Genomic DNA, 72,089 nt, shown 5'->3' on the forward strand with positions numbered 1-72,089 from the left:
TTTGTGAGCTGAAATCCCACTCACCTGACGAAGGAGCAGCGCTTTGGAAACCAGTGGTTTGTGCTACCAAAACAGACCTTTTCGACTTTAACCTGGTGTTTTAAGACTTCTTACTGTGTTTACCCCAGTCTAACGCCGGCATCTCCACATCATGGCTCTTGGAAACCAGTGATTTTTGGAATATAATGAAGAATGCATCCATTATCAGTGTAGTTACTCCTTGCAGGTCCGCAGGATCTAACCATAAGGACCAGTTTTTCTTTTTTGCCTTCAGCCCCCTCAATTTGTCTATCAGCGCTTTCCTCTTGTTGGTGATGTTGCTCAATCCCCCATACTCCCCACATATTAATACTAATGGGATATACAAAGTATCTCCCACCGACAGGACTGTTTAGCCACTTTGTCATTTCCTTCTGCCGTCTGCAATCACCCACAGGTCACTTTTCTGCTTGCCTTTGTAGATTGATTCACTTACTTTCGAATTTTGCAGCCATTGTGTGGGGGTTTAATCTCGACTGTTACCAATAGTAGATTTCGCTTGACATTTAGAAATTCCAGCAAATTGATACTGCAAATCAGACTCTATACCATGTTTCAGAACAAACCTCATTTCATCTCATAGTAGAAATGCTGTCCTACAAGCTTTTTTTTCGTTTATCCTTGTGTCTCCGGAAGCTCAAATGTGTCTGGGTATTAAACTTCCATTATTTTTTGTTTATTTCGCTTTAATCATTTCCACGAAATGGCTATGAGATTGTATCATTTACCACAAATTGCACCGTCAATTTGTCTACCTTATTCCAACTGTTTCATGAAGTAAGAAGCAATGTCTATATTCTTGTGCTTTTGCAATGTTTATTCACTCGAAATGTCCGTTGCACTGTGGCCCGATTTGCCTTTTGCCTTTGATTGCACCGTCTATCTTGTTTGCACTTAATCGTGCTCACCTTCATCACATCATTGTTTCTCTGTTCTTTGTCAGCTTGTTCCGTTTGCCATTCCCTTGCCATTCTAGGTTAAACTTTCCACAACCACTCTCGTAAATGCTCGCAAAAGGACATCGGTCCCGATCCTGAGACACATGCAGTATTGCGGGGAAAAGCACTGGAATGGCATTGAATCGCCATGATAGTTTGGAGAGCTGGTGCAAACATAAATGTGCCTAAAGGTCTCTGTGCTTTTGCAGTTGTGTGTTTCTAATTACCTTCCAAGTGGCGATTAGTAACATCTTCTGCTATTTTGATTTTGGTGGCTATTGACGTCAATAATGGAGGAACACGTTGTTGATATAAACAACCATAGTCACTCAATTTTGATTTATTGCAAAAGATATTTAAACGCACCTCCACCTACATATGTACAGATCCCAAATTTTTTCTGTGGTTATAACATTCCTCCTCCCCGTCCCGCCCCATATATGTTCAACTGCAAATTAAACAATTACATACCATGCACTGTCAGTTTTTGGAGAACTACATTTGAGTTGTCATATTGACGCCGTTTCTGGCTTCACCGCTCGTTATAAACTTCCTCAATCCTGATCATAGAATGTTATGTTCCAACGTCCACACAATGATTACATGATAACACAATTCTGAGCGTAGCTCAGTTGCGATAAAACAAATCCAGCATGTCACCTTCGACCAATAAACAAAACGTTGATTTTCAATTAGATTATTTTTTAACCGAAATACGACAATGGCTAAATGGATTAATTTGAATGAACTGTTCTTAAGAATTACTTTCAACACCATTTTTCAAATAACTTTGCATGCATTTTAGAGCTAAGCTGAAGAATTGCGTATGATATTTGCAAACATGCCTCCCTCCAGGACAGAAGAACAGTAACAATTGATTGCGCTTTTCACGCACAGAACTGCAAGAACACACCTATGCCTAAGGGCTTCATAGATATTACGTTCCAAATCCAGGACAACTACCATCTCGAAAGACAGGGCAGAAAGTATATGAAGGCAGCACCACTTGTAATTTCCCCTCCCATTGACTCACCATCCTGATTCGGAAATGCATCCTCCATCACCTCTGGGTGAAACACTGGGGAGCCCACCTCTCTTCATTGTGTCGTGGCTGTACTTTGCATTCGTGAATTTCAGCGGTTCAAAAAGACAGTTCACCTTCATATTCTCAAAGGCAGCTAGTAATGGAACAATGAATGTTGACATCGTCACATAAGGCTAATAGTAATTAAAAGAAAATCAATGTCAAATGTGTTGTAGCCGTAGTGATTCATGTGGTGGCATTTCTGCAATATCTCCGTTTGTCTCAGAACCGCACGCAAACCCATGAATGCAGCCATTAACCGCAAATCCAAGAATCTTTGGAAAACAGCAAGGTGCAGTGGGCTCAACAATGCAATGATGATTTATCAGGAGCCGAAGCGAAGTAAATGTCCACATAACTACGCGTGGAAAATTTGGAGTTCTGTAAAAAAAAATCTCAATAAGTTAAATAAAAGGTGCTGCTATGAGTCCGTCTTTTTGGACGTGGGTGGTATCCTCTCGGCACCTGTTCACGTTTCATTAAATGAAAACAAGGGCGCAAGACTGAATGAGAGAGAGAGAGAGAGAGAGAGTGTGTGTGTGTGTGTGTGTGTGTGTGTGTGTGTGTGTGTGTGTGTGTGTGTGTGTGTGTGTGTGTGTGTGTGTGTGTGTGACAGAGAGAGAGAGTGAGAGAGATAGAGAGGGAGAAGCAAAGACTGAGATTGAGCGAGAAATAAAAATATTCTGATGTGTTCGACTTTCTGCATCTTTAGTCTAATCACATAAATGCCATGTTTGATCCTCAGAATATCAGTAGCTTGGCTGGACGTAATAAAAGAAAAGAAGCTTGTCAGAGTATTTTCAACATTCTGTTGGAAAAAGGAGCTCGGGAAGAAAGAAAAATCTGGAACATATTTCTTCACCTGCAGAGCTACAAACCAAAACTGAAAGATACATTGGATAAAATATGTTACGACGTGGAAGAGGAAGACGGTAGGTGATATCTAAAAAAAATAGCAGCAGGAATGCATAAAATGTTTCCAAATACATACGACCTAATATTCGATGTAACTTCCTGTAAGAATTTGTGAAATGAATTCAATTTTTACGTAAATTTCAAGAATGGCATTGTTACACATACCTCTCTCATATGAGGCACCCCACGGTTGTGCAGTGGTTAGCACTGCTGCTTCACAGGTCCAGGGACCTGTGTTCGATTCCCAGCTCGGGTCACTGTCTGTGTGGAGTTTGCACATTCTCCTCGTGTCTGCGTGGGTTTCCTCCGGGTGCTCCGGTTTCCTCCCACAGTCCAAAGATGTGCGGATTAGGTTGTTTGACCGTGCGGGTTAGGTTGATTGGCCATTCGCTGGGCTCCGGGGAAGTGCCGGAAGATTGGGGAACGGCTAATGTTACACCGCTGTTTAAAAAAGGTAGCAGACCCAAGGCAGGGAATTATAGGCCGGTTAGTTTAACGTTTGTAGTTGGAAAAGTACTTGAATCCGTCATCAAAGAAGAAATAGCGAGGCATCTAGACAAGAATGGTTTGATCAAGCAGACGCAGCACGGATTCGTGAAGGGGAGGTCGTGTTTGACGAAATTATTGGATTTCTATGAGGATGTGACCAGTGCGGTAGACAGAGGGAAACAAGTGGATGGGGATGGGGTATTTTTAGATTTCCAAAAGGCGTTTGATAAGGTGCCTAACAAAACGTTGCTGCAGAACGTTAAGGTGCACGGAGTAGGGGGTAAGGTGTTAGCTTGGATAGGGGATTGGTTGTCTAATAGGAAGCAGAGAGTTGGTATCAATGGGTGTTATTCGCGTTGGCGGTTGGTGACGAGTGGAGTGTCGCAGGGATCGGTGCTGGGGCCTCAACTGTTTACCATTTATATAGATGATCTGGAGGAGGGGGCTGAGTGTATGGTGACGGAATTCGCTGATGACATGAAGATGAGTGGAAAAGCAAATTGCGTGGAGGGTGTGGAAAGTCTGCAGAGAGATCTGGATAGGCTGAGCGAGTGGGCGAGGACCAAGCAGATGGAGTATAATGTTAGCAAGTGTGAGATTGTCCACTTTGGCAGACATAATAGTAGGAGGGGTTATTATTTAAAAGGTGAAAAGCTGCAACATGCTACGGTGCAGAGGGACCTGGGGATCCTTGTGCACGAGTCGCAAAAACCCAGTCTGCAGGTGCAGCAGGTGATCAAGAAGGCGAATGGGATGTTGGCCTTTATAGCGAGGGGGATAGAATATAAAAGCAGGGAGGTGCATGCTGCAGCTTTTCGCCCTTTAAATCGTAATCCCCCCTACTATTATTTCTGCCAAAGTGGATAACCTCACACTTGCTAACATTGTACTCCATCTGCCAGGTCCTTGCCCACTCTCTCAGCCGATCCAGGTCCCTCTGCAGACTTTCCACACCCTCCGCACACTTTGCTTTTCCACTCATCTTCGTGTCATCAGCAATGGCCTACTCCTGCTCCTATTTCTTATGTTCTTGCACTCTTATAAATCGTTCCTTCGTGTCCTGAGATGCTTAGGTTAGAGGGATTAGCAGGTAAAATATGTAGGGATATCGGGGTAGTGCCTGGGTGGGATTATTGTAGGTGCAGACTCGATGGGCCAAAGGGCCTCTTCCTGCACTGTAGGGTTCTATGATTCTACGATCAGATTGAGATCCACTTCCAATGTTTCAATGAGTGGAAACCATTCTCTGCCACCTTTGAAGTTTTTGTTGTTGAGTCATAGCTATTTACAACACAAGAGTAAATCTTTGATCAATCCTGACTGTGCCTTCCATTAATCGATTATTCATTTCAATCCCAATTTTTGACTTTTGGCAGCAGCTTTGCTGCTATGGCGTTTCAAATATTCATCTAAATTATTCTTAAATGTTGTGAGAATTGCCACCTTTTCCACCATTTCAGTCAGTTAGTTCGACATTCCCACCAATAACGACATTTATATCAAATTCCTTCCAAATATCATGTTGCTCATTTTTAAAGTGAAGCTCTGATCTTATTCACCAATCTGATAAATAGAAATGTTTCGTTCTATCTTACCTTTGTCTGTTCCTCATAATGTTGTACACTTCAGTTAAGTCTTTCTTAACCCTTGTTTTTCTTTTGCTGTAAGAGAAACGAACTGAGCATCCCCTCAGATTATTTTCGGTTCTCATTATGTGTTTGTCACCTTTAAAGCGAAGTTATCACAATTGAAATTGCTAAACATTTTGAGTTCAAACCGAATTCCTCATACACCAAACCATGGCATGCAAATCTGTACATACCACGATTATTTGTAAAATGTTGTACATGCTTGATATGAACACTAAACTGTACGAGCGCCACGGGCATCGTGAATTATCTCAATGCCCCGCCCATGCCACTACACAATTTTTCGATGTAACTCAAAACACTTGTGAACGTGAGCAAATGGAAGGCATTCACATACAGAATTGAGCTAGCTCCAAGAAACCCTCTTGTTAAACTGTGAAAAAAAAACTGCACATAGCCGGAAACATCATGGTTCACAGCAAAATCGAACACCAAAGAAAATGCAGGCTACTTTTGCATTGATCAGCAAATGCGGTCCAAACAAACCTCCAGCATTTTGTTTTGCTGTCCAGCGTTCACCATGCCCCAGCATTGCAGTAATAAGTGGAGAGTTACTCGGAGCACTCCACCAGATTAACATTTTCGTGCTCGCGGATTAAAAATTTTCAGAGGTCGGAAAATCTCTTCACTAACCTTAGGATTTCCACGTTTGACTGTTGCGAGGAAGGTTCACAACGGTGGTGTTCTACTCCTTAGGGTTGCAACAGTCCTTCTCGTTTGCGCCCTTTGTTTTAGCACAAAACTAACTCTAATACGCACCTTTTTTGAAAACCAAAGCAAATCATCCTTGTCGCAAAACAATAGCTCGTGTGTTGCTCCACAACCATATCTATTTGTTGATTCGCTAGACTTTTCAATGAAAACAAAACAAAGACAAAAAAACCTGCTTACCATGACAATCTGGTAGTGAGCAAATGATGTTTACTGTGTCTGCAGTGAGTATTTTTCTTTCCTATAATAAATGTCCCTTGTGACTGCCTCCAATGCAAGGAGGTGTTGTAGCCATCGTCCCATTCCAAAATTCGATTCCCCACAAAATCTTAGGATAAATTTGAAGTCATAACCCAAAATCAGAGGCGGAATTGGAAGTCATAACGATCTCGTGACGTACACTGTTTTTACTATTTTCACTGAAATTAAAGCAAAATAAAACATCCAACAGTATTTCTGTGGCTTGAGGACCTAAGAGTAGACGACATTGAGAACACTTAAACGAACAATCTACACAAAACAGAGCTAGCACTCTTATTGTTCTTCTAATTTCAAGGTTAAACAGGTTGTTCTAGAAACATTGCAAGGCATCCCGAAAGAATTGAATGAATGCATGAATTAATTTGTATATTTTGGCTTGCCTGAATCGTAATCTCTCAACAGTGCTCTAAAATATCCGATCTTTTCTTTTTCTTCAGATGCTTGTTTTGCATATCATATTCGCTGTCTGCCACTTCCTGAATTATGTGCTTAGATATAGTAAAAATTCTCGTTAGATTGTTCCCAATCTATACTATAGGATTGTTATTACGTTGATTATACACGTGCTACACTTTATTATGTAACGTTAACCCTCACCAACAAAGCAATGCAGTTTGCTAACTAACAATCTGGATTCCAAATGACTGAAATTTGGAACGCATGGAAATATAAAATCTCATTGTCCCAGTGAACATAAAATCACAATCACATCTGTGAATGTCAAATCCATCTCGAAAATCGCAGAGCAGAGCCAAACAATTGGAATCTCTTAAAATAAAGTGGTAGAGGCAAGAAAAGATAATAAATTCTCAGTTTAATTAACAATTCATTCTAATCATATGTCTGAAATGGTATATTAGCTGGTAGCACAATGTGAAATTGACAGATGCGATGTTGTGGGCATCACAGAGACGTGTCTGCAGGGGGATCAGCTCTGGTAGCTAACTATCCAAGGAAACCCCTCCTATCAAAAAGACAGGAAGCTGTTAGTAAGAAAGGAAATTAAGTCGATTGCAAGAAAAGATGTAATGTCAGAAGGTACATGATCTATATGGGTAGAGTTGAGGAACTGCAAAGGAAGAAAAAAATACTGCCGTAATGGGAGTTATGTAAAGACCACCGACCTGTACCTAGGACCTGGGGCTTCGGATGAACAAGGTGTTCGAAAATATGTGTAGAAATACAAGGGTACTTAAAAGTACTGGTGCGCTGGAACAATTAGGCTGTTAGTGGATCCGAAGAAGAGGAATTCATGGAATGTCCGTGAGGTTTTTTTTGGAGCAGGGTGTAGTGGGGTATATTACGGAAAACACAATTATGAAGTTGCTGATTTGTAATGAGGCAAATTTGATAAGGGAGCTTAAGATTATGGAACGCTTGGGATTCAGTAATTGTAATATTATGAAAATAAACTTGACTTTGAAAAGGGAAGCTGGAATCAGATACAAGATTACTCTTGTGTAAAGACAGTTGTAAAGACTTGACGGAGTAATTGTCAGAGTTGATTGGGAGAGAAGCCGAACAGGAAGACGACGCAAAGGCAGGATTTCTAGGAGTAACTGATAAGACACGGCAAAATTTCATCCCAAGAATTTAGAAGCTTATTAAGGGGAGGATGACAAAATCTGGCTGACGGGGAATGTCAACGACAACAAAAAGCTAAATAAAACGCAGAAATTAGCGCGCAGTAGTAGGAAGCCAGGGTATTTGTAATCTGTTCATGACCAACAGAGGACAACTAAAAGTAAATGTGTGGGGCGGCGGGGTGGGTGCGGGGGGCTAGGAGGTGTATTGGGGGTGTGGTGGAGGGAGTCCTGAAATATAAAGGGAAGCTGGAAAGGAATATAAGTGAAGAGGGCAAGAGTTTCTTTTTATGTATCTATGGAAGGTATGTGAGAGGTAAAAGTGGACATTGGACCGCTGGAAACTGATGCAGGAGAGGTAATTTTGGGGAACAAAGGAAAAGTGCAGGAACTGAATAAGCAAAGCACGTCAGTCGTAAAGTGAAAATCACCAGGAGCATACCAAAACTTCAAGACAGTCATGGGGGCCGAGGTCAAATTTTTATCCCTTCCCTCTGCAACGGAACCAACTGTGGTGGAGTTTGGTAGCGTTTGGGTGCTGGTGCTCTCCCTGGAGCGGTCATTCCCCCCAACATTATCCAAAGCGTTATATCTGATTTGCAGGGAAATGACCGCCGGAGATTTCTGCACTTCCTGTCTATCTCTCTTCCACTGTCTGGTGGTCACCCAGAGAAACTGCATAACTTCTGTGACTCTCGTCAGATCACCACAAATACCTCCGCTATCTCTTCACCTATGTCCTTCAGAACTCTGGGATGTAGTCCGTCTCATCTCGGTGATTTATTCATCAGGAATAGATAATTATTTTTCAGTTGGGATCCTTTTGGAAGAAGAGATCACAGTATGTTTGAATTTAAAATACAGATGGAACGTGAGAAGGTAAAATCTATCATGCTTGAATCTATCATCAAGAAAGAAATAGCGAGACATCTGGATATAAATTGTCCGATTGGTAAGACGCAGCATGGGTTCATGCAGGGCAGGTCATGTTTGACGAATTTAGTGGAATTCTATGTGAACATTACATGTGCAGTGGACAATGGGAAACCTGCTGATATGGTGTACCTGGATTTCCAGAAATCGTTTGATAAGGTGCTGCACCAAAGGCCTAAGACAAAAGTGCACGGTGTTAGGGGTATCGTATTACCGTGGATAGAGGATTGGTTAACTAACAGAGAGCACGAGTGGGATAAACGGGTCTTTTTCTGTTTGGTAATCAGTGACTAGTGGTGTGCCTTAGGGATCAGCGCTGGGAGTGCAATTATTTACAATTTACATAGATGATTTGGAGCTGGGGACCAAATGTAGTGTGTCAAAATTCTCGGATGGCACTAAGATGTGGAGTGGAGCAAAATGTACAGAGGACGCTGGAAGTCTGCAAAGAGATATAGATCGTCTAAGTGAGTGGGCAAGGGTGTGGCAGATGGAGTACAATGTTGGTAAATGTGAGGCCATCCATTTTGTTAGGAATCATAGCAAAATGGACTACTATTTAAATGACAAAAAAAAAATGCAACATGCTGCTTTGCAGAGGAACCTGGGTGTCCTTGTGCAAGAATCACAAAACGTTGGTTTTCAGATGCAGCAGGTAATTAAGAAGGCAAATTGAATTTTGTTCTTCATTGCTAGAGGGATGGATTCTAAAACAATGAGCTAATGTTGCAGCTGTGTAAGGTGCTGGTGAGGCCACACCTAGGGTACTGTGTACTGTTTTGGTCTGCTTACTTGAGAAAGGATATACTTGAATTGAAGGGAGTGCACAAGAAATTCACTAGGTTGATTCAGCAGTTGAGAGGGTTGGATTATGAGGAGAGACTAAGCAGGCTGCGCTATACTCATTGGAATTCAGAAGAATGAGGGGGGAATCCTATATATATAAAAAAAAACATATAAGATTATGAAGGGAATAGATAAGATAGAAGCAGGGAAGTTGTTTCCACTGGTAAGCAAAGCTAGAACTCGGGGGCATGGCCTCAGAATAAAGATCGCAGATCTAGGACAGAGGAGGAACTTCTTCACACAAAGGGTTCCAAATCTGTGGAATTCCTTGCCTAGTGAAGCAGTTGAGGCTGGACAGTAAAGGCATTAAGAACAATGGTGAGTGGGTGGATAAGTGGAGATGAGTCCACGAAAAGTTCAGCCATGATCGTGTTGAATGGACAAGCAGGCTCAAGGTGCCAAATGGCTTATTCCTGCTCCTAGTTCTTATGTTCTTACATCTCAGAACACTGAAAAAATTAGTAATGGCACACGCCTGTTTAAGAAGGGAGGGAGGAAATAACGGGAACTCACAAGTCGTTTATTATTTTCTTTGTCGATGTTAAGATTCTAAAATCCATTTTTAAGGATGAGATTCAGGATAGGTTGAACTGCATGGTAAAATTGGCCGAATTCAGTAAGTTTTCATCAGAGAACTTCATGACTGGCAAATCTTTTAGAATTATCTGAGGAGGTATAGAGTGGGTGACACAAAGGAGAGCCAATATTATCTGCTTAGATATCCAGAAAATCATTGACAATGTGCCGTACAAAAGACTGCTAAATAAGGTAAGAGTTCGTGGTGTTAGGATCAATGTACCAGCATGTTTGGAAGATTGGCAGAAATGTAAAGGACAACGAGTGTAGATAAAGCAGTACTTTTCTCAATTGTAGCTGGTGACTAGTGGATTTCTACAGGGGTCTGTGTTGAGACCACAACTTTTCACTCTATACAGTAATGAGCTCGATGAAGGTCCTTGCGGCATTTGGGCTAGGTTTACAGATGATGCAAAAACAGATGAAAACAGGTGGCATTGAGAAGATGTGGGCACTGCAGAAAGGCATGCACAGGTTAGGAGAGTCAACAAAACAGTGTTAGATGGAATAAAATGTGGAAACATATGAAATTGTGCACATGGTACAAAGATTGGAAACATAGACCATTTTATCAGTTGGGACAGAATTCAGTATTCAGAAGTGCTAGGAGAGTTGGGACTATTGCTCAGGATTCCCTTAAGGTTAAACTGCAGATAGGCTTGGTATATGGAAGGCGAATGCATTAGTTTCGAGAGCACTGGCATATAAATACAGATGTACTGCTGAGGATTTATAAGTGTCTGGTGAAACACACTTAAAGTATTGTGAGCAATTTTGCATCTCATATCTAGGGAAATACGTGCCGGCCTTGGAAAGTACACACCAAAGGCTCCCCAGAATGATGCTAGGAATGAAAAGCTTGATCTCGGAAGACGACTTCGATGGAGTCTAGTGGTGGTGTTGATGGGGCGGGGGGCGGGGGGCGCGGGGTTGGGATCACATTTAAACGCATAGAATAGCGACAGGCCTGGATTGGGTGGCATGCAGAAGATGTTTCCATTAGGCAAAGAGGTTGGGGATTTCGGTAAGAGCCTCAGACCAAAGGGGCGACAATTAGAACAGAGATGAAAAACAATTTATGCAGCGAGAGGATCGTGAATCTTTGGAATTCATTGCCAGAAAAGGCTTTGGAGGCCAGAACATTGAGTGCATATAAGACAGAGACAGACACGTTCTTGCTTGGTGAAAGAATCAAGGATTGAGGGAAAAAAAAAGAGACTGGACTTGAGAAATCGCCATCCATTATTGAATGGAAAAGACTCGAAGGGCCGAATGGCCTAACTATGATCCTATATCTTATGCATATATGTTCTGATATCAGTATTTAGCTAATTCGCTTGACTCCACAGAATATATAGGAATAGCTGGACAATCTGCATCCTCGAATGCCGATGGAGACTGATAACATTTCAGTAATAGTTCTGACTGCGAACACTCCTTAATTTGGTGCACGACTAACACATCTGCTCCAGTACAGCTACAAAAGTGTGTGTTAGCGCGAGTGGGCGGACACGACCACTACGGACTCAGAGTCAGGTTCAACAGCGGTACAGCTTTATTTTAACATCGACGGAGGTGCAGTCAGGATATACAAACACAATGTCCCGATAGCACTCTGAAGGCCCGCCACAATGGGCTAGAGTTACACTCGAGCTTTGACACATTGTATGGTTCAAATGTTAATGTTTTATTTACAGTATTTGACTCTGACCATTCTGTTTCGATGTTTTCAAGTAACGTAACAATGTTTTTAAGTGTGTGTTAATCGTTTCTGTCTGATGGGTTTATCAATGGTCTAGAATCTCAGGGGTTTGAGCAATGGGTGTTTGGCTGATTTTAGGAAGTCTGTGAGGCCAGGGAGGCTTCCCTGTTATGTTAATCTTTAAGTGTCTCCATAGAGGTTTACTTGATTAGATGTGCTGATTTGATGAGATGGTGGTGTACTTTTGATTTAGTTCCTGTTGGTGCCATCCTGTCTGGTTCCCTTTGTGTGCTAGCCCTAGTTTGCATTTTAAAAACATGCCTTTTGCCTGCTTGTCTGGATCTGTTCCCTTGTGATCTTTAGTGGGGAGGCTCTGAGTGCAGCTTTAATCTGCTTCCATATTGCGTACCCAATTTCAGAAAATTTGATGTCCGATAACAGTTCCCCCCTGTCGGTCGGGACCGGACTTGTTCCGCCTCCCTCAGACCGATTTCTTTAACACATTTTGTGTCCGGTGCTCCCTGTATTTGCACGCTGAAGTCGTGCAGTTTAGGGGACCCCCGAGTTTTGTCAAATTAGGTGTATGCGGGAGAATCCTCCCGATTTGTTAGTTGCCCAACATCGCCAATCATTCTGATTAGTTTCCTCCGTGTTTTAGTTTCCTTGCGCTGGCGGTATGTATAGCACATCACTATTCCCCAAGATATTGCGAGTATGAGTTGGGTGGCAACCAGTATGTGTGAGATTATCCGGATCGAGGGGTGAAAGTCCACATTTAGGCCCCAGTCCCATACCCTCTGTGCCCATGTTTGGCTCTGTAAGTCTGACTCTGTGTCATGCTCTAGGGTCTTGATGTGTGATTGTAACTGGTGGTACAGCCGAACGGTGTGTCCCACTTTGAGACGGAGCTCTCTCAGTACTTCGGCTAGGTGTAGGATGGGAGCCTGTTCTGGCTCTCGGTAATAATTGAGGTCATTTCTCAGTGGGTCCGTGGCATTAAGTGTCAGGGTCTGCCTAGGGCGAATGTTGGTGCTGTGGACCTAGCCAATAGTGACCGGTCTGCCAGCGGTGAAGCAAATGTTTGGGCTGGGGATCGGACATGTCAGCCCGTTACATTGCAAAGAATGTATTTGTTGTGGCTACGCAGTACCTGTCTCGCCCTCCATATCCTGCCCAGGCAAAGTGTGGGTCTGTCGGTATGATTTCTAGAGTACAGCCCTGTGTTTGAATGAACCCACATTCAGCTGCCTCTCCTTGTATCAGTGGGTGAGGGCAAATGGTTATCTCTCCCCTTTGACTGCATCCCGAGAGGGAGGTACTGAACATCACGCCATGCCTTGAGAGGCCGTGACTTCGGTTATATGGTAGCGGAGGGAGGTATTGCCTTTAATCACACCAATGTTCTCAATCGGGAATATAGGGAATGGTCCCGAGTCTGGTGTAACTATCGGAATCAATAGGACCATCCCTACTCCCGTACTCTCGCTAACCTCGTAGTCCGGGATCACTGGATATACCCATGTCATTCCTTTCAAGGTCCGTTATCCAGCACCCACTTCTGATCTGCGAGTTGTGCGAGCTGGGTGCTGTCAATCCAATCGGGCACCTCCCCACTGTGTACCTCGTCCAAATTATGCCTCAATGGGCCTATCATCCACTGACCATATGCATGGCACAGCTGTCCCTGTTGTACCCGGGCTGTGTTTTCCCTCTCTCTATCTATGAGGCGGTTAATGGTACGGGTGTGCGTCTCCAATATCGTGATCCCATCTAGTTGGACATGGGCGCTCTTCTCCCCTAAAACAGCCTTCTCCGCCTGTTGGTCTAGTGACCGTTGCAGGATATCTTTCATCATTCCCTTTAATTGTTCGATCTTATTATTGAGGCCCTGGATGAAAATTGAGTTGACTACGGTGGATCCGGTGTTTATTCCTGTGAGGATGTCATTGACGATACCCCCTTTGCTTCCGTGTGTGTGTGTGTGTGTGTTGCCTCGAAAGTATGTTGCTGCCATCGCATCTATAGCCCGCTTTATGGTTTCCCTGCCCAGCATTTGGTACATGTCTCGTGTCTGTTCTGAACAGTATCCCGGCACCTGGATCCCTGAGATATCGATCAGAACAGGCACGATCACCAGTCCTCCCTCCGGCCCCCCCGCTCAGTAAGGGGCAGCGTAAGATTTCGGGTGTCGTGGTCGTGGAGGTCCGCGTTATAGGAAGTCCAAAACACACATATAGTGAGACTACTGGAGCCTCAACTAGTCCGTAATATCCACAAGAATCAATGTCCGGTTTGAGAATGTCCCTTTGCAGTGGGATCTGCGGATTTTCAGGGAGGGCGCAGATGGTGCAGAAACTGCAGCCAGGGTCGCTCAGCGAGTCTGGCCTTTGGATGCATGTTCGGTGCATATCTAGTGTGCAAGTGAAGCAGATCACATCGATGCCTGGATGGACCTGTGACCATGCATTTGAGTGCATTCTGTTGTTCTCGGGGTATGGTGCCGCCGGCGCGCACAAGGCCTCGGATGTTTTGAACATTATTCCGTGGGATTGTTGATAGATGGTGTGCCCCCGGAAGGCGACACTCGTCAAGAAGATCGCAATGAGGATCATTCTCCAGGTGGCCCTGGAGAGGGGGTGGGGAGGATACACAAAGCCTGGTGGCCACCAGATATTACGATCTCAGGATTAACTATATTTTAACTAGTTTACTTAAGCATGCACACACATCTATATACATACATACAAATATCGGAGCCATGTTTGACATGTGCTCTCCTCTGTGCTGGAAATGAAGGTTGTTAGCTCGGCCTCCGCTGTGTGGATAAAGGTGGTGAGTTAGGGGTCGTTGAGTGGCCTGTTATATGTCGTCGGATTATCCTCGTCCCTGCCGTCGGCCTGTCTTGTCTTCCCCCGCCCCCTCCCACCCTCCCTACCCCACCCCCCGCACCCCTTCCCCCCTTCCCGGGGGGTGGTATGCCTTTAACTGAGACCAGTATTTCCAGCGGCCTTTCTTTTTGATATCGACACAGGCACATGTGTCGCTGCTGAGGATAATCTCATGGGGTCCTATCCACTTTGGTGAAAATGCTGTTTGGTCGGGAGCCACTCGGATTAGGACTTTGTGCCCTACTCAGGGAAGTCTGGTGATGTGACTGATGTCCTGCTTCCTAGCCTGGTCCCTTATAGCTTGTTGGTCTGCGGCTGCGTGGTGCAACTCTCTGAGTTGGTGGTCTAACGGTTGCACATACCTTTTCATTTTATCCCGAAGGGGTGCCATCTCTTCTTCTACTGCTGTATTTTCTGGGAGTCGCATTGCCCTCCCCGTCATTAATTCGAATGGCGTGTGTCCTGTGGTGTGACCTGGGGTGGCTCGTAGGCGTGTTAAGATGCAGGGAAGGACATCTACCCACCCCTGACCTGTCTCGGCGATTGACTTTGCAATCGCATTTTTCAGTGTGCGGTTCATTCGCTCGACGATCCCAGAACTCTGAAGGCAGTACGGGATATGGAATCGCTGTCGGATTCCCAGGGTTTTGTAAGCCTGTTTCATTATTTTGCCCGGAAAGTGGGTCCCTTGGTCGGAGTCCAATTGTACCAGGACTCCCCATCTCGGGATGATCTCGTGTGCTAAGATGCGGGCCATGGTGACCGCTTCGCAATCCCGAGTTGGGAATGCTTCCACCCAGCGGGTGAATTGATCGATTAAGACTAAACAATATTTCTTCCCTCGGCTTGTGGGTAGGGGGCCTATGAAATCGATCTGGAGGTTTTCCCAGGATCCCTTTGGTCGGGGTTGCTGGGCCAGTTTGACTCTCAGGGGTCGGCCGGGGTTGTGTTGAGCGGAGATGATACAGCGCTGGCAATGTTTGGCTCCATCCTGTCCCATCCCTGGCCACCACCAATCAGCTGATAGTCGGGCCAGGGTCCCATCCCGGCCGGAGTGGTCCGGTTCGTGGTGGAGTCGGAGTAGCTCGGTCTGTGTAAATCAGAGGGCGGCTACTTGATGCCCTCTGCACCACACTCCATCTTTGTCCCTGGATGCCCCTGCCTGTTCGCACCGTGCCACCTCATCTGGGCTTGTATTACCCTGAAGCTTTCAAATCTCCCAACACCTCCCCCCCCGCTCTCTCTCCCCCCCCGCCGCCGCCCCCCACACCTGCGGTGATGAACTCGCGCCTTTTCCAGGCCATCATGTAATCGTGGACCACCCCGAACGCATATTGGCTGTCAGGATTCACATTTACTCGCTTTTCGCTTCTCGTTTTTAGGGCTTCCGTGAGGGCTGTGAGTTCGGCCACTTGGGCGGAGGTATCCCCATTCATGGTGTCTTTCGCTATTAGTGTCCCCTCTTGGTCTACTACTGCCCAGCCTGTGCGGTATTGTCCATCTACTTGTCTTCGGGACCTGTCTGCATAGAGTGTGAGGTCGGAGTTATCTAGGGGTTGGTCATTAATCCCTCCCTCCTCTTCAGTGTCTGGGTTAATCGGGCGGAAGTGTGGACTTCCCTCTGATAGGAGTCCCTCTGCTGGGTTCTTCCCAGTGCCCCGCACTATCTGGACTGACCGGTCTCTGGGGAGGAGTACCGCTTCCCAATTGGCCCTTCGGGCGTCCGAAACAGTCCGGAGTCGGCCTGTATTCAGGAGCTCAACGATGGTGTGTTTCGTGTGTAAAACGATTTGTCCTGACATAGTGATCGGTTCGCATGCCCTGACTGCCCAGGCGGCACAATCTAGAGCCGCCACACATTTGTGCAGTCCCTTGGCTACCGGGGATTGTCGGGCAGAATAATATGCCACCAGCCGCATGGTACCCCCGTATTCTTGGGTTACCACGGAGCTATAAAATCCCTCTTCTGAGTCATAGAAGGCGTGGAAGGTTTTAGTTATGTTAGACAGGAGTAGGGCTGGAGCTGCTAATAGTTCTGATTTTAGGCGGGTGAATGCTACCTCCTGTTTGGGTCCCCACTCGATCGTTCCTGCCCCTGGTTTTCCCCCTTTGACCAGCCGCTGAATTAGTTCGGCCAGGGATGCGAACTGGTCAATGAAATCCCGGCAGTAGTGAAATAGTCCCATAACTCTGCGCACCCCTTTGACTCTGTTTGGACGGGGCATATTTATAATCGCGGTCTTCCGATCGGAAGGGAGGCTTTCCTTTCCCTGGCTTATATTTTGTCCTAAATATCGGACTTCAGGTTGTGCAATTTGTGCCTCGGTTGGGTTGATTTTAAATCCCGCAGCCTGCACGGCGCGTAGGATTGTGGACAGGGCTCCGATATGTCCCGTGAGGTTAGTGGAAGCGATGAGGATTTCGTCCACATGTTGGAGGAAGGTACTTCCATATGGGGACAGATCGCAGTCCTCAAGGGCCTCACTCATAACTCGGTGGAAAATGTTGGGGCTGTTGTGGAGCCCTTGGGGGAGGCGTGTCCATGTGTACTGTTTCCCTCCACAGGTAAAGGCGAACATTTCCTGGGAGTCGGTGTGGAGCGGGATGGACAAGAATCCATTTGCTATGTCAAACACAGAGAAAATACCATGTTCTGGTCGGAGTCCGTTAAAAATAGTGGATGGACTCGCGGCTATGGGATGTAATTTTGGTGTTATTTTGTTTAAGGCAGTGTAGTCTATGGTCAGTCGGTAACTTCCGTCTGGCTTACGGACTGGGAGTTGGTGTTGGACACTGTGAGTCTTAAGCTACTCTGGGCGACCAAAGCCTGAACATTTTTTCCAGTGGGTTGTAGTGCCTCGGGCTTTATGGGGTATTGTTTGTGGGGAGTGTGGACCGGCCCGTGTATGTGTAGGGGAGGGATTCTTACGAGGCCGCAGTCTTGTTTCCCTGTTGCCCAGACTTGGGGCAATGATTGACATAGGAGCCCGAATACTCCCTCCCTTTTCCAATCTCGAGCTGTGTAGGTATGGCCTCCTGCACGGACCGCAGCCACATTTTTATTGGGGACCCAGTATCCCTGAATCCCACTTTTGTGTTCCTTCCTCGCGGTCCACAGCAGGCGCTTGTTAAAGGCGTCCACCACCGCTCCTAACTCCCCCAGGAGGCCAACCCCAAGATCGTTCCCTCCTGGTTTGGGCAAACCCAGAAGTGTACTGGGCGCAAAATGTCCTCGATCTCGAGGAGGACTGCCTCGCTCTGATAGGCTGTGGTTCTATTTCCCCCTACCCCCACCTCTATGATGGAACGGTAGGTGGTAGGAAGTGCCATGTTGGTGAGGGATATCGCGGCCCCCATATCTGTTAATATCTTGCATCGCCGGCCCCTTAACGACGCGTTAACCCAGATACGGGGGTCGGTACTGCCGGCGGGGTGGAGGGCGGGGGGGGGGGGGGGCGGTGGGGGGCGACGCAATTCATGCTGTGTGTTATGCCACTAGAGTCTGTATAATATCCAGCAGCTGCTGGTGGCTGAGGTGTGAGGTCTGAGTTTCCTTGAACTGTGTGTGTTGGAGCCGACGAGGGAGCGAGCTCTCTTGGATCTGGTGTTATGTAATGAGGCGGGTAGAATTAAGGACCTTGTGGTGAAGGATCCTCTTGGGAAGAGTGATCATTTCATGGTGAAGTTTCTGATGCAGATGGGGGAGGAGAAAGTGGGTTACCGGACATGTGTCCTTTGTTTGAACAGAGGGGAGTACGATAGTATGAGAGAAGAATTGGCGAATGTTGATTGGGGGAGCGCGTTGGAAGGTAGGTCTGCTGAGGAACAGTGGAGGATCTTTAAGAAGATCTTTCTTGGTGCTCAGCAGAAATTTATTCCGATGGTTAAAAAGGATCGTAGGAGGAGGGATAATCAGCCGTGGATAACGAAGGAGGTAAAGGAAAGTGTTAATTTAAAAGCGGATGCGTTCAGAGTAGCTAAGAGTAGTGGGCGAGAAGAGGATTGGGAGAGGTTTAAATGTCAACAAAGAATGGCAAAGAAGTTGATAAAGAAGGGCAGGATAAATTATGTAGCTGGGCTAGCGCTTAATATAAAAAAGGATAGCAAGAGTTTTTGTAAATATATAAAAAGGAAGAGGCTGGCTAGGGTGAACGTTGGACCCTTAGAGGATGAGAGGGGGGACTTAGTGGTAGGGGATGGGGAAATGGCTGAGGCCCTGAATAACTTTTTTGTTTCAGTCTTCAGGGAGGACGACATGAATAATTTGCCGGGTGTTAGCGATGGAAAGATGGTCGGAGTGTAGGACCTGAATGACATTATTGTTACGAGAGAGGCGGTGCTCGACAGACTGGAGGGACTGATTGTGGACAAGTCCCCAGGACCGGATGGAATGCATCCAAGGGTTCTGAACGAAATGGTGGAGGTGATAGTGGAGGCCTTGGTGATTATTTTCCAAACGTCGCTGGATTCCGGGGAAGTGCCGGAAGATTGGAAAACGGCTAATGTTATGCCGTTGTTTAAGAAGGGTGGCAGGCAAAAGGCAGGGAATTACAGGCTGGTTAGTTTAACGTTTGTTGTAGGAAAAATGTTAGAATCCGTGATCAAGGAGAAAATAGCGAGGCATCTTGAGGAGAATTGTTTGGTAGAGCAGACGCAGCACGGTTTCGTTAAGGGGAAGTCGTGTCTGACGAATTTATTGGAGTTCTACGAGGATGTGTCTAGGGCGGTGGATAGAGGAGAGCCGGTGAATGTGGTCTTTCTTGATTTTCAGAAGGCGTTTGACAAGGTGCCTCACAAGAGGTTATTACAGAAGGTCAGGGGGCATGGAGTTGGGGGTAGGGTGTTAGCGTGGATAGAGGATTGGCTGTCAAATAGGAGGCAGAGAGTGGGGGTCAATGGGTGCTATTCAGATTGGCGGTTGGTAACTAGTGGAGTGCCCCAGGGGTCGGTGCTGGGGCCTCAGATATTTACCATTTATATAGATGATCTGGAGGAGGGAACCGAGTGTATGGTGTCGAAATTTGCTGATGACACCAAGATTGGTGGAACGGCATATTGCGCGGAGGGTGTGGAGAGTCTGCAGAAGGATCTAGATAGGCTAGACGAATGGGCCAGGAACTGGCAAATGGAATTTAATGTTGGCAAGAGCGAGGTGGTCCACTTTGGTAGGAAGAATGGTAGGAAGGACTATTACTTACGTGGCGAAAAACTGCAGCAGGCGACGGTTCAGAGGGACCTCGGGGTCCTTGTGCATGAGTCGCAATAACCCAGCCTGCAGGTGCAGCAGGTGGTCAGGAAGGCTAATGGGATGCTGGCCTTCATAGCGAGGGGGTTTGAATATAAAAGTAGGGAGGTCTTGCTGCAGCTGTATAGGGCACTGGTGAGGCTGCAGCTGGAGTACTGTGTGCAGTTTTGGTCGCCGCACCTACGCAAGGATATTTTGGCCTTGGAGGGACTGCAGAGGAGGTTTACTAGGCTGATGCCGGAGTTGAGGGGGTTGAACTATGAGGAGAGGCTGAATAAACTAGGCTTGTACTCGTTAGAGTTTAGAAGAATGAGGGGAGATCTCATTGAAACGTATAAGATGTTGAACGGGATGGATAGGATAGAGGTGGAGAGGCTCTTCCCGCTCAGAAAGGACAGTAGAACTAGTGGGCACAGCCTCAAGATAAAGGGGGGGGGGGGGGGGCGGTTTAGAACGGAGTTGAGGAGGAACTTCTTCACTCAAAGGGTGGTGAATCTCTGGAATTCTCTGCCCGTTGAAGTGGTGGAGGCTGCCTCGCTAAATATTTTTAAGACGCGGGTTGATGGGTTTTTGATAAGAGAGGGGATTAAGGGTTATGGGGAGAGGGCGGGAATGTGGAACTGAGCCACGACAGATCAGCCATGATCTTATTGAATGGCGGGGCAGGCTCGAGGGGCTAGATGGCCTACTCCTGCTCCTATTTCTTATGTTGTTATGTTCTTATGTGCGTAGTATCGGAAATGATTTCGTTCTCCTTTAGGTCAGGGGCGCTTGCCGGGGTTTGGTCGTGTCTGGGGGTCTCTCTCTCTCTCCTTGGGAACTTCTTGCTATGGCAAACTCACTCGTTGTGTCCAGTTCTGCCGCAATTGTGGCATGTATGGGAGAGATGGGGCGCCTGGACTGCGCAATCCTTTTTATAATGGCCAGGTTTCCCACACCTATAGCAGCTCCCTCCATCGGTTCCCAGGGAAGATACCCCTGCCCTGGCGCTTTGCGTCTTTCTCTGTTGGTTATCTACAGTAATAGCCCAGTTCTCTAGCTCGTCAAAGGTGTTAAAGTTTACCAACCCGGTCTTTAGGATTACTCGGTGCGCTGGGCTCAGCCCGTCCTTATATAGCTGGAGGAATGCGGGGTTCTGTCTATCGGTATCGGGCATTCCGCCATGGGCCAAAAAGGCGTCAAATTTCCGTCGCCCGTATTCCTGGGCTCCTTCCTCCTTCCTCTGCACTACCCCGACGATTGCGTTCCAGCTCACGGGGATTCGCCGCATTGTTTGGGTAATATCATCTTTAAAATCCGTCAGAGCTCGGTCTTGCTCTCGGCGGCCCTCGTTCAGGTTCGCGCACCAGGTCCCGTTTTGGTGCTCTACCTGAAGCCGGGGCCAATGATTCTCCGGCATTTTGGCTCTTATGAGCCCTGCTATATCCCGATTATATAAATTGTGACATATTTGCATCTCCTTAAGTTTTTGCCAGAAGATCGCGTTACTGTGTCTGGGCTGGAGGGTCGGGAGTTTGTCCAGCAGTTTCATCGTGTCCCCCCGGGGTAAGGGATACATGGGTCATCTTTATCCGAGCCTGGGCAGATCGCCCTCGCCCGTCTCCCCCTTGCCCCCCGGGGACACACTCAATTTTAACAGGGGCTGCCATTACGCTCTGGGATGGGGATCGGTGGTAGATGGAATGCTCCCCACTGTCGGGCATAGTGGACCCGTTTCATCCACTAAACATTCCCAGTCGGGACACTCCTCACTCGGAGGTTCGTGTGAGAAGTCGGACAGCGCTGGCACCACAGGGTTAGCGGCCATCACAGCGGCGTGTTGTCGCTGTGTAGTTTGCTCCTGCTTCCCTTGTACATATTTATGAACTCGTCCTGCAAGGGTGACATCAGCCTTTAACATTAGGATCCAAGCCTTGTCATCCTTGCTCCTTTTCTCTTTCGCCCACCACTCCCGCTGTGTTTTGAGAGGGTCGTGGGGCTTCCACTCTGCCTTCATCATGTTTTTAATTAGATTCTTGTTTTTATCTGCTGGGTAACGGGTGAGGGACCCTTCTGGTCCCCATTCAAAGGTGGTACTGTTGCTATCCATGTTAGTTTCCTTTACTAGGATCAGTAGTATACTAACCCTTGGTCTAATGCTTTCACAGATACTTGTCTGTGTATCTCTGATTGGGTTACGGTCTCGTGTTCCCACTGTTAGTACGTTTCTACCTTCAGTGGCAACCCGCAGAGCCCGACCTGTGTGTAATGGGGAGATTGCCGCTCTCAGAGGCAGGTGAGCTCTGTACAGCCTCTCCGCAGCGTACGGAGAGACTACCGACTACAGTGACCGGGGCCACGAGCTCCTACCCAAACTCCTATTGCTAAATCGACTCTCAGAGGGCAGCCGTTTCCCTATCTCCCAGGGAGTCACCCGGACCTGGGTGCGGACTGGCGTGTAGTCGACCGCGGGTCTGAGTCCCCTGACGTGTAGTCGTTTTTTCACGCTCCCTGAGGTCTCCTGCTTGTAGTGTTCGAGGCACTCACAGAGGCTCCAGACTTCGCAGCGCCCCGACATGTGCCGAACTCCGAGAGTCCAATCCCACTAGCCCAAGACCTTGGACGTCCTCCTTAACCTTAAATCCCAGGGTGCTGTCCCTGAACCTTAAATCCCAGAGTAATATCCCTACTCTGTAACACCTGTTCTGTCGGGTCCCCTAGTGGGCAGTCAGTCTGTGGTCGGGCTGGTCGGGGGTCAGCGGAATGTAAAAATAACACAATGAATCACAGTTCGCGATCCCAGCCGCCCGCCAAAAAGAAACTTGAAGCCACGTTACCGCTGTGCAGCTACCGAATGGACCCTGTTCACAAGTTCAGATCGCGGCAGCCGTGAAACACCGCTCTGACACTGGGACACTAATATTCCGCGGGTTTGATGAAATAAGTAAAGATACTCACCCAGTGCCAGGAGACGGTGTTCCAGCGACGGTTGCGATCCTGGGCTAGCCCCCAGTTGTTAGCGCGAGTGGGCGAAACGACCACTACGGGCTCAGGGTGATGTTCAATAACGGCACAGCTTTACTTTCTTTTACGTCGACGGAGAAGCGCAGTCAGGACATACAATCGGACTGTCCCGAAAGCGCTCTGCCCGTCCCTGGCAGCAGGCTATAGTTATACCTGAAATTCAGTGCAGTATGCGATTCAAACGCTAATACTTTATTTACAGTATTGGACCTTAGCCATCCTGTCTCGATGTTTTCAAGTGTTGAGGAAATTGTTTTAAGTGTGTATTAATTGCTTTGTCTGATTGGTTATTAATGGTCTAGAATCTCTGGGATTTGAACCACAGGTGTGTCATTGATCTCAAAAGCGGATTTGAGGGGCCAGGAATGTTTCCTTATCTATGCTAATTTTAGGTGTCTCCATGGGTTGTTTGACTGTTTTAAGGGTGCTGATTTTGATGGGGTGGGGATTTAGTTCCTGTAGGTGCCATCCTGTCCAGCTTCCCTTGTGTGCTAGCCCTCATTTGCATTCTAAAAGCATGCTCTTGCCGACTGATCGGTGTCTGTTACTTTGTGATTTTTAGTGGAGCGGCTCTGAGGTAACTTCAGCCTGCTTCCATTTTGTGTGCCCAATTTCATAAAATGTGTTGTCCGATAACAGAATGATAGAACAGTTAACGTTCCCGTAATGCCTCAATAAGTTGGAATCGTCTTTTTTATTTAAGTTCAGTTTTCGCACTTACAGTCAGAGAGTCAGGGAGGCTTACAGAGGGGAAACAGGCCCTTCGGCACAACTTGTCCATGCCTCCCGTTTTGTTTAAACCCCTATGGTACTCACAATTGCCCGCATTTGGTCCATATCCCTCCATACCCATCATACAATTTACGTATTTAAACGCTTTTTTAAAATACCAAACTGCACCCGCCTCTCCTGCTACCTCCTACGACCAGCCACTCACCACCCTCTGTGTGAAAAGATTGTCCCTCTGAACATTTTTGTATTTCTCCCCTCTCACTTTAAACCTATGCCTTCTAGTTTTAGACTTCCCTACCTTCGGAAAAAAATATTGACAATCTAGCTGTTCTGTGTCCCTCTTTATTTTGTAGACCTCTATGAGATCACTCCTCAGCCTCCTACGCTCCAGAGGGACACAAACAAACAGTCTATTCAGCCCCTCCTTATAACTCAATCCATCGTGTCTCGGTAGCAACTTGGTAAATATTTTCTGCAGATCTCGAATTGAGAAATCTGGAATGGGATGGTGGAGGGAATTAAATTATTGATAAAGTAATTAAATTCCAAAAAGCCAACCCGATTCAAATAATCATATCGCTAATATATTGTCGTCAAAACAACACGTATGTAATGATGATGATGACAGTGATGATTGCAATGTTAATAATAGAAACACAAATAAATTGAGAAAGCTGAATATTAGCAGGTGAAGTGGAGTAAAACTGAAGAAAGGCGAGGCGTTTTCTATCGCGCTTTGAGGGTATGCACAGTATTCGGAACCACACATTAGCGTACATTTTTGTCCGCAAATAACCAATGCCATGATCTGTGTATTTGATAGGATGAATACAATGTAACTCTACTGCTGGATCCGATCCGTACATCTGTAAATATTTGCTGATAATATGGAAGGATAATGCAAACGATTGAGTTGCTGCCTGCGGAATTCTGAGAATTATGTTTTCATGTTGTATATTGTAATTTATCCTTTCGAATGAATTGACGCCATATTGGTTTGGTCGTTCTTCGTTAACCGTGGACAACCTCGTCACGTGTGAAGATTTGATATTAACACTTCTAGTTGAAAATTTCAGACCTCCAGCCATGTTTGCAATTGACGACCATACTTGTCAGGATTACTTGCCCATAGCTAATTGTACCTTTGCAATCAAATGAGTACGTTTTAAGAGATGTCCAAATTGTCTTGGATCTAAAATAACATGAACACTAGATGAAGAGTTGGCAAGACATTTCCTTATGACATTATTGAAACATTTATAATTGATGAATTTCCGCATTATTGCAATGGTCATAATTAACCTCAGCATCGATATAATTTTCATTTAAAAATAAGCACATTTCACAATATTTCTTGGTGGAATTCGAACCCGTTTCCCCATTGCCTCCTCTATATATCGCCGTTCTTAAACATGGAGTATTTATATGTATATATCAATGGATGGAATTAGGTTGCAGATCAGCGGAGAGATCTTATCAATTTGGGCTTGGTAGGAAAAGTGTTATGACATTCTCATTGTTATGTTCTGCTCGCAATACAACTTGGAAAATGGAATTGACAGGTTACTTAATCTAAAATTAATTACTTAGGATAATCCACGAGTAAATTTCGGAAATGGAGAATAGGGTAAAGTAATGTGAGGATAACATGATTGTCAGAAATACCTTTAACATTTTAAGATGCATTTATCGTAGACGGAAGTTGAAGCTTAAGCAACATTTCCAAGGCTAGAAATCTGGAATTCGAGAATAACCTACAGAAAAAAATATGAGACCCCTTGAGTTAAGAAGAAATTAAGAATAACCGATAAAAAACACCAATAGGAATGGTACGACGTGAATAACAGCGGATTGATTAAAACAAATCTTATGCATGATGACCAATGATTGCAGAAAATTTGACAAATGATGAGTTTATTTGGAGAAGAACAAAGATCGCAAAAACAATTCAGACATGGCCGCCGGAAAACAAATCGTCCGCTAGAAATCACGAAATAATTTGAAACAAAACAAAAGAACAAAAATGCAAGAGCATGCTTTTTTTTTAGCACGATTATTCTTCCTGACATTAGTATTCATACCTCCATGATTCAGGTCTTGTTTCTGGATGAATATTCATCGTCCATACCTTTTTCTGCCTGAAAAAGTGATGGGCCATCACATTCTTAAAGTGCTGCATTATTTTTCATGTTGCAATTCGGACAGGTACGTTGCATAGAAAGAAACCAGACTTTTACATAGCAGCAGTAAAATAACACCGTTTTAGCTTGCAAGTTAGGATTGTGTGTGTCTTGGAGTAAAACACTTTGTGTTGCTGCCATGCATCTGTTGCTTTGTTTTGTTCAGTGATTCAGGACGTTTTGGAAAGTGTTTGTACTAATCTGTAGGTTATTGCAGATCTACACCATGAAAACAAATCCTTCCCTCATTTTGTAATTAATGTTCTCGTCATGCTCAGTTATGAATGCCTACATATTTCACAAGCCTGATGTTAGCAGTTTTTGCACAATTTATCTGTTACTCCCACGCTACGTCACTCGATATTAAGTTTTCACTAAGTTTAATAAACTGTTCTGGTCAGCAGTCAGAAGTTTCAAGGGGACAGGCTGGAATGTTCTTCCTAACGGTTTCACTCTGCTGACGTTTTTGCAACACGTTTATTTGACAAAAAACCCAAATATCTAATCTTATTATGCCAAGAAGATGCAACGTTCACTGAATTCATCCGTTGCAAAAATCACAAGTTTTGTTACAGCTTGAAATATCGAAACTATTCTATTATCAAGAGTTTCATCAGCGTAATCACTTTTTAATTAATGGATTGCAATTAAATGGTTCTCAATTATAACTTGACAGAAAACACAGATACCAAAATGCTACTGGATTTCGCAAGCTGCACAGATGTCCAGCTGCACAGAGTTATTGATCTCCATCGACAAGAATTGGAAATGTCAATTGAAGACCATGCAGAGGATGTCAGTAAATTGATTAACGAAGCAAACGTGTTTACTGAAGCAGAGACTGAGGTATGCTACATTGATTTCGGAACCATATACTGATATACGAATAAAATGATTGCATGTTTACACCGAATGTCGTCTTTGAACAGAAAAGTGTATCGTCAACGTTTATGGTATACTGGTATTAATTGGGGATTGAAGCACAGCATAAATTTGTTGCCAGTATTAAGAATACCCGTCAGTCCTTTGTCAGATACAATTCATGCAAAAACATATTTTCTTTAATTTGAAGTTAATGTGTTAATTAATGCTGTAAGTGTTTCCCATGGAAAACGTAGAAGTTCAGTCCATAAGTGTTCAGGACACTAATTAACACTAATTGGCCTTTTATTTTTTTCCAACAACAACAACATTAGAGTGGTTCTCAGTGAACGCAATGAGTTCAATCCCATAATTAGAATAGATGATGCCAATTGAAGAAATGCAAAATGGAGAACTAGTTAACGTCCAATCTTCCAGTTCCACTTCAATCACAAGTCTAAGAGAGGTGACACTGATAAAGTCAAGGATCATGCAGGTTGTGCATTCCACTATGTTGCATCCATTCATTCTGTAGTGTTCGTTGCCTTCTGGTCATCAATGCTGCTTGACAGCGCCAAGTGCTCTGATTCAATTCTACATATCTTTCAATAACAGTGAAGATCTATCTCGGAATTAGAATTGTGTGTATTATGTGGTTACAAACTTACAAACATATTTGCCGTGCATTTTTCAGCTAATGAACACCGTTCGTTCTTTGCGTCTGTGGTGCCTTGAGTGAATGTGAAGGTAGTGCAATTAAGCCATGAAGTCATGCTGGTTTTGTTGATTAGATTATGGCTGTCCAGTGGCTCTGCTATTACTGCCCCAGTAACTGATTTCGAAATTTCCAAGCAAATTGATGTATGTATAATCGGCCTCTGGTTACCTGTTTTTGCCCCTCTCCATTTATAATAGAGGTGTCGAAAAGAACCTCAATGATTTTTGTAAAATTACAAAGAATGCAACCATTATCACTGGTGTCACGTCTTGCAGGGTTTCAGGTTGTAAGTCATGAGGGCCACTTAGCTGCCTTTTGTCCCATCAGTTTGTCTAATGCCTCTTATAGCATGATGGCGATGTAACTCAAATCCCACCCCCCCCCCCCCCCACCCGTATAATTCAGTAATAATTTAATAGACTCTAGACTTGAATAATTTTATACCGTAAAGAAAGATGCAAAACATCTATTTAATCTCTCTGCCATTTACTTGTTTCCCCTTAGCCACCTCCCACAGATCAATTTTCTAATGGGCTGTGTTAGTTTGTATATATTAGATACGCTGTTCTTGTCAGTTTTTTAAAAAATATATTTTCCTTGGTAGTTTGCCCTCATCATTTATATCCTTCAATATCTTTTCAGTCCTGCTTCACTGGATTGTCAATTCATCCCAGTATTTGGGAGTATCACTGGCCATTGCCTACTTATGTATTTTTCTTCCATTTTATGCTCTACTTCGTTATTCACTCATGGTTCGTTTCTACCTCTGCTACAATCTTTTCTTTTCACTGGCATATCTTTTAGTAAACACAGTAAAAAGTCTGACAACACCAGGTTTTAGTCCAACCTATTTATTTGATAATATACTCACAAGCTTTCGAGGGGACAGCCTCTTCGTCAGGTGAATGGAGAGTTCTGGCCTCAGACAGAGCATATAAAGCACAGACAGTTTAGAGATTTATATGCTCTTTATGTGCTTTATATGCTCTGTCTGAGGCCAGAACTCTCCATTCACCTGACGAAGAGGCTGTCCCCTCGAAAGCTTGTGAGTATATTATCAAATAAATAGGTTGGACTAAAACCTGGTGTTGTCAGACTTTTTACTGTGTTTACGCCAGTCCAACGCCGGCATACCCACATCATATCTTTTAGTAGACAGTCACGAATTGCTTCCTAAAATTTCTGCCACTGGTTGCTTACTGTCTTTTATGCTATCTAGTCAGTCCTCTTTACCGAAATCTAAGCACATTTCATTGTAATTTTATTTATTTAAATTGAACAAAATTGTTTCTAACACAATTTTCTACTCTCTGCATTGCATTAAATGGCCTTATGTCACGATCACTAATTCCAAAACGATCTTTTACTTTGAAGCCATATATTAAGCCTGTCTCACAAGCCATTACCAGTTCCACCTAATTTGTTCTCTTGTTGGTTCCATTAAATCTTGCTCTATCTGGCTATCCCAAATGCACTTGGTCAATTCTTTACCTTTCCTACCTTTTCTAACGTGATTGCCTCAAGCATAATGAATATTAATGTCAACCATTTGTATCAGTCAATTATTTGTACATGCCCGTATTATTTGTTGATGTATACACTTCATTATATTTCAGCTACTGTTCAGGGGCTTAGTTATGATTCTTATTTCCCTTGCTGTTTATTACCAGAACAGAATTGAATTCACATCATTCGAGCTATTTCATCTACCATAACTGACCTAATTTACCATCAGTGTTATTCCCACACTTTTTCCATTCATTCCTGAGATTCCAGATGCTCGAATGTGCCTCAATATTACATTTCCACGTTTTATCTTCTTCAAACGTTGTCTCCGTAATGTTTATGAGATTTTATCATTTACCTAAATTTGCATTTCCAGTTCGTCTAGCTTATTCCAAGTATTTCATGCAGTAAGATGCGCTGCCTTTATTCATTCGTGTTCGCAATTTATATTAATCTCAACTTCCCTTTGCACTGTGACACTTTACATTTCGCTCTTGGTCACCCTGTCTACCTTGTTTGTGTTTTTGTTTTGTTCTCACATTCATGAGTGTCATTGTTTCTCTGTCCCAAGCCAGCTTGCATAGATTAGAATCTCTCTGCCAATCCATGTTAAAACTTCCCCAAACACTCTGGTAAATTGTCGGATTTGGACATCAATCCTGATTGGAGAGCTATTCAGGATTGAGAGGAAAAGGCAGTGGAATAGCATTGAATCATAATTCTCCTTTGGGAGAGCTGGTACCGACATAAAATGGGCCCAATGGTCTCCATCTGTGCCTTAACAATTCGGTGACGCAGTTTACCTTCTAAATGGCGATTATTAACATATTTTGCTATTTTAATTCTGGTGGCTATTAGTACCTAATATGGAAGAATGCTTTGCTGCTAGAGACAACTTTAGCAGCTCAATTTTCGAAATATTCCATGGGATTTTTGACTCCGCCTTCAACCACATATACACAGCGACTATAACCTCGGCATGGTTTTAACTTATCTTCTGTCTAACGCGCCCTATATTTCGTTTTTTTTAAACCAGAAACGAAAGATCATATACCATGCACACTTAAGTTTTGAAGAACTACAATTGGGTTGAAATATTAACTCTGATTCTGGCTCCATTTGTCGTTCGAACTCCTCCTTTATCTAGTGTTTGTCTTTTATGTTGTTATGTCTGGTGTCCGTACATATAGAACACACCATACTACAAATTCTGATTGCATTTCCGCTTTTACAAGAATAATCCAGCTTGGGCCAATAATCAATAACCGAAAAATAAGAGTATAAAAGTTTATTGATGAGTCACGAGTAAGGCTTACATTAACACAGTTATCAAGTTACTGTGAAATTCTTCTAGTCGTCACAGCCCAGTGCCTGTTCGGGTCAATGCATTTGACCAGCACAACTTTCAGAATGTGGGAGGAAACCGGAGAAACCCCATGCAGACACGGGGAGAATGTGCAAATTCCACACAAACAGTAACCTAAGCCAGGAATCGAATCCAGGTCCCTATCACTGTGAGGCAGCAGTACAGCTACTATCCTAGCTACTATGCGACCATGCCGCCTCAGATTGGAACTGACTATGATTAATGAACTCTTCTTCAGAATCAATGGCAGCATAATTTGTTAAATAACTCTGCATCAATTCTGGAACTAAGATGAAGAATTACCTCGGACATTCTCTGACGGGAGTAAATAAAAAGAAGGCCGCAAGGAGACAGCGGGCAGCGTCGGGAGTGGGCAGCCGAGTGAGTTGGGAGCAGAGTGAGAGCTGTAAGGGCTTTGGCTCACTGGGCTTAGGCGAGAGCAGGATTAGGCGAGTTGTGTTACTGGTTCCGTCTTTCTTGTTTTCCATTTTTGAGTTCATAACTCCAAAGGTGTTCAGGTAAATGGCAGAGTCTATGGGGAGACGCTTCAGCTGCATTAGGTGTCATATGTGGGAGTTCCTGGAGACGACACGTCTCCGAAAAGTTCACATCTGCATCAAGTGTTTGGAGCTGCAGCGTCTGAGGGCCCGGGTCAGTCAATTAGAGCTGCGTCTTGAGGATGTATTTTTAGTCAGGGAGAACGAGGCAATAATGGATATGAACCACAGTCAAGTGGCATCCCAGAGCCTTGTGGGTTGCGGGAGGGGTGGGGGGTGGTGGTGGTTACCGTTAAGAAGAGGAAAAAGAAAATAAGCCCTGGTCCAAAGACTACCCCAGTGGTAGTCCCCCAAAATATAAAGGGCAAGGGAACAACAGGGGTAAAAAAAGTTAAGAGCGGAGGACCAGAATGCCTCAGAGGGAAGGAAGGGGGCTGGAAGTGAGATAGTGGTGGGGGATGGGATGGTTGAAGGAAGAGATAGGGGGTTCTGTGGACAAAAGCGAGACTCCAGGATGATAGTCTGCCTCCCTGGAGCAGGGGTACAGGATGTTTCGGAGAGGGTAGAGGGAATTTTGAAGGGCGAAACGACCCAGGCTGACGTAATTGTACATATAGGAGAGAATGACGTAGGAGGGAAGAGCAGGGGGTATATACGTAGGCAGTTCAGGGAGTCGGGGGCCAGGCTGAAGAGCAGGGCCTCCATGGTGGGCTGGAGCAATTGTCGAAATCCAATCATTGATAGCAAAGCAGCAAGCTGCAGTGGACTGAATAACATAATGAGACATTATCGGGAGCAGAAGTATGAAAATATCCACAAAACTACGCATGAAAAATCTGGAGTTGTATTAAATATACAAACATATCTTCTAAAATCTCAATAAGTGAATAAATTATGATTTTGCTTTCTTCCTGAATTTTGAATATGGTTGGTGTATCCTCAGGACTTATCTGTTCATGTTTCAAAAAAATGAGAATAAGGGACCGAGAGTGATTGAGAGCGAGCAAAGGAGTGGGTGAGAGGGAGAGAGTGAGAGAGATTGTAAGAGAAAGAGAGAGAGAACCTGCGCGATTCGAATTTCTGCATTCTTAGTCTAATTACAAATATAATATCTTTGATCTTCAGGAAATCCGTAAACTTCTTGGTCATAATCGAAGAAAAGAGGTTTCCCAGTTTATTGTTAATACGCTGTTGGAAAAGGGATCTCGGGAACAAAGACCAATCTGGAGAACATTTCTTGTATGGAAGATCAGCAAACCACAACTGAATGCTGCATTGTGCGAAATACATTACATAGATCAGAAAAAAGGTATGTGACAATCATAAAGTAGCAAGGAATACATAAAATGCATTCAAGTACGCGCAACTGAATATTCGGTATCCACTCCTAGTCTACTCCTTCATCATACCCAATACGTCTCCCAGCACCGATGATACTTCCCCATGCAGTCACAGGAGCTGTGACACCTGCCCGTTTACATTTTCCATGTTTACCATCCAAGATCCAAAATACACAGTCCAAGTTACATTTGCCCTTCTTTCATTTTGGTCTATTGCATTTGCTGTTCCCAACGTGTTATGCTGTATATAAGAGAGACCAATCTGGACTGGATGATCACTTTACTGACCACCTTTGGTCTGTCCGCAATCAGGACCCTGACTTTCCCGTTGCTTGCCATTTTAAAACACGACCCGGTTCCCACGCCCACATGTCTGTCTGTGGCCTGCTGCAATGTTCAACGCAACGTGCAGGAGCATGACTAGGCACATTACGGCCATCCAGTCTCAACTTCGAATTAAATACCTTCAGATGATTAGCTTTACCTCACCTCGAACCCTTTGTTTCCATTTCCTTTCATTTTTACTATTTTCTATGTTTAATTATAAATTGTCTTTCTCTACTTCCGCTCCCCCCCAACTCTTTCCCCCTTCTTACCCAATTTTCTTATCTTTCCCCTTTTGGTTCCCCTTTCCAATTTTCGTAAATATTATCTCTCTCCCACCCATTTAACCCCCCGCCGCCCCCGCCCCACATCCCCACAATCTTGATCGGTCACATCCTACCCTCTAATTTCAGTTTCTCTGCCGTTTGTACATTCACAATTTCTATAATCTCCATGGAATCCCATTAGTAGCCTTTCTCCTTCTTTCATTGGTAATGGCGCATCTTTCATTCCTTCACCCTACAGCATAAACGTCTTCCACTTTCTATGTTTTTTCAGCTTTGTCAAAGAGTCATCTTGTCTCCAAATGCCAGCTCTTTTATCTCTTTCATGCCTGCTGAGATTTTCCAGCGTTTTCAGTTTTGTTTTCAGGATCCAACATCTGCAGTTATTTGATTTTATCCATATTCGGTAGGACTTGCTTTCAGAAATTTTAGAAAACAACAATTCATTTTCAGGTCAATTTCACAAATGGTGTTTTCACACGATTCTCCCTTATGTCATCATTTTTAGATTCCCTTCCGAGGTTTCAATGTGACTGGAGAGGGAAAATAATACTGTGTGCCCTTTGCATTGGTGTTGTCGAGTCATAAGAGTTTAAAGCACAAACGTAAGCCTTGTGGCCAGTCGGGTTTGCACTTTCCATTAATGGCTTATTCATTCCTATCCTAATTTCTAACACTTGGTCAATAGCCTAGTTGTAAGAGTGTTTCTCACATTCAGCTAAGTGATTCTGAAGAGTTGTGTGATTTCCGGCCCGGAATGAATTTCAGACGATGAGTTCCAGTTTCCCGTCACGCTCGAAATGAAAAGTGTCATTGCTAAAACCCCCACTAAATGCCGCTCATCGCAAATTGAAGCCATTTTGTTTTTGACCCATCTGCTAAAGAGAACTATTTCATCCCATCTACCCTTTGCCGGTCTCTTATCATTTTTAACACATCAGTCAGGTTCTTCTTAAAACTTTTTTTTATCTAAGGGAAACAGCCCCAGCTTCATTAACCTCGCCTCGGATTCTGTTTTTTTTTGATATCATTATGTGTTCAGCTCGAAGCGAAATTATCATCATTCATATTGCAAGACTAGAGAGGTGGTGCTCGACAGACTGGAGGGGCTGATTGTGGACAAGTCCCCAGGACCGGATGGAATGCATCCGAGGGTCCGAAAGAAATGGCAGAGGTTATAGTGGATGCCTTGGTGGTTATTTTCCAGACGTCGCTGGATTCCGGAGAAGTGCCGGAAGATTGGAAAACGGCTAATGTTACGCCGTTGTTTAAGAAGGGTGCCAGGCAAAAGGCGGGGAATTATAGGCCGGTTAGTTTAACGTCTGTGGTAGGTAAAATGTTAGAATCCGTCATTAAGGAGGAAATTGCAAGGCATCTTGAAGGGAATTGCTTAATAGGGCAGACGCAATACGGTTTCATTAAAGGGAAGTCGTGTCTGACAAATTTACTGGAGTTCTATGAGGATGTGTCTAGGGCGGTGGATAGAGGAGAGCCGGTGGATGTGGTCTTTCTGGATTTTCAGAAGGCGTTTGACAAGGTACCTCACAAGAGGTTATTGCAGTAGGTCAGGGGGCATGGAGTTGGGGGTAGGGTGTTAGCGTGGATAGAGGATTGGTTGTCAAATAGGAGGCAGAGAGTGAGGGTCAATGGGTGCTATTCGGATTGGCGGTTGGTGACTAGTGGGGTGCCCCAGGGGTCGGTGCTGGGGCCTCAGCTATTTACCATTTATATAGATGATCTGGAGGAGGGAACCGAGTGTAGGGTGTCGAAATTTGCTGATGACACCAAGATTGGGGGAAAGGCAAATTGTGCGGAGGGTGTGGAGAGTCTGCAGAAGGATCTAGATAGGCTGGGCGAATGGGCCAGGAAATGGCAAATGGAATTTAATGTTGGCAAGTGTGAGGTGGTCCACTTTGGTAGGAAGAATGATAGGAAGGACTATTACTTACGTGGCGAAAAACTGCAGCAGGCGACGGTGCAGAGGGACCTCGGGGTCCTTGTGCATGAGTCGCAAAAACCCAGCTTGCAGGTGCAGCAGGTGGTCAGGAAGGCGAATGGGATGCTGGCCTTCATAGCGAGGGGGATTGAATATAAAAGTAGGGAGGTCTTGCTGCAGCTGTATAGGGCATTGGTGAGGCCGCAGCTGGAGTACTGTGTGCAGTTTTGGTCGCCGCACCTGCGCAAGGATATTTTGGCCTTGGAGGGAGTGCAGAGGAGGTTTGCTAGGCTGATACCGGAGTTGAGGGGGTTGAGCTATGAGGAGAGGCTGAACAAACTCGGCTTGTACTCGTTAGAGTTTAGAAGAATGAGGGGAGATCTCATTGAGACGTATAAGATGATGAATGGGATGGATAGGATAGAGGTGGAGAGGCTCTTCCCACTCAAAAAAGACAGTAGGACTAGGGGGCACAGCCTCAAGATAAAGGGGGGGCGGTTTAGAACGGAGTTGAGGAGGAACTTCTTCACTCAAAGGGTGGTGAATCTCTGGAATTCTCTGCCCGTTGAAGTGGTGGAGGCTGCCTCGCTAAATATTTTTAAGAAGCGGGTTGATGGGTTTTTGATAAGAGAGGGGATTAAGGGTTATGGGGAGAGGGCGGGAAAGTGGAACTGAGCCACGACAGATCAGCCATGATCTTCTTGAATGGCGGGGCAGGCTCGAAGGGCCAGATGGCCTACTCCTGCTCCTATTTCTTATGTTCTTATGTTCTTAAGACTTTTTGAGTTTAACCCGATCACCCTATGCGCACAACCATGTTATATTTTAATTTGCAAGTCTACATGTAGGACGATTAACTATAAAATATGGCCCATGCTAGATATGAGCTTTAAGCTGTATGAACGCCTTTAGCATGGTGAATTATATCAGTGCCCTGCCCATACAGATATATTTACTTTAAGTAAATATGTCTGTACTTTATTGTACTTTAAGTAAAACTGCAGTGCTTGTGAATTTCAGGAAATATAAGAAATGTAGATTAGGACTTGAGTTAGCCATACGGAAACATTTTGTTAAAAGCCTGCACGTAGTCGAACACATCGTGGCCCACTGTGAAATATCTCACAGAATCTGTAGAATAATGACAATCACAAATTTATTTGTAGTTGTCTTTGATGTCATGATAGAAGAACAATTGATAAGATTTATAAGTGGCCGTAGTCTTCCGCTGTGGAAGAAACAAAAATCACAGCTCAACACTTAACGTTAGAGGACATATTCTGCAATAAACCAATTGAATTTCACACACATTAAACATAAATTGAATTGGAGCACCAAACAAAATACAGGTTGTTTTTGCATTGATCGGCAGGCACAATCAAAAAGTAGCTCCCAGCTATTCAGCATCGAATCATAGAGTGTATACAGTACAGCAGGAGGCCATTCAGCCCATCGAGTCTGCACCAACAGCAATTCCCCCCTAGGCCCTATCCCCGTAAACACATGCATTTACTCCGCTATAAGTCCTAATACCAAAGCAAAAGATAAAGCATATGATGCAGCGAAGATTAGTAGGAAATCTGGGCAATGGAATGTCTGTAAAAACCAACAGAAGACAAATAAAACAATAATTAAGGGCACCTGCTTTGTGAATGGCAAGAGTGAACTTTGGACAGCTGAAAAATGACGCTGAAGAGGTAATAAAGAAGAACAATATCGGGAGATCTGAATAGGAACCTTACATCAGTCTTCAAGGTGGAAGATACCAATAACAACACAAAATTTCAAGAAATTCAGGGGGCAGAATTGAGTATGATGTCCATTACAAAGGAGAAGTTGCTCGGGAAGCTGAAAGATCAGTCGATGGATAAATTTTCCGGAGTAGATGGACTTCACTCCAGAGTTCTGAATCCAGAGTTCGGAAGTAGATAGCTGAAGTTATAGTGGAGACCGTAGTGGTGATCTTTCGAGAATCACTGACGTCAGGGAGGATCCCAGAAGACTGAAACTCATCAGTATAACACCGATGTTAGATAAAAGACGAAAAAGTCAAAAAAAGGGAAATTGCAGGCCGTTAAGTATGATGTCGGTCGTTGGTAAGAGTTTCGAGCCCATTATTAAGGATGAGATTTTAGAATATTTCGGAGTGCATAGTAAAATGGAACAACGTCAAGCGGCAGTCATGCCTGTCAGGTCGTTTGGAATTACTTGAGGAGGTAACAAGCGGGTTAGAGGAAGGAGAACCAATGGGTGTTACATACATCAATTTCCAGAAGGCCTTTAACAAGATGCAGTACAGGAGACTGCTGAGTAAAATAAGAGTCAATGGTGTTAGCGACAAGGTACTAGCATGGGTAGAAGATTGGCTGACTGGTAGAATGGAGAACAACTGGTTCCTTTTCAGAATGGCAGCCGATGATTCGTGCAGAGCTTCAGGGGTCAGTATTGTGATCACAACATTTCATTCTACATGGACGATCACTGTGAATTAGCTGAGGGCATTGCGGCTACTTTGCAAATAATAAACAGGCAAGTAGATAGACGGGTGGTATTGAAGAGGTGGAAAGGCTGCAGAAGGACATGTATGGATTGGGAGAGTGGGCAAAGAAGTGTCAGATGGAATAGAGTGTTGGAAAGTATGAGGTAATGTACTTTGGTAGGAAAAATAGAGGAGTCGAATATTTTCGTAATGAAACAAGTCATTCATCTCCCCGACTTCTCAATGTAACACCGTTCCTTAAGTGTCTGGTTCAACGTTCTGGATCTCCTTCCCTAACTGCATTTGAGTGTACAGACATCCTAGGGACCGCTACTGTTCAAAACTGTAGCTCACTGCGACCTTCTCAATAGCAACTGCGCGGAAAATTAATGCCATCGTGCAGGATTCCACCTGTGAAGATTCAAAATATCATGCAGCGTTGAAAATCGGGAATGATGCATCTGTTTTAATGCGTTGCAGCAATGTGCTTTGCAATGCACATTGTCGAAGGGAAGGGATCGGAAATGGATAAATAATAATTCACATTGAGCATGCAAGGACAGACTGAACGGGCATCATCTCCACAGATCTTTCAGATCACATATTCAAATGTTGGTTACCAATGTGTGCATGATCTTATTTTTCAGACTTTTTTTTGCACACGAAAGCGAGAAATTATTCAGCAAGTGCACAAAATTTAATTTAAATCTGACTACTCGATCCAATTCTGCTCACCGCATTATAGCAAGGTCACGTTTGAACATGTTTGTTATGATGTTGGGTGAAAGAAGCGTTGTGGAGTTTCTGGCAATGCACAGGTTAATAGGTGCATTACTAGAGAAAAAAAGAAAGCCGCTGAAAGTCGGGAAAAGTTGGTCGATTCTGTTTCCATCAGAACACCATCTAATCAGAAAGCGCTAATTTGTTTTCTGTATATTTTTATCCCATTTCTCGTCTGGGAGATAATTTGTGCTGGCACCCATCTGGATACTTCATTGCCTTTGTTTCCTCTATCCTATCACTGCTGCCAATATTAGCAGTTTCGGTGAAATTTCCACATTCACGACCTTCCACTCCCTGCCTTGAACAGTACTGGGAGCAGGGCAACGGGGCTGGCGGATGTCCCACGAGAAAAAAAAATCCGAAAGGTGGCATCGACTGGTCGACGTTGAAGCACAATGGGACTCATGAGGCTTCATTACACTGTGCAGAGATCCCGCTATCGGCAAAAGCAGGGCAATCCGACTGACCAGTGTCTCCATCAGTCCTGGAAGCTTCAGCGCGACGATGTTGCAGCTCAATGGGGAGCGGTAAAAAGGGAAACTCTTTTTCACCGATGAAGGAAAGTCCAAGGATTTTGGCTTTGAAGGTTTTTTTTTCTCTCTGTTGGGGACAGGTGGGTAGGTGCTTTCGTGGAGAGAGTCATGTAAACTTCGTAGCAAGCATTCTTGGGCCTGACCTGTTCATTTTAACATGGTGGGTTGCCGTTTTGGATGCTCCCAATGTTTCGTTGTTTTTTTTTAAGAAATGCATCCATCCTTTTCTTGATGCCATAGTAGAAACGTTTGCAGCCCGTCTGGTGCAGTTATGCAGAGAATATTTTTAAGAAGCATGTTACAAAATGTGGCAAAATGACAGTGACGAACGACAGTTCATTGTCGTTCCCAGTTCAACCCATTTCACTATCGTGTCGCATGCTGATTATGGCAATGCCATTGCGGACTGGTATACTAAACTCTAACTCGGAAATGCAGAGAGCGTACCCTCTGATGCTACCTCCCATCTCACACTTCAGTCCTTGACCGTGGCCGAACTGATTAGCATCAGATTATTCTTTTCGGATTTCGGTAACATTGTCTCTTGGCCGATTCTCCCGCAATGAGCTCTAACTTCAAAAAGACCTCAACTAAATTCGTGATTTTATCTGAGGATTAAATCCATAAAGACAATGCCAAGTTTGACGATGCATATGCTCCTGCCATATTGTTCTCACTTCGGCCTTTATAAACTCTTTCCTTTACTATTTCTACAGATCCTAGAGCTTTACTGTCTTTCATATCCACCCCTGAATGCTTCCTTTCCCCTCTTTTCTGACTTTTGTTAGTGAAATAGTCCACACATTCCTTTGTCATGATTTTAAGGGACGAGGAATATTTCATAATTCGGCTGGGAACACTATCATTTTTGAATTCAGCCCATTTTCGTGATTTTAAACCGATGATGTCAGCTCCTACTTCATTCCGTTATTGTTATTCTTCGAATTCCTTCTTTTCTTCATCAAATACCAGACATCCCGGTTGTTGCTCTACTGCCAGTCTGGTACGCGTTCGGTTTGTTAAGTTTTATAGTACGGGACACTTGGCATTTCACAGGGAATCGTTTGTCTGTTACACTCCCTGCTTTCCACGCTTTCACATATTCTCCAGTTCTATTGCTCCTACTGTCGCCCCTTTAATGTCCTCAAACTTATGACACATCATTTTTTAAAATTATTGTGATGAAAGTTCAATACAGCACGCGCGTTAACTTTATTTCTGACTCCGCAACTATTATTAAGAATTACTAGTTTGACTATTTCTAACGTTTTTTTTTAGAAATATTCTGAAATCGTAATAATTGCTTATGAACGTTAATTTGTATATTATCTTTCTAGTGCGCAAAAATGGTAGAAAATGGAAGGCTGCATGAGTTGCCAACGTTTTTTTCTTTCAAAGCTACTGTAACAAGCATTCATTTTAGAGAGGGTGTTGATGAAATGCAACAATTACCGGCTGAGTCTGGCTTGGAGTGGAAGTTTTTTCAATCAGCTTCAGTATTCCAGTTCCATTGCATTTTCGTGCTGTGACAATGTTGGGCTTGTTTATGAAAGAAATGTTCCCTGTGTCTATGCTATGTAATATAAAATCAAACGATTCTGAAATGTTAAAACTTGTATGTTGTAATTAAAACACCGCTTCTTAATAGTATCAGAAGCAATCTCACAACAATATGTTAAAGCCCAAAACGTTAATTTGGAATCACAAGCTTTCGGACTGAAGCTCCTTCATCAGATAAGCCCGAACCTGATGTTGTGAGACTTCTTACTGTGGTACCGGTCCAACGCCGGAACCTCCACATAACGGCTGTCATCGATTCCAAATATTGCAACAGTCCACATTATTTTGGCACATTGTGCCAGACAGTGCTGAATACATATTCTATTTTTTTCACAAATGGCTTTAAACATATTGTTATACAGTGTTACGTCCTTGATGTAGATGATTTCTGTTAATCTTTTTTTAAATTAGCATACCATCGTCAATAACGTTGTTTATATTTATTTAAGACGCAGAACTAATGCACAAATTCGACCTTTGCCAAAGGAACAGAACGATGAGCGTGAAAACAGCAGGAACAGAACGATTCAGACGCTGTTTCATAGATGAAAAGTATACTAATATCATGATTGTTTCTCCACCTCGTGGGAAAAAACTTATGGAAAATGAACTGAGAGTCCGAGGGAGAGAACGTGAAGAATTGCAGAAGGCCATCTCGAAGAACGATCTCGAAGAAATTCAGCTCTCTCAGTTAATGAGAAGCAGATCCTCCAAAAAGGAATGCTCTGACATCACCTTCGTAATTGGTCCGACCGGAATTGGGAAAAGTACTATGTTACAGAAGATTATCCATGACTGGTCCATTGGGGAAATATATCAACAATTTAAATTTGTTTTTCCTTTCAAACTGCGAGAATTAATTTCAATTGGTGAAGAAACATGTTTGAATGCTCTGATACTTCATTCATTCCCATACTTGGAAAACCAACTGGAATATGTGTGGTCCGAACCAAGAAATATTTTGTTTATATTTGATGACTTTCATGAAATTCAGCCAACCATCGATTTTACCAATGTAGAAGGAGATACAGATCCCCAAAATCAATGTGTCCACCCGGGGTGCTATCGCAAAGTATCTGACCTCCTTCTCTGGCTTCTAAAGGGGCAATTACTGAAAGGGTGTTCTATGCTGGTAACAAGCCGACCTTGGAATCTAGAAAGATTACCAAAGGCGAACATAAATCGAACTGCCGAAATCCTTGGATTCAACTTCAATGAAACAACACAATTTGTTCAACGGTATGTTGGCGATGGACACTGTGCTGCACAAATATTGAAATCTATTGAGAATGATGAAATGTTGCACGCCCTATGCTTCAATCCTCGATTCTGCACAGTCCTTTGTTCTTTAGGGGCTGCGATGCCACCACTCGTCGGCAGTGCACAGGTCTTCTCCTCCTACATCACATGCCTTTTAGAGGGATGTGGCTATGCCGCAAAGGATTTATGGAACGAGTTGCTAAAATTTGGGGAATTAGCCTACGAAGGAATTTGCAATAATGTTGTTGTATTTCAAGAAGGACAACTGAAACGGCACCATCTCCTTAATTCTATTTTTAGCCCAGTTATTATGATGCAGATTCCAGACAAAGATCGAGATAGTTTTGTGTTTGCTTTCACGCATTCCGATTTGCAGGGCTTTTTCGCGGCAATAATGAAAATTCGATCTGCAACAAGAGACAACCATATACGTCTGCTGCAAGATTGGCAAAAATGCGCCGACGACAGATTTCTGGTGGTTTCACTCTTTCTTGTTGCCCTCTCATCACGACATCCCGTTTATGTTCTTGATACTCGTTTGAATGATTTGCCCGATGAAATACACTCGCTTACGTCAAATTGGCTCAAAGAAAACGGCAAACAATTGGAAGATAAAATGCAACATGAGCGAAGCCAACGAATACTCTGAGAATTGTCTTGTTGAATTTGGAGAGAGAGATACGACGATGGGCGCATTATCACAGTTAAAGTGTATGCAATTCACAAAGTGTCGGCTTCAACCATTTGATTATGCAACTCTATCTAGATAACTAATGGACGTTGACATCATGGAAGAGCTGAAACTCAGTATTCGTGCTGTAAACATCGAGGCGATCAATCAGCTAAAAGATGTCCAGCATAAAATCAAAAATCTCAAGTAATTCCGCTACTAACATTTAATCAATAACCATGTTATTGTGATATTTTCTGCCATGCTAGCTCCTCCTAAGTTGAAGGGTAAAAACATACATCAACGCGAATGTTCAAATAATACTTAAAGAAGCTCTCATCCATTTTAACCATAACTGATTGCATGTTGGGAACATCACTTCTGAACCTTGTGTATATTTATGTCACATGTACCTTTGGATATATCTGTGCTATGAATTCCACTTTGCCTTAATCAAAGCACATTAGAATTTATTTTAAAATATGTATATAGCAGAATTGTTGACTCTGACTGTCAGACGGAGGCAGTCAATGCTGTACTTTTCTCGCAACTCGAAGGTATTACTTCGTTTATTGTTTCCACAGCAAATAAACTTTTCCTCTTTGGGCTATTCGTCCAATTGCATTTCAAAATGTATTGTATCATCTTACAGGACACTTTCAGATAGAGCATTTCAACTACAATGTCACGGCAAAAACTGAGAAACTGCCATCCAAGACAGCAATCACAAATTCATCAAGCTCTGAAGGAGGTTATCTGTTCCATATTTTCCATGTCAGCTCTTAAATTCAATCAACACAGTAGCTTATGTCGGTCGTTACCTATTCCTATCATTTCAATAAAATGTTTATTAAAAACTAGAAACAGGATTCAGGTATTTGACTCTTTGTGTATGTTCAATCTTCATTTTGATAATGGGTGATAATCAAATTCAATACCCTGATCCCCTTTCTCATGTATGCCTTGATCCCTTTAGCGCCTACAGCGACATCTAATTTCTTCTCAATTCAGGCAACTTTTTGGACGTAACTGTATTCTCAGCTCATGAATTCCGCAGATTCACTAACATAAGAACATAAGAAATAGGAGCAGGAGTAGGCCATCCAGCCCTTCGAGCCTGCCCCACCATTCAAGAAGATCATGGCTGATCTGTCGTGGCTCAGTTCCACGTTCCCGCCCTCTCCCCATAACCCTTAATCCCCTCGCTTATCAAAAACCCATCAACCTGCGTCTTAAAAATATTTAGCGAGGCAGCCTCCACCACTTCAACGGGCAGAGAATTCCAGAGATTCACCACCCTTTGAGTGAAGAAGTTCCTCCTCAACTCCGTTCTAAACAGCCCCCCCTTTATCTTGAGGCTGTGCCCCCTAGTCCGACTGTTCTTTCTGAGCGGGAAGAGTCTCTCCACCTCTATCCAATCCATCCCATTCATCATCTTATACGTCTCAATGAGATCTCCCCTCATTCTTCTAAACTCTAACGAGTACAAGCCTAGTTTATTCAGCCTCTCCTCATAGCTCAGCCCCCTCAACTCCGGTATCAGCCTAGTAAACCTCCTCTGCACTCCCTCCAAGGCCAAAATATCCTTGCGCAAGTGCTGCGACCAAAACTGCACACAGTACTCCAGCTGCAGCCTCACCAATGCCTTCCTCACCTTAATGTTTAAAGGTTTGCCTTTTGTATTCAAACTATGACTCTGAGCTCTGGACTCCCCAACCATTAGATACATATTCCTGAATCTACGCGGTCTAAACCTATTTAAACTTTATAAGTTTATTTGAGATTCCCCCTCAGTCGTCGAAACTCCAGTCAATATTGCACTAACCGATGGAGTCTCTCATCGTAAGACATAACCACCATTCCAAAACTCAGCTTTATATAGCTTCGCTGTACTCCCTATGTAGTCCTCAGATAAGGACACCAAAACTGCATTCTGTACTCCAGGCATGGCCTCACCAACGTCCTGTACAATTGAAGCAGAACATAAATATTCCTCTAATCAAATCTTCCAGTCGTAAAGACAGCACATCATTTTCCTTCTTTAGTGCCTGCTGTACCTGCGTGCCTACTTTCAGTGAATGATTCAGGAGTACTCCATTATCTCGTTGAGTATCCACTTCTCTCAATCTACATCAATTCAAGTAATAATCTGCCTTCCTATCATTGTTACCAAAGTAGATGACCTCACATTTATCCACATTATACTACTGCTGCCATGCACATGCCAATAGAGGGGACCTTATTGAAACATACAAGATGATTAGAGGTTTAGATAGGGTGGACAGTGATAGCCTTTTTCCTCGGATGGAGAAAGCTAGCACGAGGGGGCATAGCTTTAAATTAATGGGTTCTAGTTATAGGACGGACGTCAGAGGTAGGTTCTTTACCCAGAGGGTGATGAGGGATTGGAATGTCCTGCCTGCTGCAGTTGTAAATGCGCCTAGTTTGGGGGCGTTTAAGAGATCCGTGGATAGGTTTATGGATGGAAAGGGATTGGTTTAGGTTAGAGGGTCATTGCTTTTTTAATTGGGCGGTGCAACATCGTGGGCCGAAGGGCCTGTTCTGCGCTGCAATGTTCCATGTTCTAATACAGTTAGCTTGTCCAAATGATTGTGAAGCATGTCAGCATCCTCCTCTCAGCTCACCCTCCCACATTCAGTTCTCGCTTCCAACTCATCAATATATATCGTGAATAGTTGAGGTCGAGCTCAGATCCCTGCGGAAGCCCACTAGTCACTGTCTATCAAACAGGCAAATAAGCATTTATGCCAAATCTCTACTTCATAACTACTAACTGGCTTTCTATCCATCTAAAGACATCACCTGCAATCCCATATGCTTTAAGCTTACATGGCAGTCTGTTGCGTAAGGCCTTATCGAAAACCTTCTGGAAGTCTAAATAAGTCACATTCATTGATTCTCCTCGGTCAACTCTACCGGTCGCATCCTCAAAGAAATCCAATAAATTTGCCAAACATGATTTTCATTTCGTAGCTCCATACTGACTTCGTCAGAATATATGACTGTGTTTCAAATGCCAAGTTATGAATCCTTGATAGTGAACACTAGAACGGGCATTAGGCTCAGGAGTATACAGTTTCTTGTTTTCACTGCACCTCACTGTTGAATTCCTTTTGACTGAGTCAACAACCCTTGACAGGGAGGATCTTTGTTATAGGTCATCACTTTTCCCTTCCGGAGACCTATCTTCTACTTTACATTCCTACAGAGGACAAAGTAATAATTTGTGCACCTTTGACCCTTCAGAATCAACTCATCAGAACAATGTCTCTGCATTTGTTATATCAAAAGCTGTCATTAAATTTCCACTTTATAATACCTGCACTAATGTTTCCCCATATCCCACGGAAAACAATAGCAGCTGATTCAAGATGATTTTGCTGAAATTCTCATGCATGAGACAATTCTATGCTGGGAGCGATAGATTCTCTGAAGAACGCTGACAAAGTGAAATTGACTGCAAGTGTCATCGCTGAATCCGAATATATATATATGGTTAACATACATATATGTATGGTTAACTTTGGTCAGAAAATCAAGTCGATCGGCCATACGCATACAGTGGTTGCAAGTGCCAGTAAGTGTATGAGATTCCTCAAGTTCTTTCACGACATGATACAAGTAATTAATTCAAACACTATACACATGACATGAATTTATACTGATTGCCATTCACGTGTACATCTCCTCCAACTATGTATCTGTTTATTTTCTTCTCCATAATGTCGACTACTCTGGTTAGGCAAGCACTTATTGCCCATCATTAATCCTTGCGACAAGATGGTAGTCACCTGCAAACACACCCACAGTTTTGTAGGTGAGGGAGTTCTATGATTTTATTTAAACAACTGCAAAGGAATGACAATGCATTTCGACCTGGGGACAGTGGCAGGTGCGTAGCATACTACTAGTTCATGGTTTCACATGTGTCTGTTGCTCTGGCTCGGGATGTTAACGATTGTGCCTTCTGAATTTGTTCCCGAAGGCGTACTGTTGAGTTGTCACAGTGCTTCTTGTTGATGGCACACATTGGTACTACCTTGCATCGGTTGTAGAGAACGTAATATTTGTGGACAAGTTACCAATAACCGGGAGCCTTATTCTTTCATGACAAAATCACAGCACGTAAATGCAGTAAGACGTCTTTGGGCCCATCGAATTTACACCCAGAAAAATCTCACCCAGGCCCTCACCTTAACCCTGCTAGTCACCTTGACACAAAAGGGGTCCTTCAGTAATGCCAATCTACCGAATCCGCACACCTTTCAACTGCGAGAGTAAGCACGAGCATCCAAATAAAAAACATGCAGACGCTGGGAGATCATGCAAAACTCTACACAGTCACCCGAGGCCGGAATTGAACCAGTGTTACTGTGAGGCAGCATTGTTAGCCATTGTGACAATGTGCCGCTCAAATTGAATAACTTATTTAAGTTTTCTTGAATCAATCTTATTCCAGTCTTCTATCATTTTCCTGAATTATACTTGAAGGCAGTGGAAAGAATTTCTGGAGTTAGGAAGTGAGTTATCATTACAGGATTCCTAAACTGTCATTGTCTCTTGTCGGCCGATTATTTAAACGACTTGTCCAGTTCCATTCCTGGTCAATGGCAACTGTTCAAAATAAACACCAGAATATCTAATTATTCATTAATAATACTGCAACTACATATTTCAGGTTGATTTACAATCAATTTTCGCCAGAAGGACAACTCATTCTCCAGTCGTTGCACTTATCAAATACTTCAGTTTTAGTCACACAATAAACACAGTCTAGCAGGCTTATTAGATGTGAAGTTTGCATCTTGACACCACCCTTAAAATTGAACATCGCTGCATCTGCACAGGTAATTTAGAAAAGTAATATGTCTGTATTTCGATTTCCTTATGTCTGATCATTGCAAGACCTTCTTGAGATGCCCGGTCACCCAAAGATATAATTGGCGAAATGTTGCTTCGTTAATTCCTGATTCCATACCAGTCTCAACCTTGTTCACTTTACTTCATATTAGAAAGTAGTTCAATCAATGTGAAAGTCTCAGAGGCGCAATTGTTAATTTGACACTTCGCAATCACACAGTAAGCTGAGACCGTGACATATGTTTGAATTTTATCAAAAAATGCCGCAAATGCTCTTCCTCTGTGCAACAAAGTACGTATCCCGATGTTGTCTGAACGATCAAGAGCCGTAAGTTAGGTTTAAATTGTCCTGACGGCTGTCGTTGCTCCACAACTCAAAGAAGCAGAGATTTAAGTCCCTGAAGAAAAGGGATTTTTGAATGTAGACTACGCAATGGTAAAGAATACTGTACAAATTGGAAACAAATTTGAGTTATTCAAGTGTCAGAAGCACCACGGAAAACACACCGATCAGTTAATCTGAAACATTCTTTAGGACAAGTCCTGCATAGTCCAAGGATCATGTCCAATTTCCGTGTATTACCAAGAGCTGTATCACGTCCCACATACACTGCTAAATCCTCGCAGTGAATGATCTCAAACATTCATTTGATTTGAAGAAATGAAAAAAATTTACTCTTTAATTTATGGAAATTTATTTGTTGCTACATTAAGATGCCTTAATATACATATTTTGAAAAAAAAATCCTCAAATAGCTTTGCTGCGTCCAAAGCTGATTCAGAAATCCCGTCTTCATGCGAAATTAATCCACTACGTCAATGGGTTCTTAAATTTCTTCCCTCAACACGCCATTGCATTGCAGTGATATTCAGTGCAGTTACTAGGAATAGCAGCTCCACTCCCCCCAAAAAATCAGTCTAAAATGTATTGGCTATAAACGAATTAAACAATTACAGACCAGGGTAACAGTTCCACATTTCATTTACTTTTTTTTTGTCTTCAGCTTCAAATCTATTTTTGTTTTGCGTTTTGACAATGGTCCTCACTAAGCTAACGTTTACACCCTGCTCAAGAGCTTTTCGATTTCACAGAAATCATTTGCAATATAGCTCATGGAGACAAGAGATGGAATTGCTGCGTCTCTGACAGAAATCTATGTCTCTTCATTGGACACAAGTGAGGTCCCAGAGGATTGGAGGATAGCGAATGTGGCACCGTTACTTATGAAGGGTAGCAGGGATAACCCGGGTATTTATAGGCCGGTGAGCTTGACGTCCATGGGAGGGAAGTTGTTGGAGAGGATTCTTAGAGATAGGATGTATGCACATTTAGAACGGAATAATCTCGTTAGTGACAGACAGCATGGTTTTGTCAGAGGGAGGTCGTGCCTCACAAATTTGACGCTAAAAAAGCTTACAAGCCTAGTAAGATTTGCTTTCGATACAGAGAAACATGCATTAGGAAACGTCCCCAGTGAGGTGTGACCAGATGTAAATACAGTGTCGTTTAATCTCGGGCACGACACATATTGAGCAACTTCAATTTTGTTGAGCTGTTGCATAGACAAGGCTGTTCGGAATATACACGTGCACCATGTTAATGTCCAAATATGCATCCTTTGACTGATAAATCAGTTGAAATATCCAGCAAGTCAAAGGACCAGTATCACAGCACATCCCTGCATTCTGGTTGTCCAGAGCGACTGGTCTATGGATAGTCAGAATTAAAAACAGCATTAACTGAACTAATGGACATTTTTTTTCTCATATATCTTTGCAGTTAGAACATCTTTTATCCACATTTCCGTACATTGGTAAAGTAACAGAATATACCCTGGATTACCTAGGCTCCAAAAAGTCACGACACTATGTTCGGGATTATATACTTTTACATAAATATTTAAGCCCCTCATATCTGACCCTATTCAACCAGTCGCATTGGATAACCTGACAACCACATTTATATCGATATCGTGTTACTGTAATAATCTAGACACTCTTGTCATTAAGTCCTTGATAACTATAGGCTGCTCAGACACTTCATTCGTTGCTTTACCTTGATATTATCTGAAGGTCCAGTTAGGAACATGTCTGAAGCATTTTAAGCAATCATTATGATTGCTTAATTATTATTAGATTATACAAGGCATTTCAATATCGCAGACTACATTACCCTTGTTAGATCAGCGTGTGGGGTGCCAGAAAACTCTGGCAGCCTCGCATGTCCAATTGTACTTGCGGCTCTGAATCTACATTGTATTCACTAGCCTTGTAATTAATTGCAGAAATACAAAAAAGTTTAATCAGACCTGAAAGATTACAAACTGCAGACATATATTAAGCCATTTCCGCCAAAAAATAAAATAATTAGAGGTGACATGACAGGCATATGTATAATGACCGGATAAATGGGGGCGACATGTTTTTAATGCACCTGCCCATAGATAATCCAAGGGTTTTAATAATCCTCTCAGGAAAAAATGGAATGCAATTCACAGAGAGAAAAAAGGTATTGTAGACGCTACTCAAACGGGTATCAATTGAGAAAGAGGGATTGCAAAATTCCGAACAGAATTCGAAGGCTACGAGACGAAATTTGTTGCATGCCATTTCATAACGTTTATGGTCGATTGATCTGCAAGTGCAGTAGCACCTGATTTTTTTGTAGGCATATTCACCATATAAACAATCATCACTGCAGAGACATGAAGGCAATTTAATATAAGAACATAAGAAATAGGAGCAGGAGTAGGCCAACTAGCCCTTCGAGCCTGCCCCGCCATTCAATAAGATCATGGCTGATCTGTCGTGGCTCAGTTCCACTTCCCTGCCCTCTCCCCATAACCATTAATCCCCTCTCTCATCAAAAACCCATCAACCTGCATCTTAAAAATATTTAGCGAGGCAGCCTCCACCACTTCAACGGGCAGAAAATTCCAGAGATTCACCACCCTTTGAGTGAAGAAGTTCCTCCTCAACTCTGTTCTAAACCGCCCCACCCCCCTTTATCTTGAGGCTATGCCCCCTAGTCCTACTATCCTTTCTGAGTGGGAAGAGTCTCTCCACCTCTATCCTATCCATCCCATTCATCATCTTATACGTCTCAATGAGATCTCCCCTCATTCTTCTAAACTCTAACGACTACAAGCCTAATCTATTCAGCTTCTCCTCATAGCTCAACCCCCTCAACTCCGGAATCAGCCTAGTAAACCTCCTCTGCACTGCCTCCAAGGACACCGGGTTTATGGCCCAATTTACTGGTCAAATCTGTATTAGTCCTTCACTCACTAAGACTGGCCGTCACGTGGAGCGCCTGCCCTCTTAATTCAGTCTCAGACAGAGTGTTGGAGAATACTGGGTTGAAGGTTCATCTTTGGAGCAACGTATTGCTTTTTATTGAAGTACCGACTGGCTTACAAACTGGCCAGATCGGGGAGCTGGTGTTGGACACTGCGTCTTAAGTTACCCAGGGCAACCAAAGCTTGAGCAATTTCCTCAGTGGCTTGTAGTGCCTCGGGCTTTATGGGGTATTTTTTGTGGGGAGTGTGGATTGGTCCGTGTATGTGTAGGGGAGGAATTCTTACGGGGCCGCAGTCTTGTTTTTCCTTGGGGACCCAGTATCCCTGAATCCCACACATATGTATATTATTTAAATTCTATACCTTTTAAGCACAACATGGCCATTGATTATACTCAAAAGGCTAAGAAATTCCAAGAATCTATTTCAATTTAATCCAATCCAATTTCCAAATTTTATTTGAACTTTGTGTCAAACCCCCCCTGTTGTAAAATCACAATTAGGGGAAGAACATTAAAACGTCAATAAAACAACAAACAAAAACACTGACACAACCACGTTACCAAATGCACACACAGACACACATGAAAGTTTTCACCATGTATTCCACATTACCTTCATCAGGTTTTTAACTAAATTCTTATTTTATCTGCTAGATAGCGGGTGAGGGACCCTTCTGGTCCCCATTCAAAGGTGGTACTGTTGCTATCCATGTTATTTTCCTTTACTAGGGTCAGTAGGGGCCGCAGCGTACGGAGAGACTACCGACTACAGTGACCGGGGCCACTAGCTCCTACCCAAACTCCTATCGCTAAATCGACTCTCAGAGGGCAGCCGTTTCCCCGTCTCCCAGGGAGTCACCCGGACCTGGGTGCGGACTGGCGTGTAGTCGACCGCGGGTCGGAGTCCCCCGATGTGTCGTCGTTTTTTCACGCTACCAGAGGTCTCCTGCTTGTAGTGGTCGAGGCAGTCACAGAGGCTCCAGACTTAGTAGTGCCCGAACATGTAGCAAATTCCTCGCGGATTTTGCCCCCAGTGGCCCGATCTCTCGCGCCTGCAGAGGTCCTCACCGACTTGCAGCACCCGGACTTGTACCGAACTCCGTGAGTCCGATCTCAGTGGCCCGAATCCTTGGACGTTCTCCTTAACCTTAATTTCCAAGGTGCTGTCCCTGCTTTATACATAAACCTTAAATCCCAGGGTAATGTCCGTGCTCTGTACCTGTTAACACCTGTTCTGTCGGGCCCCCTAGTGGGCAGTCAGTCTGTGGTCGGACTTGTCGGGGGTCAGCGGAATGTACAAATAACACAATGAATCACAGTTCGCGATCTCAGCCACCGGCCCAAAAAGGAAACTTAAACCCACGTTACCGCTGTGCAGCTGTTGAACGGATCCTGTTCACAAGTTCAGATCGCGGCAGCCGTGAAACACCGCTCTGACACTGGGACACTCATATTCCGCGGGTTTGATGAAATGAGTAAAGATACTCACCCAGTGCCAGGAGATGGCGTTCCAGCGACTGTCACGATCCCGGACGAGCCCCCAGTTGTTAGCGCGAGTGGGCGAAACGACCACTACGGACTCAGGGTGAAGTTCAATAACGGCACAGCTTTATTTTCTTTTACGTCGACGGAGGTGCAGTCAGGACATACAATCGGAGTGTCCCGAAAGCGCTCTAAAGACCCGTCGCAACAGGCTGTAGTTATACCTGCACTTCGGTGTGGTACGCGATTCAAATGCTAATACTTTATTTACAGTATTCGACTTTTGCCATCCTGTCTCGATGTTTTCAAGTGTTGGGACAATTGATTTAAGTGTTTGTTAATCATTTTTGTCTCATTGGTTATTAATGGTCTCCAATCTGTGGGGTTTGAACGATGGGTGTGTGATTATTCTCCGGGGGTTTGAGGGGCCAGGGATGCTTCCTTAGCTATGCTAATCTTTAAGTGCCTCCATGGGTTGTTTGACTGGTTTAGAAGTGCTCATTTTGATGGGGTGGGCATTTAGTTCCTGTAAGTGCCATCCTGTCCAGCTTCCCTCGTGTGCTAGCCCTCATTTGCATTCTAAAAGCATGCTCTTGCCTGCTAATCTGTGTCTGTCCCTTTGTGGGTTTTAGTGGAGAGTCTCTGATTGTAATTTTAGTCTGTTTCCACATTGTGTGCCCAATTTCATAAAACTTATTGTCCGATAACAGTAGGTTCGGGTATTTGACTATCCGGGAGGCTACATTTTGTGGTTGGGTACAATCTGAGATGATATTCATGTCCCACAAAGACTAAGAGATTGCCTGCCTTGAACAGCTGGGCTTGTTTGAACTTTACACATTTAACATGCCTGTCATCCCATAGAACATGATGACAAGTTTCCTTTACGTGAAGTCGGACCTTCATTTTAGGAATCATTGCTTTCTGTTCACTCTTTTAATAATCTTAAATGCACTGGGAGCAGGCAGGTGGAGGAGGATGCGATCAGATATGTCTTTTTCTTCCCTTGGGTTTCCTCACTGTTCTTTCTGCTGACACAAGTCTTGCAATTCTATCCTTCTAAGTGTTGGTGAGCTCCTTGTCTAGTGGTGTTCTAGAGCCACGCTTCATTACAACACAGAAGGTCACCATCCAGACATATTCTGCTCTCGTGCTACCCCCAGTGATTTGTGAAAATAGGGTTCAACACAGAGAAACACTGAATCATGTGCTGAAAATAGTTACATGATGAAGGCCTGAGGCCTGCTGCAATGTGATTTTTTTCATTAGGTAAGATCGTTTTGTATTATGTTATGAATTGGAACCTGATTTTAAACCAACAATGATTGTGTTTCCATTATTTGATAATATTCAGCAGTGACCTCTTATCCCACATCATTTTTTTTTCGTTCACACAACTGTTTTTATAGGCTAAGTTTTGTTTTCACTTTCTCAAGCAAGAAAATAAAATGAACTGTGTATTTGCTTATCAGAAGCACAGTCCTATCTCTGTGGCCCTTTCACCACAGTGTAATTTGCTGAGTAATATTGTATGCATCGGTCACTTGAAGGATCAGAAAATTTCATTCATTTGATGAATAAAACAACTGATCGATGGCATAGCGAGATTTAATCAAGAACTGCATTTTCTAGAAGTCTCCTTATTACCCATGAGTATTCTGTCTCGTGTGAAGAACTAATACGAGCTGTGACCAGTTTTTTTTTTGCGGGGGTGGGGGGGGGGTGGTGGTGTGGAAGACTGTATAGTTGGCTTCAAGAAGCTAGAATTGAGCCAACATTTCACCGTAAAGAGCCAATACTCCTTCGTTTCAATGCTGCAGCAACACTGGAATAGTAATCCTCTGCTGAGGGGATCAGGGTCAGAACAGGTATGACTGAACTTAATACCAGTTCGTTGGGGTCATTTTGTAATGTAAGCAATGGGGAAATGATAACATGTATACCAATTTAGGGGAACTGCCGTGGAATAAACCAAACTAGGCATTGCTGTTGTCATTGAAACAATCACCTTCTACAATTTTTTTTTTCACACAAAGTGTTTTCTTTCAATGAAGTTAAATTTCTTCCCATATATATGTGTATGTATTTTTATAAGTATGTTTTACCAATTATAATTGGCTTGTGATGCGAATTGTAGAACTGCATGCAAATAAAGCTCACACTCTCGGCCTGTTCAATTCACACTAATGTATCTCTTCATCCTCCTCACAGCTTACCTTCGTATCCAATTTTGTATCATCTGCAAAATTGGGGATAATATTTTAGTTCGCTCTTCCACATCATTAAATTATAACTCGGAAAGCTGGGGTCCTAGCACAGATCCGTATGAAACTTCATTTGTTATTGACTGCCAAGCAGTAAAAGACCCATTTATGCCAATGCGCTGCTTCCTATCTGCTAATCAATTTTTATTCATCTCACAACATTACTTGAAATGCCACATGCTTTAACTTTCGTTAGCAGTCTGTTATGTGAGATGTGTATGAAAGCCTTCTTAACATCTAAATAAACTACATCCACTGGTTCACCTCGATCAACGCTACTAGTTACATCCTCAAAGAAAAATCAGAATATTCGTCAAACATGAATTGGCCTTTGTAAATCCATGCTAACTTTTCTGCTTATGCCACTGCCTTCTAAATGCAGAGTTATAAAGTCCTGGATAATTAACTGAAGCAACTCACTGGTCTATATTTCCCTGTTGTACCTCCCTTTCTGAATAGTGGACTTGTATTGGCTACACTCCAATTTGTAGGAAACAGTCCAAAGGGTTTTGGAATTTTGGATCTACTATTTCCAGCGCTACTCGGAGATTTAACCACTTTCGTTCCAAACAATTTGTTGAGACACATTAGTGTACGAATGCTGATTCCCTTCAGCTCCTCACTAAGACTGTTTCTTTTCTCAGAGTATCTGGTATATTATTCATTATACGTGTGCATTCGAGGGAAATCAATGCAACAAATTATTCTGATCAACATATATATTTTTCTACAAACAGAAACTTCACCGGTCCGTAACATACTGAATCAGGATCAAATCGCGCAATCTCAAGAAAGAGACAATGATAAAGCCACACATCAATTGCCTGGACCTTATGGTAAGATGAGCAAAGATGGTATGGCTGATTCCAATTTGGAAACATCAAACGAACAAAAGCATGACAAAATTAGAGGCGATTTAAAGCAATGTGTTCGATGAAATTATTCCGATTTTAAAAAAGAGAACCAAAATGCCAGGGCTAATCACTTGTTGGAACTGAGTTCTTTGTCGCAAATACAAACATTTTACCATAATAGCAGAACATATTCCTTTGGATCCATTGCCCAAAGTATGCCCCAGCTTCAAAGTCATATGGAGGTATTGTTCGACCTGCACCTTTACTCGGCATCATTGTCAAAGCACCTCTTCCTCCAAATTTCCTTTTGATTCCCCTTTAATAACCGCTTAACAAATTACTTTCCTTCTCTGCTTTACATTATTTAATATTAAAACACACACCACACTGTGGCCTGATATAGAAAAATTTGCTTCTTTTCAGCAATAAAACAAAAGATCAGTATATAGTAATCCAGAGGTGCAGGCTACTGTTTTGAGACATTGGCTCGAAAGCTATCATTGCACATGGTGGCATTTGAATTCAATATGCGGAAACTCTGGAACAAACAGTCTAATGATAACCATGGATCAATTGTCAAATATATCAAATTGTTCACTTTTGGGGAGCAAATCCCTCGTGCTCACCTGATCTGGCCTACACATGACACTAGATGCCCAGCAATGTAGTTGATGGTTAACTGCCCTCACGGATTGGAAATAAATATTGACCCAGCCAGCGACGCAAAATCCCATGAACAAATACAAAACCATTGCGGTTATCATAGTTTATAGAATTGATGAACTGTTTCTCCTTTCTCTTTCGTTCGTAGATGCTGAGACTCAAATGAAGGCTTTTCCGTCGAACATCAACGACAAGGATCTCCGGAGAATTACAGATTTCTACCGCCCGAGACGGGAAGACGCGATTGAAGCCTTTGTTGACACTGTTGCTTTGGTATTATTGAAAGACAACATGCTTAGTGATAAAGACTATCGGGTAAAATATACTATTTATAATATCTACTTGAAAAATAAGGCATTTTATTTCCCAACCCTTATATTTCCAGAATTGATTTCAATGTTTCAAAAGCATTCTTTCTAATCTAAGTATTTATATTTCTGTTGTGAGATACCGGTTCACTTTCTTGAGTGATGTTACGTACAGAATACATATTTGAGATTATACATGAAATTTCGTATCGTACTGTTTGTATTCGATTTACTTCTTTTTTTCTTAAATTATGGCCTTCTGATGCCAATAAAAATTATGAACATCTAACTTTTTTTAACTTCGCAAATTAATCCATGGGCAGCAAATGGTGCAGTTATCCGTAACAAGTGCTTCTGAACAAGGCTGGCCTACTGAGTTGTTTTGCAAATACTAGATCATTTTATGTGTGCCATGCCTCCTTACATCAGTCTGAAACATATTTTCTAAACCTTTGTACAAGTTCCTGATGTTCAGTGAGTTCGAATAATGATTGAGGCAATGATGTGATCAATCTGTTCCATGCGGCTTATTTACTGTCCATCATTAGTTTCTCTTTTCATTCTCCATTCAATTAGCTGCACGGTCGCTCCTCAGATTGTAGTTCTCTGATGTTTGGAACCGCCTTCCAAAGAACTACATGTTGATCATTCTCATATAACCATGCCGGCATCCTCCTGCTTGCCCTAACGTTACTTTCACAGCTTTTATTGAGATTCTTTACTTTATTAATTTCGAAAATTGGGTCCATTTAACCAGAACAAAAAAAAACTGTGTTAATGTTACCTGTACGACTGTGTGGCTGTTTATCATAATGACACTGGACACTAATCGATCGGGCAGATGGAGAATGAGAAAATAATGTGATTTAGCCTGGTAGGCAGGCATGATATAAGATATGAGGAACCTGGCGTGATACCTAACACAGCACCAGATCAAATCGGACAAAATTACCCATTACGCTGTAAGTTCTAATTAATTACATGTATGAATATTAATGTAATTTCACAGCATCATTCAACCACCGTGCATATTATTCTCAATATTTTCAATTGGTTTAATTATTATGTTATTTATCTCGCCTTTATTTCCCTCATTTCAATTACTTCTGGCGTCGAAATGTTAATTTTGCTCTTCAGAATTCAATTTGATTCGGCATGTTGTTAATATTAGGTTAGGATCTATGTTTGAAAGTTTCAGCCATGTTTGCCAGTTGCAGATCGAAAACTTTCAGTTCAACTATCCAAACTTTTCACGTTAACTACAAATAGCTCTGGCAATTTATGGACGTATGTATTGTGCACAAAAATGCTAATCATAAGAGAGGATGAATCCCATCTGAATGAGTAGATGGTGACTCCATTCCAGAATGCGGCCAATGATAATCTATTTGTCATTAAGTACTGCACTTACATCAATTTTTACAAGGCATTTTTTGTTATCACAGCCTATTTTAATAACTTGCTTGTGTCAATCTCTCATATCTGTTTCTATATCAAATGAATAAAATTTGTTTTCCCCTTGGTTTTCAATGTGGTGAAACTGAGATTAGATTCAGTGACTTATAGTTTCCTCATTGGCTAGTATTACTTGGCAATTTTCTTCTTTCTGTATGGGACATTTTTAATGTGCGCGCGTGTGTGTGAGTGTGTGTCCCTTTTTTGCCAGCCTACAAAAGGCCAATCGTCTTACTTCCGCCTACTTTGAATTGTTTGTGAACACATACATATTTCCTTACTTTTATGCTTTCCATCTCTTTGATTCCATTTTTCTCTATCACACAGCATTGCCTCAGAAACTACTGCGGCTCGCTATTATTTTACAAAGTCAAACTATTTTGCAACTTTTTTCCATTTGAATTGCTTTGTCGCTTAACCATCCATTAAGCATGTCTTTCAAAACATTTTGCTGTGTTTCACACCTTTTTTGTGATTATCGTCCGTATTCATTTTTGTCTCTTAGTTTGAAATTGTACTTCCGTTTCCAGAGCTCAGGTCAAATGTTGCGCATTTTTCCCACAATGTTCACATGCAATTGATACACAATACAAGGGCGTGAGTTGAAAATGCTTGCATTTTGTTTACAGAACATCAAACAACGAGTAGATGAAGACGATCGCACAACAGCAACGAACCATCTTCTCAATGTCGTTTTCGAACGGGGAGCAAAAGCAGGCAGAGCGTTGTGGGAAATATTTGCGAAACTTCAAAGCACAAAGCCAAAGTTGAGAGGAATACTGGAAGAAATTCAAGGAAAAGGTACTTTATTCTTCGTTCAATTCTTGAATTTCTTCATATTATAAATGCTATCCTAATCTTGACAAATGTGATACTCACATTTATCAACAGGTTGCAATTTGTCCAAGGAAGTAATGTGGAGCGGCGTCGAATCAAAAATACCAAATTACATGGAAGGTACCTTTATTTCATTAAAACTGCTCATATATTACTTAAAATAAAACTTCTGTTATTAAACTAACTGAAGATCTTTACTGCTTTAAAATTAATGGTCAGATAACCCGTGGTTTATAATTTTTTTGGATGAATGGTTAAATAATTGTCAGAACATTGACATTACTGCACTCGGCCTTTGAGACAAAATGACAAAGATTTATTTTTTTTAAATTCCGGCTGAGAGGACAGTGAAATGGGAGCGGGGTACAGTTTTGATATGCCACCTAAAGACAGCGCCTCTAATTTACTGAAAACCAAGATAACCTTACTTCAGATGTAGCATTGTTTGTACTGAAATCCCGGATTACTTTTGAATACACAACCCTGTTAATCCGAGACAATTGTCCAAACAACGGATAAATAAATAGTGATGACGAGGAAGTGTTGGTAGATGTTGGCAGAGAACCCGCCTAGTTATAGAACAAACATGATAATTGACTTGATGGGAACATGGAATTGTTAACATAGACATTCATTTTTGGTTCAAGGACCTCGAAAAAAGGAAACATGTTTCCAATAGTAATCGAATGCCACAGTTTAAGAGAATAGCATGAATTACAATTATAGTGACCGATTGAAAACAAGAATTTTCATTTTCTTCTATAAGTAGCTTCCAATTTTCCTCTGATTGGTTTTACTCTCGCTATGTCTCAACGCACCGACCTCCCCAAGTAAAACAATCAATTCCCCCTGTCTATCTTATGAAGCTCCATGATAGTTTAGAAAAAAACAAATCAACACATGAACATATTAATTTCTGTAAGCACATCAATATTTGATTTTCGGCCATCATAATTTACTCCGAGGTTATTCAGTATATATTTCAAATAGGTAAGCAACCTAATAACTCGGCATGGACAACATTTCATCGTTTAACTTAGAAAGACATGGAATAACGTTTGTTAGTTTTTAATGATCATTTTTCATGACCGCATTGTCATTTAGCGAATATGTTTTTAAAACGCAAGAATAATGTTGACTTCGATGTCTATTTCCACTTTCTTTACACATTCCGTCTCGTCCTGCATTTTCAATATACTTATAGTAAATAGGGAGATAATCTAAATTTATGACAGTGTAGCCATTAACGGCAGGTAAATCTGACTGATCGGGCTAAATGCAGAAAAAAAACATAATTGGGAACGTTGCACAATTATGAGGATTTACAAACTATTTCAAATAGTTTTTTTATATATAATAGTGTCTAAGTAATGGTAAGCTGTTCTTAATACAAGTTAAACACTGTCGGCCTCATCACTATTCTTCAATACAATACCTAAATAATGTTAGCACAATGAATAATATACTATTAATCATAAAATAACATTAAATCTTTGTTAAGACATTCCATCGAGTCAGCGTTTCTTTCAAGGTATCATATGACTGTCATTTCAAAGGGCTGTTTTCATACTTTAGCCGGTAAATATACTGAATCTCTAGATGTATGAACAGGTGTTACAATTTTGGGGAAGCAGTGAGATTGGTGCGGATTGGATGGTGGGTGGGGGGCTGAGTAATAGCCTAAAGCATGAATGTGAATTCCAGCTGTGCGTCTGAGACGTGAATTCTACGTGGGCGAGATATTAAATTATTTACCATTCTTAACGCAATGCTTCAGTTGCTTTTCCAGAATATGTTCAAAATCATTATACGTCTGGTACAGTGACCAAACCTGTAGTTAAAGTAGATGTACTCGTACAGATCAGAGAACATGTGATGCAGAGAGTATAATTTGGTTAAAATTAAATAGGGAGGAATGCCTTGACACATAATGACGGTTGTCTGCATAAGCGCCTCCCAGAATTGCAGTTCCATGTTTCCAGCTAATTACCCTGTATGAAATATAGTGATGCTTTGTAACTTGGCTCCCTTCTTTTCACAATGCATAGCATACCCAAATACCAACTAGTTTAAACCATGAATAATTAAAATAAAGACAGCTAATCATAAAGTATTTCATAAGCGTTAGTTAAAAAAAGAAAAAAAGTGAACGTTTTACATTTAATGTTCTGCTGGAGTCAACATTCATCGTTGAATATCATAGCAGGTTAGGTAATTTACCGGCCAAGTACACCAAAGGACTGTACAAATGATCGATAGCCATCATGTCATCATTTTGCTGCTGGGAAAATAGATTTAACAAAGTCAATATTGAATAAAGATCCAGTATATGCGAGCACGTGATTATGGAACTTTCATTCTAAAGAATGCAAGACCGGACTCAATAACGTTAATAAGGATTATTTGTTTTTCTTGTTGGCCATTAGAGAACCACAGCTAAATGTTGGTTCGCTTTAAAAATCTCCTATCCATTCTGCTCAAGGAAAGGGAAAATGTGCAATAAATTCTTACCTAGCAAGTCTCCATCCATTTATATATACAATAAATCATGTACCTTACGCTAATCCGATTTTGTTTTCTACAACACATCTTAATTATTCAACTCGTGTTTGTAATTTAGTACATTTCTGTGTATTGGAAACCTCTGTTTTTTTTAAGCCATTTACAGGCAACACAAGGAAACGCTTCGGAAGCAATCTGCGATGCTGATAGTGAGAGATCAAACATACTTTACTCTTGAGGGCTACACAGACTTGCACATTATATCTTCCCCTCGTCAACGTTCACTTGTTGAACACGAACAGCTGTCCAGGGGCAAAGAACATGAAAAATGGCAAAAACAACACCTTAAGGAATCGCTGGAGAAAGTTCGGATTGATCAATTATTCGGAAGCAGTTTCGGTCGAACCAGCCTTTCTGGAACCTCCGTGTTAACAGGTGTTGCTGGAATTGGGAAAACCACCGTGGTGCACAAAGTTGTTCATGACTGGGCTGAAGGCAAAATCTATCAACAGTTCAACTTCGTATTTCTTTTCAAATTTCGGGATTTGAATTCAATAACAGGCAGGACAAGCCTAAATCAAATCGCTGTCAGTTATTATCCTAATCTCCAGGGCTACATTCAGGATGTTTGGAAAGAACCAAATCGTATACTGATAACACTTGACGGATTGGATGAATTTAAAGAAACTATTGATTTTGGAGATCAACAACGAAACACAACTAATGGGTATCATTGCTTCGACCCCGACTGTCAATGTGAAGTATATGATATTGTCCGTTGCCTAGTACAAGAGAAATTATTGAAGGGCTGTTCCGTGCTGATCACAAGTCGACCTACCGCCCTGGAGTCACTGGATCAAGCTGGAATCAATCTCTGGGCGGAGGTCCTGGGGTTCTTTAAGGAGGAAAGAAGAACATTTTTCCATAGATTTTTCCAGAATGAAGAAATTGCAGCGAAGATATTTTCCTACGTCGAGCAGGATGACATCTTATACACGCTTTGCTTTAACCCTTGTTACTGTCGGGTCATCTGTTCTACCCTTCAGCCACATTTCGTAAATGACAAGAAGGAAGAAATGGCGCTGCCTAAAACCGTTACCGCACTGTTTTCGAACTACATCGCCAGCCTATTAAAACGGTGGGGTTGTGATATAGCGGATCGGCGCAAACTTTTGCTAAAAATTGGCGCTATAGCTTATGAGGGTATAGGCAAGAAAAAACTGATATTTTATGAAAATGATTTCAGTCGCCATGGTCTCAAACCTTCACAGTTCACCTCAGGATTTATGATGGAAATGTTACAGAAAGATACGTCTACCATGCATGCTGTCCACACGTTCCCTCACCTCACCATCCAAGAATTTCTCGCAGCTCTCTCAATCCTTCTGAGTAAAGCACCGCAGGATATTAAATCCGCTCTGAATGAAGCGTACAGTAACAGTGATGGTCGCTATGAAATATTTCTGCGATTTCTCGTTGGCCTCTCTGCTTCAACTTCAGCTGTAGAACTGCAAAATGATCTGGGTGACTTTCCTCCAAATGCTACTGGGGAGGTGAAAGTTTGGCTGAGGGACCGTCTGAATGAGGATTTCAAAAACGTGTACAGTGAGGACAGCAAGAAAAAACTGCTGAACACGGTTTATCTTCTATTTGAATCTCAGGACACACAACTGATGCGAAAACTTTTCGAATCAATGAAGAAAACTGACCTTAGCGGTGTTTCCTTGAATGCCTTGGACTGTCGTGTATTGACTACTGTCCTGGACCATAGTGGTGTTATCAGAGAGCTGAACTTAATTTACTGTCACATAGATACTGAACACATTGCAAGGCTTTCACCAGTGTTTCATAAATGTGAAATACTCAGGTAAGCACGTTTCTAGATAATTTGTTCGTCCATTTTTGTTTTTGAATTATTTGGCCATGTTCGTCTAAAAGCTGGAAATTCCCGCCCGACTGTTGATGGGGTTTCAAATTGTACGCAATCCACCTGCTAAAATTCCAGTTGCAGGCGGGATCGGAGAATTCCGGCCTTGATATTTCTAGCTGATGGTATTGAGACGTATCTTGGCAGGTAAGTCAGAAGGATTTAAGTTTTTATTGCACCATACGTTCCAACTGTAATCTATCCAAATCACAATCCCAGAATGGAACTGTAGACACCTTATAAAATTGAATAAATATGATTCGACCAGTATTTTTGAGGCGGCCATTACAAATTTAATTCTCAGCTGCGACATATTTTTTTTAGGCTACTTTCCTGAACCAGTTAAAAATACAAACTGTTCTGGTCATGTACATTGATGGGGCGAAACACATCAGAGGTAATTCACACATTGGAATTTGAAGATTTTCGTTTCAACCAAAACTGAGAGACCTTTAGCCAGTGATTAAAAACTATGCAGTATAACACTAAATCATCATCGCCATCACTCCACCCCTTCTCCCGCCCTGCTCCCCCTCGAAAAAAAAGACTGCATGTTATTTTACAATGGCACTCAAAGTTCTCTGAAAAGAATGCGCGATTTTGTACAAATTGTTATCGACATATTCATATTATTTGCGGATCATTTTATGACACAATTTCTCACAAGACTTCTTCAATGGCATTTTTCTCTTCAAATTTTCGTGACAAGATTCAATACTTCAATAGCAGTATGCTCCTGATTTATTGTAATTAGCACCATCAAATAAGTGTTTTTACTTATATTGGCACGCGGATGAATTAATGTATTTCTTTTTGGCTGGTTGAGTGACGAGACACTCCTCCACCACCGTCCTCCCACCCCCGCACCCCAACCCTCCCCCCGCCCCCAATCATATCCTGGTCCCACATGCCTCCGCTTCTTCTAGGTAAGAATTGGTAAATAGTTTTTTTCTCAGTTATTGATACTTCTGCTAAGGTAATTCTGAAATATTACACATTTGTCATGGGGTTCAGGACCCATATCACAAGGTTGATTTCCTGCCTCACCAGGGTCAAGCATTGAGGAATATAGAATTTTTCTACTTGAACATAACATTTTTTCTATACCGTTCTGGCCTTCTCCTAAATTCAGTAGAATGGAAAGCAGACGGTGCACGGTGGACAGTGAAAAAAGGTTCCTCCGATTGCATTGGGATCTTGATCGATTGGGCCAGTGGGCTGACGAATGGCAGATGGAGTTTGATTTAGATAAATGCAAGGTAATGCATTTTGGTAGGTTCAAGCAGGGCAGAACTTACCCATTTAAATAGTATGACGTTGGAGAGCATTGCAAAACAAAGAGATCTAGGAGCACATGCTCATAGTTCCTTGAAAGTGGAATCACAGTTGGGCAGAATGGTGAAGAAGGCATTCAGCATACTTGGTTTCATTGGTCAGAATATTGAATACAGGAGTTGGGATGCCCTAATGAAGTTGTACAAGACACTGTTAAGGCCACACTTGGAATAAGAACATAAGAACATAAGAAATAGGAACAGGAGTAGGCCATCTAGCCCTTCGAGCCTGACCCGCCATTCAATAAGATCATGGCTGATCTGAAGTGGCTCAGTTCCACTTTCCACTTTCCCCCCATAACTCCAATCCCCTTGCCTACCAAAAACCCATCTACCCGCGTCCCAAACATATTCAGCGAGGTAGCATCCACCACCTCAACGGGCAGAGAACTTCAGAGATTCACCACCCCCGAGCGAAGAAGTTCCTCCCCAACTCCGCTCCAAACTGCAGCCCCCCCATCTCAAGGCTGTGCCCTCCAGTACATAAGTACATAAGAAATAGGAGCAGGAGTAGGCCAACCAGCCCCCTGAGCCTGCTCTGCCATTCAAGATCATGGCTCATCTCAGCTCCACATTACCGCCCTCTCCCCATAACCCTTAATCCCCTCTCTCATCAAAAAATCATCAACCCGAGTCTTAAAAATATTTAGTGAGGCAGCCTCCACAACTTCAACGGGCAGAGAATTCCAGAGATTCACCACCCTTTGAGTGAAGAAGTTCCTCCTCAACTCTGTCCTGAACCGCCCCCCCCTTTATCTTGAGGCTATGCCCCCTAGTCCTACTATCCTTTCTGAGCGGTAAGAGTCTTTCCACCTCTATCCTATCCATCCCATTTATCATCTTATACGTCTCAATGAGATCTCCCCTCATTCTTCTAAACTCTAACGAATACAAGCCTAATCTAGTTAGCCTCTCTTCATAGCTCAACCCCCTCAACTCTGGAATCAGCCTAGTAAACCTCCTCTGCACTCCCTCCAATGCTAAAATATCCTTGCGCAAGTACGGTGCCCAAAACAGTACACAGTACTCCAGCTGCGGCCTCACCAATGCCCTATACAGCCGCAGCAAGACTTCCCTACTTTTATATTCAATCCCCTTCGCGATGAAAGCCAGCATCCCATTTGCCTTCCTGATCACTTGCTGCACCTGCAAGCTGGGTTTTTGCGACTCATGCACAAGGACCCCGAGGTCCCTCTGCACCGACGCTTGCTGCAGTTTTTCTCCACGTAAGTAATAATCCTTCCTACCATTATTCCTACCAAAGTGAACCACCTCACACTTACCAACATTAAATTCCATTTGCCATTTCCTGGCCCATTCGCCCAGCCTATCCAGATCCTTCTGTAGACTCTCCCTACCCTCCGCACAACTTGCCTTTCCACCAATTTTGGTGTCATCAGCAAATTTCGACACCCTACACTCGGTTCCCTCCTCCAGATCATTTATATAAATGGGAAATAGCTGAGGCCCCAGCACCGACCCCTGGGGCACTCCACTAGTCACCATCCGCCAATCCGAATAACACCCATTGACCCCCACTCTCTGCCTCCTATTTGACAACCAGTCCTCTATCCACGCTAACACCCTACCCCCAACTCCATGCCCCCTGATCTTCTGTAATAACCTCTTGTGAGGTACCTTGTCAAACGCCTTCTGAAAATGAAGAAAGACCACATCCACCGGCTCTCCTCTATCCACCGCCTTAGACACATCCTCATAGAACTCCAATAAATTTGTCAGACACGACTTCCTTTTAAAGAAAGCGTGCTGTGTCCGCTCTATCAAGCAGTTCTCCTCAAGATGCTTCGCTATTTCCTCCTTGATGACGGATTCTAACATTTTACCTACAACAGACGTTAAACTAACCGGCCTATAATTTCCCGCCTTTTGCCTGGTACCTTTCTTAAACAACGGCATAACATTAGCCGTTTTCCAATCTTCCGGCACTTCCCCGGAATCCAGCGACGTCTGGAAAATAACCACCAAGGCATCCATTATCACTTCCGCCATTTCTTTCAGGACCCTCGGATGCATTCCATCCGGTCCTGGGGACTTGTCCACAATCAGTTCCTTCAGTCTGTCAAGCACCACCTCTCTAGTAACAGTAATGTCATCAAGACCCTCTAGTCCTACCACCTTTCCATTTCTAACATCCGGCAAATTATTCACATCCCCCTCTGTAAAGACTGAAATAAAAAAGTTATTCAAGACCTCCGCTATATCTCCATCCCCTACTACTAAGTCCCCTTTTTCATTCTCTAAGGGTCCAACGTTCACCTTAGCCAGCCTCTTCCTTTTTCTATATTTATAAAAACTCTTGCTATCCTTTTTTATATTAAGCGCTAGCCCAGCTTCATAGTTTATCCTACCCTTCTTTATCAACTTCTTTGTCAATCTTTGTTGACATTTAAACCTCTTCCAATCCTCTTCTCGCCCACTACTCTTAGCTACTCTATACGCCTCTGCTTTTAATTTAATACTTTCCTTTACCTCCTTCGTTATCCACGGCTTATTGCCTCTCCTCCGACAGTCCTTTTTGACCATCGGAATAAATTTCCGCTGAGCACCAAGAAAGATCTCTTTAAAGATCCTCCACTGTTCCTCAGCAGACCTACCTTCCAACGCTCTTTCCCAGTCCACATTCGCCAATTCTTCTCTCATCCTACCATAATCCCCTCTGTTCAAAAAAAGGACGCATGTCCGGGAACCCAATTTGTCGTCCTCCATCTGCACCAGAAATTCCACCATACAGTGATCACTCTCCCCAAGAGGGTCCTTCACCGCAAGTTCCCTAATTCTACCCGCCTCGTTACATAGCACCAGATCCAAAACAGCTCGCTCTCTCATCGGCTCCAACACACACTGTTCGAGGAAACTATCCCGGCAGCATTCTAAGAACTCCTCTTCGAGCCCACCGCGTCCAATATGGGTCGACCAATCAATGTGCAGATTGAAATCCCCCATAACTACGACCATCCCATTCCTGCACGCCGCACTTATTTGTGTGTTAACAGCTCTCCCCACCTCCAGATCATTATTGGGGGCTCTATAGACGACACCTACCAGTGTCTTCCTCCCTTTGCTGTTCCTAATCTCTACCCACAACGATTCCACCTTCTGCTCCTTGGCTCCAATATCATTCCTTGCTACCACCCTGATGCTATCCTTAATCAACAGAGCTACGCCCCCCACTTTTCCCTCCCGCCTATCCTTCCTAAACACTTGATAGCCCTGAACATTCAGCTCCCAGTCCCTGTCATCTTGCAACCACGTCTCTGTAATGGCCACCAGATCATATCCATTTGTGTCGATCTGCGCCACCAGCTCATCCACTTTATTCCTAATGCTTCGCGCATTACTGTGTAGGGTTCTGGTCACTCTATTATAGAAAGGATATTATTCAATTATAAAGATTGCAGAAAATATACTTCCGGGACTTGAGTTATAAGGAGGTGCTGGATGGACTGGATTTTTTTCCTCTGGCGTGTAGAAGGCTGAGGAGTGGTCTTACAGATGTCTACAAAATAATGAGGGGCACAGATCAGCTAGATAGTCAATATCATTTTACTGAAGGTAGGGAAGTCTTATACCTGAGGACATGATTTAAGATGAGAGGGGGAGTTACAAAAGTGTCCACAGGGGCATTTGTTTTCACCCAGGGGATGATGAGTGTCTGGAACAAGCTGCCAGAGGTGGTAGTAGAGGGGGGGGGGGGGGGGGGGAATTTTGTCTTAAAAAAAACATTCAGACAGTTACGTGGGTAGGATGGGCATAGATGGATATGGGCCAAATGAGATTAGCTTAGGAGTTATATAAAACATAAAGAGCGGCGTGGACAAGTTGCACCAAAGGGCCTGATTCCATGCTGTGAACCTCTATGACTCTGTCATAGAATGACCTGATAATTTAAAAGCCACACTCTTATAATCACAGTTTCGTGTTTTATTTTAGCCTTCCATGTTTCACAGAAACAACATTTCAGCCCTCAATACGATTTCCCCTTACCGTGGTCCGCACAACTCCCTGCAAATTCAAGGATACAATCATATTCGGGATCGCCACTTAAAGCAGGGACACTTCACATGGAAATAATTCTATAGCTGTGTTCAGGGAATCTGTTATTCGTTGCTAAATCATGAAGTTCTGGACTTTTCAAACCGTGAATTAGACGATGAGCGAAACAAACTACAAATCATTCCTGGAGTCTTAGTATGAGCAATGTATGGGGTTTGCTGCAACGCTCACAGGGAGGATGACAACATTATGCAATTTCTAATGGACTTCATGCTGGCTGGACATTTCAATTAGTTAATTTTAGCCAGTGGGTGTGCAAGCATAGCTGTCCGGTTTAAATCTGCTATTTGCATTACGGGGAGAAATAAATAAAGAAACAAAAAAGAAACAACATGCATCATTTTTGCAATATAAGAGCTCTTTATCTGTTGATTGCAAATGGAATACAATGTTGGCAAGTGTGAGATTATCCACGTTGGCAGGAATAATAGTTATGGGACTACTACTTAAAGGGCGAAAAGCTGCAGCATGCAACGGTGCAGAGGGACCTGGGGGTCCTTGTGCATGAGTCGCAAAAACCCAGCCTGCAGGTGCAGCAGGTGATCAGGAAGGCAAATGGGATGCTGGCCTTCATAGCGAGGGGGATTGAATATAAAAGTAGGGAGGTCTTGCTGTAACTGTACAGGGCACTGGTGAGGCCGCAGCTGGAGTACTGTGTGCAGTTTTGGTCGCCGCACTTGCGTAAGGATATTTTATCCTTGGAGGGAGTGCAGAGGAGGCTCACTAGGCTGATACCGGAGTTGAGGGGGTTGAACTATGAAGAGAGGCTGAATAGACTGGGCTTGTACTTGGTGGAGTTTAGAAGGATGAGGGGGGATCTTATTGAGACATATAAAATGATGAAGGGGATGGATAGGGTAGAGGTGGAGAGGTTCTTCCCGCTCAGAAAGGACAGCAGGACTAGAGGGCACAGCCTCAAGATAAGGGGGGTGGGGGGGGGGGGGTGGGTCCAGTTTAGAACATTTTTGAGGAGGAACTTCTTCACTCAAAGGTGAATCTCTGGAATTCTCTGCCCGTTGAAGTGGTAGAGGCTACCTCGCTAAATGTATTTAAGACGTGGGTAGATAGGTTTTTGGTAGGCAAGGGGATTAAGGGTTATGGGGAGAAAGCGGGAAAGTGGAACTGAGCCACTTCAGGTCAGCCATGATCTTACTGAATGGCGGGGCAGGCTCGAGGGGCTAGATGGCCTACTCCTGCTGCTATTTCTTATGTTCTTATGTTGATTAAAGTTATAATCCCAGCTAGCTCTTTGCAAATGGACAGATAATTATCTGTGATATTGATTGACCATGCTTTCTTAAAATGAACGCATTATAACATGTTATATGTCTTCAGGCGTAGAGCGAGTCACAGTTTAGCACTATAGTCAAAAAAGAGCAACTCCAAAAGCGTGTCGTAATTTGTTTTCTGGTATAGCCCTGGAACTCGGTACTGATGTTAAAAAAAAGAACAAAATGAAGATTATTCTTATTATTATTACTGTACTGCCACGATGGGGAGACGGGACGTTATTGGAAATTTTTAACGACTATAATTCAGTAAAATATTTCAAAATAGAACAGGATATGCTTGCAGAAAAGCTATCACAGAACAATTGAGAAAGAGAAAAAGATGGAGAAATCACATTGTTTTTCATTTTGTGTTTATCCTGATATCGCAGCAATAGTTATCTAGCTCCACGGTATGCTGTGCAGTATTTTTAAAAGATATTTTCTCATTTCTCTGTGTACAGTTCTGGTTACCCTATTATAGAAAGGATATTACTCTATTAGAAAGATTGCAGGAAAGATGCTACCGGGACTTGAGTTATAAGGAGAAGTTGGATAGACTGGGATTTTTTTCTCTGGAGTGCAGAAGGCTGTGGGGTGATCTTATAGACGTCTATAAAATAATGAGTCGCACAATGTCATAGTTAATAATTGTTAATATGTTGCATTTTATTAAAGTTGAACCGTTTTCCCCCTTTCTCTGTCCTTCATGTGAATTCCATATAGCAGTTTCGTGTTTCTGCATGGCACTTTGAACACATCTCGCTGTATCTAACCGTTTCCATCATCATTTCAACCTGACCCTATTTCACGAATTTCATAACACGATAACTTATTTTATTCAGGGGCGTCGCTGGCTGGCCAACACCTATTGACCATTCCTAGTTGCATTTGTAATGGTGGTAGTGGGCTGTCTTCTTGAAATGCGATAGTTCACATGCTGTAGATTGCCCATAATGCTATTACCGAGGCGATTCCAGAATTTAACGCCACGACTGTGGAAGTAAGTTGCATTATGAAGAAGTTATTAGAAATACGAATAACTCATTGAGTTACCTTCCAGAGGAAAACCAAAATTACCTGAAAGAGATATTAATATCATGTAGGCAAATATGTCGGAATAAGTTGGGGCTAGTGAGAATAGTTATGTATGATGCAGCTGCACGCAGTGCTATGACAATTAAAAACAAACGTCCTTGTATACTTAACCTTCAGTTCCTGGATGACTCTACTGTGCGGTGTAAATAGACAACTTGGTGATTTGTAGCCAGACATGGAAGTAAACTTTGAAGCATTTGATGGAATTGTCATCAACATCAGGAGGCGGACCCAGGCATAACCCTGGCTAAGAGCGAGTTTGGGAAAACCCAAGTCCCGTTTCTCGGCCATAAAATTGTAAATAATCAGACGGCCCATCGACATGTGAAAACAAGATATTGGAGAGATCCCAATACCAGTATTAAGAAGAGAAATGATGAGGTTTCTGGGTCGGAGTGATGTTGTACAAGCAATGAGTGCTAAATTTCAAAATGCAATACTTTTGGTCTAGGGTGGCTCCAAATAACACATATAGCTTCTGACCTGGTTATGTCAGTAACCCCAAGGTGTTGACAGTGGGGATTCAGTGATTTTATAACTACTCAAAAGTTAAAAGGTGCTGAATTGAGTGCCCCTTGTTGTTTATACTCATTTCCGGGTATTTATGTGGCGCAGAAGTTATTTGTTACTTGTCAGGCCAAGCCTCGATATTGTCCAGATTTTGTTGCATATGGACATGGACTTCTTCAATATGCATGGGAGTCACAGATAATACCGAACATTGTGCAATAATCAGCCAGCATCCTACTTTGGACGTTATGCCAGAGTGAAGGTCATTTCTGAAGTAGCTGAAGGTGGTTCGAAGTAGGGCACTACCCTGAAGGACTCCTGCAGAGATATTGTGGAGCTGAGATGCTTGAACCCCCACAAATACAACCATCTTCCTATGTACCAGGTATGACTCCAGCATAAGAACATAAGAACATAAGAAATAGGAGCAGGAGTAGGCCATCTAGCCCTTCGAGCCTGCCCCGCCATTCAATAAGATCATGGCTGATCTGTCGCGGCTCAGTTCCACTTTCCCGCCCTCTCCCCATAACCCTTAATCCCCTCTCTTATCAAGAACCCATCAACCCGCTTCTTAAAAATATTTAGCGAGGCAGCCTCCACCATTTCAACGGGCAGAGAATTCCAGAGATTCACCACCCTTTGAGTGAAGAAGTTCCTCCTCAACTCCGTTCTAAACCGCCCCCCCCCCCCTTTATCTTGAGGCTGTGCCCCCTAGTCCTACTGTCTTTTTTGAGCGGGAAGAGTCTCTCCACCTCTATCCTATCCATCCCATTCATCATCTTATACGTCTCAATGAGATCTCCCCTCATTCTTCTAAACTCTAACGAGTACAAGCCTAGTTTATTCAGCCTCTCCTCATAGCTCAACCCCCTCAACTCCGGTATCAGCCTAGTAAACCTCCTCTGCACTCCCTCCAGTGCCAAAATATCCTTGCGCAGGTGCGGCGCCCAAAACTGCACACAGTACTCCAGCTGCGGCCTCACCAATGCCCTATACAGCTGCAGCAAGACCTCCCTACTTTTATATTCAATCCCCCTCGCTATGAAGGCCAGCATCCCATTCGCCTTCCTGACCACCTGCTGCACCTGCAGGCTGGGTTTTTGCGACTCATGCACAAGGACCCCGAGGTCCCTCTGCACCGTCGCCTGCTGCAGTTTTTCGCCACGTAAGTAATAGTCTTTCCTACCATTCTTCCTACCAGCAGAAAGGTTGACCCCTTAAATCTATTGATTCCATTTTTGCTGGAGCTCCAAGAAGCCGCATACATTCGAATGTGACCTTGATGTCAAGTGCTGCCACTTTCAGCTCAACTCTGGAATTCAGTTCTTTGTTCATGCTTGAATAAATTCTGTACTCAGGTCAGGAGCTGAGTGACCGTGGCAAAACCCAAAGTGGACATTACTGTGCAGGTTACGGCTAAGCAGGTGCTGCTTGGTAGCAT

At 43.0% G+C, this 72,089-nt stretch overlaps 1 protein-coding gene across 1 annotated transcript; it reads left to right on the top strand.

The window, feature by feature from the left end:
• The first annotated feature begins 2,791 nt into the window (after positions 1–2,791).
• Positions 2,792–41,870, top strand: LOC145351373 (NACHT, LRR and PYD domains-containing protein 3-like). The gene is made up of 4 exons (XM_080200985.1): positions 2,792–2,993; positions 26,451–26,620; positions 31,848–32,031; positions 40,411–41,870. Exons 1-4 carry the CDS (start codon positions 2,792–2,794, stop codon positions 41,868–41,870), a joined length of 2,016 nt encoding a protein of 671 aa, XP_080057111.1.
• Positions 41,871–72,089: the final 30,219 nt, after the last annotated feature.

This window comes from Carcharhinus amblyrhynchos, chromosome 13 (genome assembly GCF_965287045.1).
Source record: "Carcharhinus amblyrhynchos chromosome 13, sCarAmb.v2.hapA, whole genome shotgun sequence".
In the NCBI taxonomy this organism is placed as follows: Eukaryota; Metazoa; Chordata; class Chondrichthyes; order Carcharhiniformes; family Carcharhinidae; genus Carcharhinus; species Carcharhinus amblyrhynchos.

Coding starts and splice junctions, on each gene's coding strand:
- LOC145351373 (XM_080200985.1), top strand. CDS start 2,792: ATGTTTGATCCTCAGAATATCAGTAGCTTGGCTGGACGTAATAAAAGA. Junction 2,994..26,450: donor CGACGTGGAAGAGGAAGACG/GTAGGTGATATC, acceptor ATAACTTGACAG/AAAACACAGATACCAAAATG. Junction 26,621..31,847: donor TTACTGAAGCAGAGACTGAG/GTATGCTACATT, acceptor TTTGATCTTCAG/GAAATCCGTAAACTTCTTGG.